The sequence below is a fragment of the Chamaea fasciata genome, unplaced genomic scaffold, assembly GCF_029207755.1.
Source record: "Chamaea fasciata isolate MVZ Bird 193981 ecotype frontalis unplaced genomic scaffold, bChaFas1.0.hap1 SCAF_35, whole genome shotgun sequence".
In the NCBI taxonomy this organism is placed as follows: domain Eukaryota; kingdom Metazoa; phylum Chordata; class Aves; order Passeriformes; family Sylviidae; genus Chamaea; species Chamaea fasciata.
Window position 1 is genome coordinate 262,905 of NW_027094120.1, and position 72,089 is coordinate 334,993.

General features: G+C 40.7%; 1 long non-coding RNA gene across 1 annotated transcript; it reads left to right on the forward strand.

Annotated features, from left to right (window-relative positions):
• The first annotated feature begins 12,154 nt into the window (after positions 1-12,154).
• Positions 12,155-38,367, forward strand: LOC136303504 (uncharacterized). Its single transcript, XR_010724234.1, has 2 exons — positions 12,155-12,426; positions 37,138-38,367. It is a non-coding gene; the product is annotated as an uncharacterized lncRNA (long non-coding RNA).
• The last annotated feature ends 33,722 nt before the right edge of the window (positions 38,368-72,089 follow it).

The following is a 72,089-nucleotide window of genomic DNA, read 5'->3' on the forward strand; positions in this document are numbered from 1 at the left end:
CAGCCTGGCAAGCTCCTTCTCCAGCTCCCTCTTTACTCTCGGGGGAGATAGAGCATGCCACAGGAAAGCAAGCAGTGCCAAAAACTTGGGCCAGCATCAGGCACATTTAGGAACCAAACAAGGCCTTTTTTTGATGTAAGGAAGCACAGGCAATTCACAGAAGGAAAGAGTACTTAGCACAGATATCCAGAAGTACTTAGCACCAGTTAACATAAGAAAAACCTGGAAGGCTAACTTGGCAAGAGAGTGACTTGACAAAAAGCTTTAGACATAGCCTTGGGGAAGACCTAAGGGCGGCTACAGAATCAGCCCTGTGCAGGGAAGGGGTGAGGAAGATGAGCTGCTTTGGTGCGTTGAGACTCCTCCTGGCCAGCAGGTGGACATTAGCTTCAAGTCTAGGATTCTGATGCAATGTGTTTCTTTCTAAGCCCCTGCCTATGGAATCACCTCAGCAGTCTAAAGACGGAAGGTATTTTTGATAGAATTCCTACAGAAAGCCACTGAAATCTGGACGTGGCAAAGAAGCCTTGTGGTGGGGTGCAGAGCCCTAACCTCCTGCCAATCAAAGAGCTTTTGGTGGACAATGCATTTGTCTGCTGATTTCTTTGAATTCTAGAGACCTCTCAGGACTGCTCTATCCTGAGGGAACGCCCTTGGCCTTGACCTGTAGGCACCCGCGCAAGCTTCAAATCAGCTCCCTCAGCTTCCAGGACCTCTCTTGGCCGGCATCCTGACTGGGATGCAGGACTGCTGCGAGGCACTGCTGGGACCCAGCAGGACAGGACCGCCTGTCTCATGTCCACGTAGCAGCACCCCCTGACACAGCCAGGGTCATCCCGACAGCAGACAAGGCTCACGTGTCTGCGGAGAGGGGCAAGGAGCGCTGGGCTCCTCTCAGGGTGTCTCAGCTGAGCCTGCTCCACAACACGCCCCCATCTGAAGGCCTGCTAATGCCCAGCTGCCAGAAATGCCTGCCTTGTTCTCTCCAAGATGCACAGGGAGAGCCAGTGAGCATGGCGCCTTGGGAGGCAAACCTTCCAAGCCTTTTCTGAGGCCACGGACACCCCAAGATCAGCCAAGACTCTCCGTGCCTCCTGGCCCACACAGCCCAGCTCAGTGCGGGCCCTCTGGGCCACAGCAGCTTCCAGCAAGCAAAAGGCAAATGCATATTGCCAAGAGTTGAAACACAGCAGACAGGTAAGATGTGAAAGGTGTGTGCGCGAAGGCCTTTGAATTCACAGCTCTCAAACACAGCTTTGGGGCTGGCAGCTGGACAGAGATGCTCCTGCTCACACCTGTGTCCAAACGGGGGGGAACACACCCTGCTGCAGGTACTGGCCTTGGTCTCCGCAGGTCCGGGTGGATTCCAAACCTGCTCTTCACAGCCTTCTCCCTTCCCTTGTCCATCTGCCAAGTGCAACGGGCCTCAAGGACTGAAAGGACCACAGAGAGCCAAAGGGGGACAGCTGCTTCGACAGCACTGGGAGCTTCTAGGAAAGTGCTTTCCTTTCGCAGCAAGCCCCCTTTCCCCCAGAGGTGTTTCCCCAAATGTGTACCTTTCCTGGGGAACACCAACACACTCTTAAGAAACCCTGGCAAGGCTGAATTCCTTCTGGTCCTTTCTGGACAGGCGCTCCAGCTCTAGCTGGGATTTCCCCCAGTGTGATTCCAGGTGGAGGTTCGCACATGCAGCCCCAGGCCCTCTACAAACACAAGCTGCCCGCCGCCTCTTCACCTGCCTCGACGCCTGCCTGCGCTCACAGCAGCAAAACCAGGCTCTTCCCGGCCAGAGACCAGAGCCCTGTTCCCGCAGGACGCTCCTGCCAGCACCTTCCAGGACTCTCCGCTGTGCACACAGCACTTTTCATGCCCACTCTCCACAGCCTTTGGAACACAGAGCACAGCCTGGCTGGCGCTGCCATCAGCACACCCCAAACACAGGCGGAGGAAGGAGAAGCAGGGGCTGCTTTGTGGCCATGCCCAAGAGAGACTGGAAGGCTGCCCTCCCTCTGCTCTCACTTGCTTGGCTTTCTGACAGGCTCTGAGGCAGGGGCTGCGATTCCTCAGCTCTGGGGACCAGATCCGCAGCCGGGATCCCGGCACTGCTTGATGGCGCTCGGGCCATTGGCTCGGTCACGCGTCCGAGTCTCGGCCACCATGCTGCTGCCGCTTCACTTGCCCTTAGGCACACCCAAAGCTCCCTGTTAAGGCCTGATGGTCTCTGCTTCTGCCCTCTCCCTGACCCTGTGCAAGGATGGAGCCCTGCTGTGCTTTCAGGAAGCCATTCTTGAAAGCTTCCAGCATTCCAAGCTCCTTTGCCCTCTGTAGATGCTTGCCATGGAATCCCTCACAGCTGGGTTCAGAGCATACTCAGGTTGGCTCTTCCAAAATCCAGGAGCTTCAGGCTTCTCAGTAGGACCTTAAACTCCACAGTGTTGTGGAACTGGACCTTCAGCACAGGCACCTTTCCAGCCTGACGCAGCCTTGCTCCTCTGTGTCTCTGCACAAAACACGGCGCGGAAGAGGACGGCAGCAGGGGCCTGTGTGTGCCAGGGTTCAGGTTTTTACGCCGCTTCAGCTCCACAGAGACGCAGGTGAAGTGAAGAAGCCAAAGTGTTTATTAATGGAAGGCGAAGCAAAGGGATGAGTTGGGAGGGAATAAGGGGGGATGGGCAGGGTCTGAGGGCTGGAGGGGGGGAGCTGTCAGCAGGGAGGGAGAAGGCAGGAGCTATGGGAGCTCCCCACAGGCTGAGCTGTGCCCGGCATCAGCCGTGCCTGGAGTGACACTGAGCGATGTTCTCTTCACTGGCTCCTGCTGCTGTTCTTGGGACACTGGTTCTCTGAATCCTGCAGATGGCCTTAGTTCTGCAGATCTTTGTCCAAAAATTGCTTGGATTTCCAAGTTAGTGGAGTATGGGCTGTCGTCTTTGCGGACAGGAGGTGCGCTGGGTTGTCGGTTTGATGGTTCCAATACAATATGTTTGGGACAGAGCCAATTAGAAATTATTTTAGCCAATTTATCATATGGCAATTTATTCATTACTTCTCGTGGAACTCCCCTTTTCAGTCCTAGCCACCACCGTTGCTGCCACTTGGAAATTTGTTTTCCCTTTTCTGATTTTTCATTAGGAGAGGCAATGTGCCTGACTCCTCTGGGTTTTTCTTGTTTGTCCTCTGAGTACTTCACTGGTCCATATTTTCTACTGTAACTTATTAACTCCTCTGCTACCTCACTCCATGTCCAAAGTTTATGACTGCTGTTATATTGTGTGCCAGGAGTTGTAAAAGGTGAGGAGTCAGTGGAGTCAGTGGAACCAGTTTTATCTCTTGTATGGCCAAGAAATCTTTCAAGTCTATCTACCAGAGAGATAGATGCTCTTGTTTATTGAAGAAGAATTGCTGTTGGTTTTAGAGACTCTGGCAAACCTCGAATTAGGGGGGTCATGATCTCAGGTTTGACAGGCTGTTGCATTGGTGACTCATAGCCAGAGATTAATTTCCTTTCATGTATCATTTGCAAGCATGCAGCTTTGTGTATGTTTTCTAGGAGTTGGTCTGGAGTGCCGACTCTTGCCAGAGGGTCACCCCTCTCAAGGGGGTTTAACCCCCCTGCCCAGTAAGCTGCACGCTGTGTCAGGGACCATGGAGCACGTGTATTTCCTGTTGTTAAGAAAACTCCATGTCCCCAATAGCCACTTGCTTCTTGTTCACTTAATTTAATTTGGTCGCCCCCTGTGAGGGAAACTCTAAAAACATACTCCGTCTCTGATTCACTTGGGAGGCGGGAGTATTCTTTCTTTAATTTAGCTAATTCAGTGGCCATGTATGGTATTTCTTTGGTGGTTATGTGGGGATCATGATCCTCTTCATTTATAGAATTATATTCTGTTTTGATGAGAGGTCTCAAGTTGGAGCAACAGTGTTCCCCACAATTTTGCATGTGTTCTAATTCTTTCTGAGAGTATATTTGTTTAATGTTGTATGTCTCCTTTCTTTCTGTTTCTGTGGGTGAATCTGCAGATTTTAAGTTTTTACTTCGCCCTTCTGCAAGGGAAGTCTGCAGCAAATAATTCTTTCTTTCCTGTTCTAATTGTGTTTGCAAAGCTTCTACCAAATTTAATTTGGATTCTATTACTGCTTTTTCTTCACTTACCCGTTTAAAACGGGTTGCTATGGCTGCCGAGAGACAGGCCCCTAAAACTGGGCAAAGAATGGTTTTATTTCTGCCCAGTTTATATCTAGCATCATGTTGTAAAGAATATATTCTAGTTACTATGTTTTCAAATTTAAACCAATTATTCTGTGCCCACCTTTCTCCATCTGGAGAAGGTCCGGTGCCATGTTTCGCTAACAAAGCATAAAATGCATTCTTATCTTTTTCACTCATTTTGTGAAGGGACCAAAACCACTCTCAGGGAGGTATTCTTAAAGTTACACCAAAAGCACAGCTACAACTGTGTTTCCCTTCGCTTCCCTGGAATGGGCGAGGAGACCAAAACTGCCTGGGAGGTTCACCTTAGTTACAAATATTTGTCTCCTCAACTACACCAAGCAGCTCAAAACACACAAAAAAACCTAACTACAGTCCCATCTTTTGCACAATGAGATCTTTTTGTGAAATCCTGATGACAGGGAGTGCTATTTGCCTGGGTCTATAGAGTTTGTGGGAATTTTCCCTCGCCCCCCCTTGCTTTCTAACAGCGCTCACCGAAGTGGTGTGCTAGGTGCGGCTGAGACGAGGGTCCTTCTCCTTTTACAAACTGTATAAAACCCGCAACCCCTCTGTCCATCAAGATCCTGTCCATGACGCCAATTTAATGTCAGGGTCCGCAAATATATGCGGGGAACCTGATGGTTTGTTTTAAGGATCTCAAGGCGCAAAAGACACAGCAGGGGACAACTCAGTTTACTCAATCAAAAATGCACCTTTACTTAGTGCCAACAAATGCGATAGTGGAGATTTGAAGGGAAATAGAGGATAGCGAGAAAAGAGAAAGAGGAGGTGGGTTATAGCTACCAACGGAGAGACGAAATCCTCGTGGTCTGGCCTATAGCTCCGTCTTCTTCTGTGGGGAGATCTCAAAGTCTGTGGTTAACTCAGGGGTCCTTATAGTCCTCTCTGAAGCAACAGGCAATTGGCCAGACAGGTGGGGGAAATCATTACAGTGTGCTCATTTTGAGAACTCAGAACAAGTCAGCCGTCAGCAGGTAGAGTGTCAACCAGTACAAGTCAGCAGGCGCAGTCTCTTCACCGTGACTTGCCCATTGTTTCTGCTCAGGTTCTGATGTTCCGATAGAAATGCGTGCTGGGTTTTTTCCATCAAACACACCGGCAGGCAGCACTTGGTCAACATCCCACCTCAGCCAGGCCAGAACTCCTGTGCTGAGATTTTAAAGTCCGTTTTAGGGGTTTCAGTCTCTGTCCTTGACGATGGTCGTGAGGCAGATGAGGGATCTTTGGACTGTCTCTTACACATGGGGCCCTGCAGTGTCACAAGGGCCCTTTGCTTCCATGATGCCCTACAGTGTCACAATGGTGGCCTTGGTCCAATGGGGCCCCAAAGTGACACAATGGCCACTTGGTTCCATGAGACCTTGTAGGATCACAATGATCTCCTTGGCTCTGCAGTGTCACAATTGGACTCCTGGTTAAAGGAGACCCCAAAGTGTCACAATGGATCCTTGTTTCCATAAAGTCTCACTGGGTCACCATATTCTCATCAGTTCAATCAGGCCCCACAGTGTCCCAATGGTCTACTTGGCTCAGCAGTTTTGAAATGGCCTTGGTTCCATGAGGCCCTGCTGTGCCACACAGACCCTTGGTTACACAAGACCCCACAGTGCCACAAGGATCCCCTTTGCTTTCATAACACCCAAAAGTGTCATAATGGCCCCTTGGTTCTCGGAGGCCCCTCAATGTCACAATGGACCACTTGGTTTCCTTGGCCTCCCCTGTGTCACAAGGGTTCCTTTATTCCATGAGCCCTTGGAGTGCCACACTGCTCTCCTTGGTTCCATGAGGGCCTGAAGTGTCACAATGTCCCATTGCTTCTATGGGGCCCCAGAGTGTCACAATGGCCCCTTGGTTCCGCAGTATCGCAAAGGACACTTACGGTTCCTTGAGGCCCCAAAGTGTCACAGTGGCCCCTTGTTTCCATGGGGACCCCAGTGTCATAAGGGTCTCCTTGGTTCCACAGTGTGACAATGCACCCTTGGTTACAGGAAGCCCTGCAGTGTCACAATGGACATTTGCAAGGCTGGAACTGCTCTGGAGCCAGGCTGAGAGAGCTGGAGCTGTTCAGCCTGGGTGTGAGAAGGCTCCAGGGAGACATTGGAGTCCATTCCAGCACCTAAAGGGGCTTTGAGAGAGCTGGAGAGGGACTTTGAACAAAGTGACAGGAAAAGAGGGAATGGCCTTCAGAGTGACAGGACAACAGGGAATGGCCATAAGGGGAAGGAGGGCAGGTTTAGATAGGATATTGGGAAGAAATTCTCCCAGTGAGGATGGTGAGGCCCTGGCACAGGTTACCCAGAGAGGCTGCAGACTCCCCACCTCTGGCCGTGTTCCCTATACATCATTTTTGGTTACATATTGCAACCTAAGACACTCTGGCACCTTCCTTTCCCCATCAGCGGGGCACAGAGCCAAGGAACCCCAAGGGCATGGTGCAGGGGAGGTTGGCACGGGAGGGTGGAAGGGAAGAGGGTGCTTGCAGTGCTCCATTTCACTGAGATGGGAGCAAAGAAGGTCTCATTGCTCCCCTCACCCAGAGTTGTTCCAGATACATCCCTGAAGAGGTTATAGCTCTGTAAAGGAAGAGCAGGTTGTGAAGAGAGAAAAGATTTGAGACAGCTAAGATTTGAAACATCCAAGGAACCACAAATATGGTGTGTAGCAAATAGTTTGGCATGAAATCAATATTAAACGTCTGTTAATGACGTAGCATCTTGGCTGAAAAATCTCAGCAAGGGCTCCCATTGCAAGTCTAAAGCCTAACTGCTGTTTTTTGTTTGTTTCATGAATGTGCAGCCATCATGATAAAGTCAGACACCATAAAAAGAAGGCTTGCACACCAGATGTGTTTGCTTTATAAAGGATAGAGTACCTTCTCTCCCAGCAATGCACACATGTAATACCAGCTTGGATGCAGCAACAGGAGGCACTGGACCATTTAAATGTACAAATATCAGTCTGTAATGTCAGTGTTGCAGATGAGAAAGTACAATTTGGTGTCTTCTCTGTGTTGAGGGTTATCGTTATTACAGTGTGGGTGGTAGGGGGCTGCTGCATGTAGACATTTGTCCCTACAATCATTGTGCCTTTTAGACAATCTTCCTGTCACTTGACTGTTTCTAGGCTGTCTCTGTGCCGCTAAAAGGAGTTGGACTGTCGCAACACTCCTGCCTGCCACTGTCGAGCTCGTGGAGGAGAAGTGGCTTAAGTACTGCTGATGAGTGTTACCTGTAATTTACCAAGAAAAGCAGAAATTTTCAGGGTTAAAATTCTGCCCTCTCATATCTTTTCTGGGTGCTATTTTATTTTTAATGTACTCTTACAAGGTAGCTTTGAAGTCGTTTCACATAAAAGAGCCTCCAGCCGTACATCCTACAAAACGCACGTAGACCTCATTTAATCATTCTTTTTATTCCTCTGACTCGAGTGTGATCTCTGATCCACTCTCACTGATGGAGCTGGCACTTTATCTTCATCCAAATTTATTCTTGATCTAATTCAACAGAACACACAGCAGAACAGATTTCCAAAGTGAAATAACAGCCAGTTAAATATTGTTTAAGCCTACCACATACAGAGGCAACAATTTCAATTTCTTCAGAATTATGTTACATCTTCAACAAACACGATTATTCTTCCTCCTCCTCTTTAAGACCCCATCTAAGTCACAGCATGCCCACTGTAGGCCAGACGTATTTTTATGTGATCATTGCTACACCTTTTCTGTTGGAGTGATTTTTTTTTCATCAGCAGGTTGTGGGATGGGTTTTGTTTTTTTCAAGCAGAAGGTGGGATGGTTCTGGTTGGAACATGAGCTCCTGAGTGGGGAACTTCACCAGCTCAGTAACAATGAAATTTAGCATTTTGGATCCCGTGGTTCCCAGACCACAGAATTCCCAGGTCATGTGTATTCCTGCACTTGTTTTCATCAGAATGAAGTGCAGAGATCAGCAGAAATGCATTTATTGCTCACTTTCATAGAAATACTACTCAGCCTGCAGAAGGAAAACGCTTTGAAATTTATTGCTGTCCTGAAATTTTGGGTCAGGTGGGAATTGTTAGAATTGTTACCTTTTCCCATCTACCTCTGTATGAATAGAACTGTAGGTCAGCTAAAGTGCAATTGGATTTAAAAGCTGGGATGTCTTTTTCTCATTAGACAGTAGATGAAGTAGCAAAAAGGTCTCCATTGCACCGATTCATCTGTGTGAAATAACTTCGCAAGAAACTTTTTTATTTAAGTGTCCCTTTCCTTTCTTCAATAAGCAGCTTCCTAGAAAGTAAAAGAAAAACATTATTAAAGCAAAGTGTGTCCTGGATCAATCAAAAATTATTCTTTGTCATCTAGGTGGTATTTCTTGATGTGGTTTTTGCTAGAAAAGGCACTTCGGAAAAGGAAAAGGAAAAGGAAAAGGAAAAGGAAAAGGAAAAGGAAAAGGAAAAGGAAAAGGATCCCCACCAAATCTTAGCCGTGCAATAATACCTTGTTCAATTATCCTAACATTTTTGTTCCCAAACTTAGAAAATGATAAAAGTATAATAGATATCTTCATTTTATAAGGATATTCTGTATGAGGTGCCTGTCAAAGCAAAATCACATACAAACCTGGAGTACTCTGGCCTTCAACCTTTGATTTAGTACAAAGGAGAGAATCACAAATGGTCACAGACTTCATAAGTTAGCAGCAGCGGTGCTGTCACAATTGTGCCATGACTATGACATGTCATTTCCTCACCGTGATTAACTGTGCTTTACCAGAAACCCATTTTTCAGTAGAACAAAACGGGAGAATTAAGTTTCCTTTCTGTTTCACTTTGTCCATTGTGACCATAGACTTCAGCCCGTCTGATCCAAATTGGTTAAATGTTAGAGCAATTTGGCCTCTTTTCAGCTCCAGTCTTTACTTCCAGCACCTGAAGATGGTGAACTCTGTCTTTCTAAAGGGTAAACTCCTTTTTATTTTCTGTTATGTGAGCTAATTTGTGAGGGGTTCTCATAATGTCATGTCTGCAAGGAGATGGCAACGAGTGTCTTAAAGTTCAGGCCAAACACGGGCATTTGCTGTTCGTGCTGTAGGATTAATTAGCACTAACTTAGCTCTTTTCCAAATGTCCACAATCTACAATTCAGAAAACCAAAAGTCTCATCTACAAGTGATCTGAGACCTTAGACAAATTCCACCAGAAGTGTATTTAGACCAGACATTGGGATTCCTCTGATGAATCTCTGGCTGTTCCATTGATTCCTTATTTTTTTACTTAGCCTTCAATTCTTTCTCCATTAGTGGCTGTCATATTGCTTACATTTTTATGAGGGCATGACACCTAATTATTACATTTGGCAAACTCTGACATAGCCAAATGCTTTTTAATAAATAATAAGGTGTTACTGAATGAAAGCTACTCATATTTTCACCTCTGTTCTCCCTGTGCTGTGTTGCAACCTCGACTCAGAGATAACCAGACCAACCAAATCCAACACAAGTAAACTTAAACGAGATCCCGAGATCCAGTTCCTTTTCAGGATAATGAGATGATAATTTATGCATAAAGAAGCATTTAATGAAATTATTAATCCTGTTTCACCCAGCTCTGAAGGATGGGGGATCAAGCACAGCTCACTAAGGTTTGTTGCAGCATTACTTGGGCAATTTAGATGTGATTCCACCTGTGCCATAAGTTATGATCAACTTTGATTCCCCACATTGCACTCGAGTGATTCCTGTGCTGGGTTAATCTCCACAAGGGCTTTCTGATTTGGTTTGGTTTCTTTCTTTAATTTGCTAATGTGTCTGTTCTCTGGACGTCCATCTGATTATATTTGCTCAGATAACCTGTTCATCATGGGAACCAGTGATTTTTCTTTTCATAACTTGGTTATCTTTGAGCACTTCATCACAAAAAGTTTTTCCTCAGTGACAGATCAACATAATTTTGAACCATGTCTTGCTCAGTTTTTGCCAAGCATGGTTCAAGATTGCCTCAGTATATTCTTGGTCTATCCAAAAATTGTTCATCAGAGGCTGCCAACTTTCTCAGGGTCCCTGAAATTTCAAGTTGGGTAACAGCGAAAGAACATACCTGTGCCCACAATGCTTTTGGAATCTCTTTTCACTTACATCCAATATTCATGGTAGTTCTCAAATAAGTTGGTTTGAAATAATTTGATTCTCTTCAGGCTGAAACAGTACAGGAAGAATTGATTTCAAATGTTGTGCGGAGTGGGTTGATTTTTTTTTTTTTTTTTTAAATTAAGGTTCCTAGAATCACAGAGCAAATGAAATGCTGCAAAGACATATTCTGCCTTGGCCAAAAGGAAGAATGTTTTCAAGATCATGGGCATAGATGGGTTTGCCATTCTCCAACACATAAGGGGAAAAAATATCCAACAAAACAACAGTATCTTATTTTTTTTATGGTTAGATCATGCCAGAGACTTGTGAGCCAGCATTCCCAATCCCAGTATCAATTTGTCCACGGCTGTGAGTGCTGCCCTGACAGGGAACACAGGTGTGCTCTCCTGTGGTGCAGCCAGCACCAGGGCTCAGGGCAGTGCTGGTGGCTGCAGGTGATGCCTTAAGATTTCAGCTTTTATATTTTTCATTTATTTGCAATCCTGCAGTTCTTTAGTGTATAACTCTAAACTACACACACAGGGTGAGCTGCTGCTTCCCCATTTTGCTCTAACACAACAATTCCTCCCCAGGCCTGGGGATCAAGGGCACCTCACTGCCTCAGGACTGGGAGATGGAAACAAAAGTGAGTTGGGAGGAGCAAACTTGAGGTAAATTGCTTCATTAGCTGAAGCTGTAATTGCAAGATTAACCCCCAATATGCAAATGGACCAAACTTATACAAGTGTGAAAACCCATGACCTGTGGTCATTTTTGGGTGCAGCCCTTGGGGGGCTTTGTCCGCCCAAACTGTACCTGAAGCCCCTCCAAAAAATATATTTATTATAAAATTAAAGAACAAAAATAAATATATTTTTATTCCCTTAACTCTGTTTGGCCTCTGTTTTTAGGTAGCCCCAAAACAGCACCACAGGAGCCATCCCTGCCATGCCAGGTAGATCCCTTGGAGCTCCTGGTGAGGGATAGTCTCCTATTTGTGTGCTCACAGCTCCCTGTGCTGGTGCTCTCTGCTCTTTTCTGTGCCACTGGGCAGCAGAGGGAAGATCTGGCTCTGATCAGGAAAGAGGAGTGGGCCAGGGCACAGCAGCTCTGCCTGGCAGCAACTCAGAGCTCATCTCAACCCTCCAATCATTTGGGATCTACCCTCTGCCTATATATTACTGCTGATTATATCTTAATGAATGGCAGTTGTCATGCACAGGGTAGCGAACACATTAATTAAATTCTTGGTAATTTTCATGACTCTGGGCCTGCAATGATAAAATACTGCTACCTTAGTTATTTCTCCTTAATTGCCCCTGGCTTCCAGGTGAGTCCACAGTGGATTTACTGCACATGTGCATTTGCAAGCAGTGGCAGGGGTTACAGGAGCTGGGTGAAACAAGTAAACTGTAACACATGCAAAAAAAGTTTTAAAATTTCAAACAGAAATAGGTAACTTTAAGGGACTCCTCTTTTTTTTGAAAGCACCAATCACAATGGTGGTTAAATACACACCAGATCTGTGCTTTCAGACAGTTCAGATGTAATTTTACCAGCCCTTTGAGAATTAATTTTGTGCCTTTCCATCTATTCCATGTGTAATCTATACATTCTCACTATGAAAATATTAGTTGGTGGGGTTTTTTTGGTTTTTTTGTGTTTTTTTTTTTTTTCTGGTTCACGTCTTGCTAAATATTTTATGCCAGTAGCTTGCACTGAAAACAAAAAACTGCAACACTGAGGAAAAAATAAGAAAAAGCTACTCCTGCTCTCTCTGTTCCAATGTGGAGAATAAAGGAGGAGACTTAATCAAATGGATACATCCTTTGGTGTACGTAACAGCCTGGCACTGGTATGAGTTCTCTTCTGAGCTTTGTAAATGAAAGTCAGGAGTTCAGTGGAGTATTGTAAACTGCATCAGCTGGGGATTTATAAAGGGAATATATGGCCAAAGGATTCTCCTTCAGGGCTTCAGCTGCTCAGGAAATGGGCAGCCTCATGGAATACAGATAGAGGCATAGAAATATTCAGAAACTCCCAAGTTTTGTTAAAATGGAAAAGGAAAATACTTCAAGGGTAAGTTGAACTGTGTTTTTTTTACTGGATATTTCAGGAAGAATGGAATATAATAACAAAATAAGCTCTTATAATGATGACTATTAGAAAAGTGCGGATCAAATGGTTAAGCTGTTCTGCCATTGTTTACAGATCTCTGGCCTTCTTTTTTATTATCTGAATAATGCCTCTGCAATCCTGTAACCCAGGAATAAATCCCTGCCCATGGTAAGAAAGCTGAGGAAATCTCATTGTTTTGAACATTTTTTAATTAGTTTGGATGAAGGGGGGAAAAGCCAATTCAGGCAAAACAAGAATAGTTCTCAGCAGAACTTGTTCTGTGTTTCCTTTCACCTGACTTAAACCAGAAGCAGATTTTGAAAATAAGCTTATATTAATTTCAGAATCTTCTAAAGTATGGGGTGTTTTGGGACTCAGATGGTTTGAAAAGGACATGAGATGAGTCTGAAAAGTTATATGAAGGGATATTTTAGTATGTGGTTCGTTCCTCCTACCTCAGGCATCGGGATGTGGACTACCAAGGTTAGAATGACCCTGTTTTCCTCTTCCCGTCTTGTTTTTGCTTTGTTTTTAAGCAATTCTTTAGTTTTAAGTACCTGTTCTACTTAAATCTACCTTAAATCTACTTTTCTTTTAGCAGTCACAGTCCAATTTATTTTGTATTCAGTTACCTGAAGGCCTCACTTGTGCCCATAAATAAAATAAATTAAAACAGAATCTGAGTTTTAAGTCTGCTTCCTGGCAGTTATTCACTACATTGAATGCAATGTAATTAATTACTCAGTTTCTTAAGAGACTTGTAATGCTGGATATCTTGATACATCTGGACTGGAAAAGCAATATTTGAATTTCTGTTCTTATTGCTGGATTTCTCCCCATTAAAAAAAAAAACACAGACCCATGCTACAATTATTTATACTATTTAGCCACGGCTAGGGGGTGATTGCAGATCTATGGATTCACAGATAGCAATCCTTTCATCACCCAGTTGTGTGTTTCACGAGCACAGGATTTGGAGATTGTGATAGTTGCCATGGCAGCCACATGTGTGCCAGGAAGATTGTTGGGAAAGGGTGATTTATGTTCACAACAAACTGAATTTAAAAAAAAAAAAAAAGAAAGTGATCAGAAGTGAATGGTACATTTTAAGCTGAAATAAATTTTTTTGGATGTTTTTTCTTTTTGCTGTGAGGCCAAAGTTGTGATGCTCCATGCCAAAAAAAAAAAAAAAAAAAAAAAGCTGATGTGGAGATGTAATGGCTTGGGCATGGGTCTGAGGTGGAGCTTTAGCACCCCTGCTGTTTCCTGCTCCCAGGCTCCAGAACATCCTCACAGAGTGCCAACGCCACTGTCACTCCTGGTAAAACTTACTTGGAGGACGGATAAATGAAGACTGCTAATAGCTCTCCTCTAAAATTCACAAAATATCCTTTTTATTGGTGTGGCCCCTGGCCCAGCAGCTACAAATTACACTTCTGATTTCCTTCTTGTCTCCACGGCTGAACCCGAGTGGTTTGGGAAGAGTCAGGGTTCATTTCCTGGAGAAGAATGGGCAGAGCCAGCACTTCATCCTCAGCTTTGCCCTCCCTGGGGCTGAGAGGATGCAGCTGGAAATGCTCCCAGCTGTGGCATTCCCTGCTGGAAGGAGGAGGCTGGGATGGGCCAGCCTGGGATGTGCCAGCAGGGAGAGATGAAACCCAAATCCAGGGTCAGGGACTGCCCCGGGCAGGGGCACAGCCAGAGGGAGCAGGAAGCCTCTTCCCTGCTTTAAAAAAAGAAAACCTTTCCTCTTGAAGTTTGCATTCATTCTTCCTTCCAATTAAGGGAGGTGACCACTTAATTCCAACTAATTAGGGAATTTTTTAGATCCATTCTCCACTGTACATGCCAGATCCGTGCCTTACCTTTGCCGTGAACTCTCACAGATTAATCGTTCTTATTGCATAGTTTAATTACTTTGGTTCAATGCTTATTTTCTTTTGACTTCTAATTGACTTTATGAGCGCTTTTATTTGTATTGTGTGACTCTTTAAAGTGAAACTGGTAATATTGGGGATTTTTCAGTAAAAATTCCAAAACACCTACAGAAAACTTTGCTATTATGTGGCTAAATTTGTTTTCTTAGAGATTATAATATGGAGGACTTAAAAAAAATTATATGTAGGCCAAAGGCTTTTGTACTCAAAATTTTCCAATTTCCCTGAGTTGCTGCTTCTCAGTTCTAGTTAGTTGTTTTCCCTTTGTTTTCATGCTATTTGACCATGTTCTGTTTTCTGATCATCTGGGAAGACTTTGATTTTGAAAAGAGGCTTCTACCTGTGAGGACTGAGATAAAAAGCCTCAAAACATGAATCCTGAAGATCCAAAAACCATGAAGGCAGAGGTGAACGCAGCTCTATAAAATGTTCCCTAAGTGTGACATCATGCTTGATCTTTGGATTTCACTTTCTGCAAGTCCTCTGTTTGCTCAGGGTTTTAAGCCATGCCAATTCTCATGTGCCATTGCTTATCTTTGGTGCCAAAGATGGGCAAATGTGGTGTAAAAATGCACTTCCCAGCAAAACAAAGAGAGTGGGGCAGATGTGAACCTCTCCTGCCATCTGAGAAATGAGGGAATACCCAAAGTTTTTCCTCTCCTTCTCTTCATTGTGTTTTGTCATCCATCAAAAGAGGCAAGGTTGGTGCTGTATTTCACTTTTAAACTGGTTGCACCAACAGCTGGAGTAAGTTCTGTGCAGTTCCCTGTGTCTGCCAGCCAGGCCAGGAAACCTGACCTCCTGTAAGAACACTTCAAATAATCATCTCCATACTTGACTGTACAGGAACATAAAATGCTGGTTTAATTATTCTTGCTGTGAGTTGATTGTCTTTTACATAGGATTTTGTTTTCCATCTGAATTCCTACATGTTTTCCAGTGGAATGGTGAAATATTTAAGCCTCTGGCCGTAGCTAAAATATCCCCTATACACTTAGCAAAGCAGTTTATTGTCCCTATGGCATTATAATGCTGCAAAGTGTATTTTCTCTCTTAACAAATATATCATTAATCCATCAATAATACAAGATTACTGTATATCCTTTTCTAATTTTAACTTGCTATCTTTAGTAGTGAAGTAGAAAGCTTGGTTGGGGTTGTTTTTTTTTTTCCCTTTTATTCAATTTCTTCTCTGCCTACAACCATTTTCTCATTCAGTTTAACACTTACTCAATTTACGCAGTGTCCATCTCCTACCCTGCAGAGCAAGAATCTTCTACTTAATAAGAAATACTTATTGGCACATAGCTTTGATTCATAAAGAGAATGTTTCCTTGAGAGACTAATTGGTTTGGGATTTTCTTTTTTTCTGCTTACCAAAGGAGCTTATCAAGTTCTTTTACAGAATCCTTAATATTGTTGTTTTTCTTCCTTGAATGTGAATAAGTGCTACAGTCTGGAGGAAAACTGACTCCTAACTTATCTCTCTTTCTTGAAATCAAAAAATGCCTTTCACAAAATGGGAGTTATAACTCTGTTTTCAGGGGAAAAAAAAAATTCTATATTGTTGAGTCCTGTAAACAAGATGATCCCTGTGACTGCAAACTGTGTTGGTTCAAAGGCAGCTGGGTCCCCTTGGCCCTTTAGAGAACAAGTCAGCCTGGAACAACATCTAATAATTCAATAGAGTTATAGGTCAAATTTGTTGGGCTTACAGCGAGAAAATATTTTAAAGGCTGATGTGCTGATGGTCTGTCAATATTAGGAGTGGAGTGGGAATCAGGTAGACAAATCTAGTGGGTATTTGTCTAATTAGCAGTGACCTGTATTAAAGCAGAGCTGCCTGAATTAAATTAGTTATTGCTCATCTGGTACTAACTTTCTTTATATCTGAGAATCTGGCAAATCTCATCTAGAATGCTAATTCTATCCTTCTGTCTTTTCCTCTGAGGTATCTTTTTCATTTAATAATGAGTTCCTTCATTGTTTTTAAATTTAGAACAGAGCCCCTTTTTGGGAAGGGGGGTAATTTTTTTTTTTAATTTGTTTACTGAAATATGTAAATAGTTCTTTTGAGGGAAAGCAGTAGGAGAGGTGAGGTCTTCAGGTGGTATCAGATCTGTTGCCTTCAAACATAAAAATAAAATACTGAGTGGCAAGGTAGCATCTGAAAACTTCTCTGTCCCAGAAGATTTTAAAAACTAATCTGCAGCATTTAACATCTTGCTGTTTTAAGCCTAAGCCTCTTTTGGGGGGAGATTTATGCTGCTACTGGCCATCCTTCTCCCTCTTGGGGTTAATAACTTCCCTTTGTTCTCATAAATCTGAGTTTGCCTTGAGTTGCTGACCACCCAAAGCTGGAGCAGCTTTAGGCTCAGCTTTGCAGAGAGTTGAGGAAGTGAGGAGAGGCTGCTGTTCCTGTGAACTCTGCCAAGATGACTTGATAAACCGGCAAGGAAATTAATATACAAGGGTAGAAGGGATTACAGATAGAGATAGAAGGATTAGGCTCTGCACTAGCAGCGAGACTTGCTGTAAAACTGTTGCTTCAGGCTTTTGTTTATTATTTGGAGAAATTCTATTTAAATGCAGATTAGATTTTCTACCTAGAAGTACAACTTACTCTTTGTTTAGAAACTCCACAAAGAAGAATGAACACAGGGCTCTTGTTTTCATTTCTTGGTGAACTTTGACAGTCACGTTGCTTATCCTGTTATCTGGATTAGATATGCAAGCTCTGGATACAGGAATTGGAGCAGTTTGTTTAGAGACCCGGGTTTAATTAATCAGTGTAAGATTACCAAATTGCCTTGGGATGAAAAACTGCGCCAGAGAAGTTGTAATTGGCCACTGACTAAACAGAAGGGCCCAGCGCTGCACTGGGTGTTTGGGAGGGGAAAAAGGCGAAGAAGAAGAAGCAAGAAATGAATTAGACAAGTAGATTTTGTGACCTGTATACAGCTTTTTTTATTTTTTTTTTTATTCTGGAATCAATTTCCTTGGGAAGTGACATTTTGTCTTCCTTAGAAGTAAAAACAGTGCTTTAGCAGAGCTGATGGGTTTACAAAAAGTAGCCTGAAAAGTCTTACCTTTAAACGGACTCCTAAATACTCAAAAAATATCTTTTTCCATATTGCAATAGATTTTTTAAAATTTTCCATAAAAATCTCAGTTAATTGTAGCTAAGGAAACATCCCAATCACCCTCCATGGGTTTATTTTTATTCCTTTATCCATTCTTCTTACATCTTGTCAGCACATCTCCAGCAATCCTCACAGATCTTCTCAAAATTATGATAAATTGATAATTAACACAACTAAGACAACTTTTTGTTAATCATCTCATTTTTTCTGTGCAAAAAGACCCTCCACATATCATACTAAAAACACTGATTTCAAGGGATATTTTCATTTCACCTATTTCTTCCACCCCAGCATAATTTGTGACTTATCCACCAAGTTTCAGGACAGAAAATCCACACAGTGATTGGCATGAAATGTCACTGGGATTCATGTACAGAAGCAGAAATGAAATATGTTTCAGGATTTGAGATTTTGACCCAATTTTAGAAAAGCATGGGTAGTTTGGATTGTTATTAATATCTATCTATCTATCTATCTATCTATCTATCTATCTATCTATCTATCTATCTATCCATATATATATATATATATATAAAGATGACTTTTTCTTTTTTGTCTAATATGTCAGATGGCAGCCAGATTTGGCTGACTGGAAATCAAGAGTGCCCTCTGAGCAGATTTATTTCACCAGCCATAGAACTTGTGCAGTAATTTTATATTGGTCATTTAGCATGGAAATAACAAGCCAATGTAATGCATTTAATGTGGTCATGGTGAACCATTTGGCAAGGTAAAATTTTAGTATATCAGGTTCATAAAAGCTTGTGTTTTGAGAATATAATGAACATTTCTCCATGTATTATCCAGTTTTGTTATGACGTGGAGAAAATATGAAGATAAAGTCTTTGATTTAAAGATGTTGATGAAGCTTGTTGCCTCATGGCATTTTAGGTGCCCTGTGGCTTTTTTGCTCCTTTCTTTATTTCTTTTTGATGGACAATCTAAAGCAGTAACTAAAATAATAATAATTAAAAAAAATCTTCAGAAGGTAAAGAACCCTGGACCAATAATTTACAAGAAGTAACAAATTCTTGAGAGCTCACACACTCCATTCAAAGTATCACAGCTATTTAAAAATCTGAATTGATAAATTTTTTTTCTGTGCTGCCCCTTCACAGGGAGCCCAGTTGTTTTTCCTCCAGTTGTTTTACCCATTTTTGGTAATATGATAAGCTGTGCACAAAATAAGTCAGAAAAAAGTGTATCTGTGATGAACATGATATGTCGGGTGAGTGACAGAATTTGCCATATATGTCAGAGGAGAAAGTACTGAATCCCAGAGTCAGCAGTACAGGAATGTCACATTCTGGAATCGTACAGAGCCACTGGATGGACTGAAAGGTAATTATTAGAACAGCCTCTTTTCCTTTAATGCATCATTTCACAGTCGCTTGTTCTCTTAAACTATATCAGATACTTATGAGGTTTTTTGAGAGTTTCTTGTAACACCCTATTAATTGACTGGAATACAGCAATTACCAGTTTTGATTTGACTATGTGCTTGAATCTGTGTGCTCTGGCCAATATTTTTTTTAATACTTATTTTCTATACCTATTTTAATTTTTTGGCAGTTCTTAGTTACCATTTCATGCAGGCCGGCAAAAGTTACGAGCTCAAACTTTAGTTGTGTTTAGTTGTGAACATTTTTTAACAGGTTTTTTTTTTGTTTGTTTGTTTGTTTTTTGTTGTGGTTTTTTTTTGGTTTTTTTTTTTTTTTTTTTTTTTTTTTTGTGAATTGGAGAGAGAAGCCTTCATTCCGGCTGCTTACTGTGAGCCTGTGGAACTTCTGAAGCAATTGTGTCTAAAAAATCTTTGGACAAATGGCCTTTCTAGTGGGTACTTAGAGTCCAAATTAGAAAATGCAGTTTGCTGAACTTCCTCTGAGGTGGCCAGCACCTTGTTACTTGTGAAGATGGAACTTTGCAATTAAAAGCCTGGCGTTAAAATCTGATGGACCAGAACTCCTTGGGAGTGCATCTTGCTTTCCCCACTTCCCTTTTCTCTTTCATGAAAGGATAGATATTAATATCTGCTTTTTTTCCCCTCTTCTTTTCTCTGGAATGAGAGAAATATGACCATTCACTTCAGAGCTCTTATTTTTCAAGTTGTCACAAGTCCAGGGGCCAAGTGCCAAGCTCTTTTGTTGGGAGTTGGATACCCCTTCTTCTCCTCCTGCTTTGGAGCTGTCCTCAAGCCCATTTACACACTCTGCTACATAATTATATTGATCTAATCTCTGCTTTCATGAAATGCCAAGCTCTAACCCATTTTTTCTGTGCTCCTTAGTTCCCCTGAAGAGTCTTTCTTGTGAAAAGGGGTGTGAGCTCATCCAGGGGGATTTGATGGCTGTGGCTTCAGTGATCACACAGCTCACCAGCCCAGCTGCAGAGTCACTGCCCTGAGCTCCCTGCTGCTGAGGAGCCCAGGGAATTCTGAGCTTTCTGCCATCTCCATGATAACCATTTGTAAAGTCACTTTCCCACAGGTGATGATGGTGTTGGAACTAGAAAGGGAGAGCAGAGTTGCTGCTCTCAAAAGTGTTTCCTGCATTCTTCTGCGTGTGTCCCGTTCCCTTCTCTTCATTGTCAGTCTCTGCACTTGGCTCATTCCCCAAGGACAGGAGGGTTTGGCATGGAAACTGCAGCCTGTCTGCAGAGCTTAGGGAGAAAAGGGTACCGTGTTGGAAGTTTGTGCATGAATGGGACAGGACTACTAAATACACTTCTCAAATCTTTATTACAAATCAACCTCAGAACAAAGTTTACGATGTTCCTCGAGTCTTTATTGCAGCATCAGCCTCATAACAGGGTTTGAGACAATTGAAAGATGGCAACAGCTCTTGTCTGCCAGCAGCAGCCAAAGATCTCTCTGTCACAGGGCATTTTAAAAGTTTTCCAGCCAATAGCATGTTGCTAAAGCTCACAGACAATTGTTCTAGCCAGTCACTTAAAACACACACACACCTGCTTCAAACAATGCTTGCTTGGATGCTTTCTGTTTATAATACATAATACTCCATTATTAAACTTAAAACCTTCTACTATATTGCTAAGCAGATTTTTCTGCAGCCTTAAGGTCTATCCTGGCCAAACCTAAGTCTCAGACTATTGTTTCATGTCCTTGCTTGCTGTACTGTTGTAACTTTTCCTACTTTCAGGCTTGACAGCTGCAGCTAATTCCAAGGTTTTCTGCTCCTTCTGTTTCTGGGGCCTGCTTTCACAGCTTTCTGAAAGCCACCTTACCTTTAATATTCCCCACAGGTACAACCCATGGCAGAAACAGACAGGGAAAAAAGGCTGCAAAACAAGTCACTCATCAGCCAGGGGTAACAGCAGCACAGTTCTGAGAAACACTCATGTAGTTGTGCATTTCTCACTGCAAAGGGGCCAATCTATTTTAACTTACATAAAAATAATGAGATTTTACAGTGGGAACAGTTGTAACTATAGTCCAGTCCATTTAAAAAATGGACTAAAATTTGATTCCGAGAAGCACTTTGAGGAATTTCTAGAATTGGTTTACCATGTCAAATTTTATGAAATCATTACATTTTATTACATTACAGTTAGTGCTAATTTTTAAGATATATCTTCTGGAAAGTTTTGGCACTGTAAGAAATCATCAAAGCTCATAAAATTCTTAGATTTTTAGTGGTTTATTAAAATAATGAGCTCTTCATCACTGTAAGACTATTCAAAGTACATTCATGGGTTTTTTTGATGTTCTGTTTGGTTAGATTTAGTAAGGACAATGAAAGACAGCTCTTCAACATTCCTGTATTTTTGTTGTACATTTTGAAATGGGCAGCACAGCTCTTTGGTGGTGGGGGAAAACTGAGTTTTTGCTATCATGTTTCATCATTTGGGTTTCTTGGAGTTTCTTTGAGTGCCAAGGACATCATCCCCTTCTCCAACAGGGAAGCTTTGAAAACTACATCTAATATAGTATCCAGTGCTCAAGAGTATAACAATCTGGTTTAAGTTATCTCATGTTGGGCACCCAGAAATAATGAAATAATGGAGGCTGCATAATTTTACTCAATTTTTTTAAATCCTCAGTTTCCCAGATGCAAATGGCCTCAATAAAGCAAATAATTCAGGTGGGATATTATTCATGTTCATGAAGCTTTTGATTGTGTTGTGAAAACAACAGAGTACATGAGGAAATGAATAAATCTGCATTCAACACAAGGCTTTGAAAATATTAATTAAAAAGGTGTATGGCCACATGCTGATTAGAGTAGATAAATATTGAATAACTACTTACTCTCTGAATTGGGCCCAAGGGTCCAATGAGAAAAATAGTATATGATAATTTAATTAAAGTTTGCATCAAAATACATTTACACAAGGGTCCTGAATTAATATTGCAGAGTTTGCACTTTCTAACTCTCCATTGCTTCCCTGGGAAATACTGGATCCCTTTTGGTACAGAGGTTCTTCATTGGGACATCCGGTACTGATCAGACCTTTGGTACATTCACCTCATTGAAGGTCTTAGTTCCAAGGCATTCATAGAATAAATAAGCATTTGAATCTGGGGGGGAAAACAAACAAACAAACAAACAAACAAACAAACAAACCACAAAAACAACAAAAAAACCCCACCACCAAAACCAACAAAAAAACCAACAACAAAAAACCCCCACCCACCCAGATATCGATAGCAGCACATTTAGAAGCACAATTCAGGTGGGTTCTGGAATATGATAGAAAGAGGGTAAAGGGAGGTGGGATGTTCTGAAGGAATCATCCAGATAAATCTACATATTTACAAACACTTGGGTACTGATATTCATTGCTATATCAGTATATAAGATCCTCTGTAAAATATCTAGGCTGAGCCGAGCGAGTTTTTTTATTTCCTGGACAGGTCTGGGCTACTCACTGGTTTTTTCCCCCTCTTTTTCCCTGGGGAAATTTGGTAACTCAAGTCCTGACACTGCATATTTACTCAGTGTAACAAGAGCAGGAGCAGGGAAAGGGCTCTGGTGTGTACAGAATTAGGAGACAAGTACATGAAGGGATGGATAAATGGAGTCACAGTCTGACAGAAAAGGGGCCATGTCCAGTCCACAGCAGCCACTGCTGTGGAGGAAGGAGAATTCTCCCCGTGCTGAAGCTGGGGACAAAACAATAACTTGCCGAAATAATAATAGTTAGAATATTGACTATGATGCCATGATCAGTTGTGTCATTTCAAGTGTTTCTGGGCTTTACAATAAATCTCCAAACCCCTGTTACAATCACAGTGGTGCCACATTCATGACAGTATCTTTGTGCTTTCCATTTCCACTGGATAATGGACTTATAACTACAAAATGGATTTGATTTTTTTCTATTGTAACAGCACCTGAAACACGTCATAAATGCTGTTATATCCAGTTGCTTTTGTAATTCAGATAATATACAGATAGGTAGCAAGCGTGGTGTAACAGAGCAGTAGATCACCCCAAACCTGCTGTTATCACGGGGATGGTGACAAAAAATAGCAAATTAAATAAATTAGTGTTGCGCTGTGCAGCACTACAGCAGGGCCATGTGCTGCATGGATGTACTGATAGGCAGTCTGTGGCCCCAGAGCTCTGAATTCTGAATTTCTGCAGAGCTCTGAATGTCCCTGGCACTCCCTGTGCCCCTCTGTCCCCAGCTCTGGGTATGGAAACGAGGACCAGCAGAGCCCTAATGATTATTTCTGCCTCAGGGTAGAAGGTAAGAAAAAGGACCTGTGAGTGTGAAAAAGAAAAATACTCAGTGTCAGGAACCTCCCTATTTGGGGAGATGGAGTCGGGGATTTATTATTTGTTTGTTTTGCCCCCCAAGACTTTCATGTCCTTTTCTGCAGGAGTTCTGCAGTCATTCCAGTTTCATCTTCCAGCATTCCAACAGCCCAGTCTGTGGGAGGCTTTTTCCCAGCCATGATCAATTATTCTCTGTCAGAATCCAAATCTGCCTTTTCAAGTCTGATCATTTGTGATGAATTTATTCTGTTAACATGGGCCTGAATAGAAGCAATAGAGGATAATAAATTAACTTTGAGCATATTAATGACATCTCTAGACTATGGGTGAATTAAGGAACAAATAGATGAAATAGGTTCAATAACAGGCTGGTGAACACTTAGTCAGCAATTGACTGGTAGCTTTTCATTTAGGTCCTTTTATATCCTATGGTTAATTAAAAAACATAGAAAGATTTAAAGCAGCCCTTTGGAACACAGACTGAGTCAAAACTTCTCCTGCCATCCACAGGAACTGTAGGAAAGTTGGTTGTGAAATGCAGTTTGATGAAGCTCAAGGAACATCACCTTCAGAAATTCAGGTTTGAACCCTCTCAAAAAGAAATCTGTGCCAAAAGTGTTGACAGCTTTCTATATGGCATCTGCCAGAGCAGCACTTAACCCAGACTTAAAATATCCTTTCTGTAGGACTTAAGAAAAAATAAACATAAATTATGGGATTTTGTGGGTTTATGAACTAGAGATTAGGTTAGTTCAAGAATTTTCACACCCAGCAAGAACTGCTGGGATTTATTTGGTTACCTCCAGTGTGTGTCTGCCCTGACCAGGATTTCAAAACAAATTTGAAACTTGGACTTTCAAAAGAGCTGGATGCTGAAGTTTAGTGACTTTGTGAGAACTGATTTTCTTAAATCTAAACCTAAGAGAGCCCCTGTCCCATGCAGTAGAGAAATGGCTGATTGAGGCTTATATTCTAAAGGAGGTGATAAGTTCCCTGACAAGTCTGATTGCTAGTTTTTAACCTTGTTAAATAATATATCTTAGGCTTTTATTAGCCTAGGCATATTCATGCCAAAGCTTATCAAACAGGAGTGAACGTTAAATTTTTTTGAAAAGACAGCTATGGTTCAATGTATAAAAATATAAATATAAGGAGGTCTGAGTCAAAACTTGACACCTACTCTCTGAAATTTGAAGGTCAATAAATTTATATCTCTCCTCAGAATCCTTACACAGACACACAGACAGTGTGTGGTTATAAGAAGATGTTTATATAATTGAGCTTATAAAAGCAGAATTTAAAGATCAACCAGTGTGTTTATTTCCATTTAAAAATATTTCCAAGTAATGAAGTTTAATTTCACGAACAATTGGATACCTCATGAAGTTTAACTTAATACCCCCACAGTTTTCTATTCGTTATGCTCTGCGTAATTAATTGTTGTAGTAGTAGTAGTAGTAGTAGTAGTAATAATAATAATAATAATAATAACAACAACAATAACCACTACCCTGTTTTCAAGAATCATAGTCCTCATGGCTGCAGGTCACAGAACCACTCCTGACAGCTGTTGCAATGGGCTGACAAGATGCTGTCAGCAGCTGCTCACTTCCATTCCTTTGGCTGATCTTACTGACACTAAAATCTTCCAGAACAATCACAGCTATCACTGTTTCCTAACAATGTCCTTTTAAAATTATCCATGCTAGGAGAAAATGTTCTGTAAAGGATTGTGTCAAGTGTTGATCTGGCCTAAATTATTCCCATCATTTGTCAGTTGTCTAGGGGCTGATAAAATCATATGAACCACATAAGTTTAGTAATGCTGCTAGCTAAAATTCCACTGTTTTTATATTTTTAATTGAAATTTACTCTGGAGAACATATATATATATATATAAATATATAAATAAAAATATATAAATATATAAATAAATATATAAATAAATATATAAATAAATAAATATTTTTTAATATATATCCTGTCAGCAAAACTCCTTGATGCCGAAAAAACTTCTTAATAGTTGGAGAAGGCTCATGTGAGTAAGATGAGGAACTTCCAATCAAACAGAAAAATTTCAGTGGAGAAGCTGGTACACAAGGGACTGTTAAAGAGCTGGCAGCTGTGACAGCATTCCCTCAGTAGGAGCTGCCCAAATTTCTGAAGGTGCCAGCAATGCCTATAATGGCCCAATTAGGAAGTTGGAGCCATCTCAGTCAGTGATTTTGAGCTCTCAGGTAAATGATGGGAACTGTAGTTTTCAGGAATCTTTTTTTTGTTGTTGTTCAAATGTCTGCTGAGAATGAGGCTCTGAGCTGATGTGCAAAGATTGCTCCAAATCACTTGGAGCCACGCTCCAATGCCTGACTGGAGCACAATGAAGTTTGGATTATGCTGTTTTAAATTATCACCCATCTGAAGTCATTTTCTTTATAAAACAAGATTAAAATGACTGTAATTCAAAACATTTTACCTCCAATTGATGTGAAAATTGTAGTGTTCATATTATTTCCATTTTTCAATTTGACAAAACATTTCACTCCACATACGAGCCTTTCTTTGTTGTCACTATCTTAACAGTGAAAATATGAATTTTACTCTGTGCACTTTACTCTTTCCTGATGTGTCTTATTTCTTAACACTACTTATTTAAGTTTTTGAAAGCATGTCTTTCTTTTGTTGTAATACCTGGGGAAAATATAAGCAGATTTAGGAAGTTTTCTTTCCTCCTTTCTAACCCACACAATAACAGTTTATAGCTCCGTATTGTTAAGTTTGTTCTCGGTTCTTCCTACATGTCTGATGGTTAGATAAGTGCTGATGAATAAGCAAACCAAGGAAAAAATTTAAGTTCTAGGTTGATGGAGTTGAAACTCAGATAATTTACCTGAAACATCCTTTCATTTGTTTTCATATTGATGCCACAGGCGAAATTTCTCTGCAAGAATTTTCCTCAAAGTTTCATGGCTCTTAATATAATCATATAGGGAAAGAATTGTCTTTCTTCAGAAGTTTATTTCATAGACAGGGAGTATTATCAGTAATACTTTTTAAAAATCCAGTAAATTCTGAGTAACTTACTTGAGCTGCCTATGAAAAAGGGCACTTGTGTCATCTAAGACAGAGTTGTCCTTCCAGAGTTCTTGAGGAAGCAAAGAACAGAACAGTGCTGAAAACCACTGGAAAATTAAGTGACTTGCAGAAGTCCTTGTTTAAAATATTGCCAGTGAGATTTACAACTGCAAAGTTCCTGGCCTAAAAATACAATTGCATTTATTTTTAAGTCACACTGTGCTCCACCACAAGTGCAACAGAATGCCAAACCTTATCACTTAAAGTAATAGCGAGGCACATGTCAGCTATCAGACCCTCAAACTCTGAGAAAGAGCTGTTTTTGTGTGCTCAATCTGCAAAGGATAATTCATTCCTTACTAGGGGGTATGATTTCAAGAGCTGAAAGCTCTAACTAGTGCAGATGTGCAGGGTAGATTTAAAGTGATTATGGAAATGTCACCGCAGGACAATGCATTATTAGTAGGCCCTCATATGTTGTATGCTGTCCCCTTATGTTTGCTGATAATTAACAAGCAGATTGGGATGTCATGGTGAGAATGAGTGCAAAATGTCCCTTTTATCATTTGCAATAAATATGAAATAGTGGTCTTGCTGTATCCTTCAGTGATTGTTCTATTTACATTGGTGACAAATGACATCTTTCTCCTTGTAACGTGCCTGCAGGGTTAAATGACTTTATTATTATTAATGAGTCATTGCTCCAGCTGCCCAGAAATACAGGGAGTAGGAAACATAAGAGATTTAGACCTAAGTAATTACAAATGTAATTATTACCTTTCAAATTTCATTTTTACAGCAATCACAGGGCTGTTAATCAAACATGGCCCTTTCCATGTGTTCACACTTTTCGGAGCCTTTGTCAAAGGGATGAGCAGCTTCGTGGGCCCGCTGAGGGTAGCCGGCGGCAGATTGACAAAGTGGTCTTGACAGAAAACTGCTGTGAAAAATTGGGTGGAAGCCGTTGCGTAGTCATCAAGGAGGCTATGGTTGAGAGGGTTTTCCAAGAGGAAAGCTGCGGCCATATGGAGGAGAGAGTCCTCTCAGGGAGGACAAGGCAAGCGGGAGGGGAATCCCAGTGTCCTGCGGACAGGTGGAACGCTGAAGTTTTACTCTTCCAGCCTGCCCTTCCTCAAGGTTGTTGGTTGTCATGAAATGGTCTTAAAAAAACACAATGGAGTCACGCGCTGCACTGTCCTGGTTTAGGGGAAATTTGGGAGAAAATCCCCAAAAAAGGGTCCCTCTGGGAAGCAAATCCAAACGGGCCCACCCCCAACTGGTCCAGGAAAAAAACCTCCCCAGAGAAAAGTGGAAAAAACGATTTATTTAACAAACAAAGTGCCCACAAGCATAACGAATGAATAATATGAAACAATGGAACCTCTCGTTGTTCTGAAGTGAGATGACAAATTCAGACAGTCCCTGCTGTGGGTAGCTCAGCTCTGCGGGCCCAGGCCCCGCCGGGCCGCGGGTCAGCTCCCGGTGCTCCTCTGGGCTTTTCAGTCCAGAGCGGCTTTAAACAGTCCTGAGGCAAAGGAAAAACAGTCCAGGGAACTCCTCTGCCTCAGGCAGCTAAAACTAACTAAAAGCACAGGAGATCTCTGTCCCACAGTCCGTAGGCGCTGCAGACAACACTGTCCAAGAGAAACAATGTGCAGGAGTCAGGCCCTGTGTGAAACAAATTCCACACTGCTTCCTTCTCCCTCCTCTCTCTCTGAACTAGTCTTAAAGGTAGAGAACTTAACATACAGCATAAAGAGGACAGTTGGGGATATAACATCAAAGAGCCACCCCAGGACCCTGCTTTAGGGGAATTACAAACCATGGCCTCTTACCCTGAAATATTTATCCTAACTACTCATAATTATGTATTCTTAAGTTTTGAGGTGGAGCGTAACTTTTATTCTCCTGCAGTGGTTGCTAGGGTGTTGTAGGGAATTCAGAAAAGGGGAATAGCTGTGATTATTGTTAGACCGTGTTGCAGATGGCATGAAATATAAGCAGTGCTCTTTCCTAGCATCATAACCTGAATTGATATTTATGGTGAAATGTAAAATCTGAGGGACAGCTTTGGAGAAATGGGAACATTTCCATTCAATAATGCCATTTCTTCATAATATTAAGGATCCTCATATTTTAAAGAAATAAGTGAAAATGAATTGAATAGAGAAAATGGGAACTACCAGTTACCACACTATGCCCCCAAATGTAATGTGAATCAACACTGGCACAAAGCATTTGAATTTTGAAATGACATTTTTGATGGGAAGATTGTTTTGTCAATCCACAGCAAGCTTTATTTATATATTCAGCTGGAAAGAATTATTATTGTTGATGGTCCAATCAAATGTAATAGCTATCATCACTCAAAAAAGCATAGTGTGTTACATAAATAACTGCATAGGTAATTATTGTAAAAAATGTTTCAAAATATTCAAAAATAAACAGGGTATTAACAGTAAAAAAGGTTAATATTCTAATGAAGAAATATAGTTTCTTTGGGTTTCTTTCCTTGAAATACAACTGGAGTCACACAAAAGGTACAGAATATTTTAGACTGTTTTAGGTTTGTTTTGGTTGCTGCTCTAGTGGTCTTTGACTTCAAGTTTGTTTGTGTATATCTGATGAAAACACAATTCAGAACAACTTTTATCGTCTACCTTTTAAGTTATCTCAGGAGATATATGTTCACTAGCTCACTGAGCATTTGGGGATTTTATGACTCCCTTTTGAAAATTAATATTTCATTAAAGTGTCTGAACCACGACCAATTGCGCACAGTTGTTCAATTACTTAATTTAAAAGTTTTTTTTTTGTTGTTTGGTTTTTTTTTTTTGCTTTCCATCAAACTTTTGTTTATTTGTTACTGCAAAACCAATACTAAGGAAGACAGAGCACCATTTGGCATGGAGATACACCAAGAGACTGCATGAATAGAGGGTGTAAACACAGACATTTGAGGGGCTTTTTTCCCACACCGACCCTTGAAGGAACTGCTGTGTGTGAACAGGACTGAGCAGGAACTTCTTCTCATCCTCATCCTCCTCACTCAGCCCTGACCTCTGCTGAGGGGGCTCACCCAATCTGCTCCTTGTCACAAGTGTTGGAATCTGGTAGGAGAGTGGGATAGAGGAATATTGATATGTTCATGTAGCCCCCTTATCAATAAGTTAGTGCTTCTGACCCTGTTCTACCCAGAAATTCTCTTCCCTTTGTACCTTCCTGACACTCATCCTATCTCCAAGCCCAGATCTTTGCTCTGATGTATCAGAGTTTTAGATGGATGTATCTGATTTTTTGATTACACAGCCTAAACTTAGGAAATGCATTTTCTTGTTTCCACAGCAAAGTGAGTTTATGTAGATTGCATAGTGATTCTTAGTTCTCTTTATGAATCCTCACTCTTTTGAGATATTTAGTGATTTTTAGTAAAATCAGTAAGCTGCCGTTCCTTCAGGGACACACGTAATTTTACTTGAAACTGAAATCTGAAAAACTAGGTATAGTGTTATATTCTGCATAAATGGTTCCTCTGAAAAGTGACAGCTGAAGCCCTTTTTTATCCAGCATAGTTTTGTAGGATGTTGTGTTTATCACAAGAATTTTACATCAGTAGTAGAGCTTAATATGTATCACTTATAATGCACAGTCTTTGCAGGTATGGGGGAAAAAATGCTAATTTCACTCTTTACTATGTTTCCAGGTCGAAGGTTATTGCTGGAGGATAAACCATTTCTCACTATGTAGTTTCACCTTGTTTAATTGATTTGAATTTGAATTTATATTCCATGTTAAATAATGAACCATGTATTAATAATTAAGAAGGTTCAGTACAAATGGGAAGCAGTTAATTAAATATTAAATAAAGCACATTGTATTAGCCACTATTGTAATCAATATACTAGATTTTAGGTTATCCATTTTAGGTGGTCATTATGCTTTACTAGTTATAGTTAAAACTCTTATTGAAAACTCAATATACAATTTTAATCCAAGAAACATGTGGCCTTTGCAAATTACCTTTTTTTTCCCATAAATATCAGCGAAACATGAACATAAAAGATGAATTCAATTGGACTGGTAGAGCAGTAAGGGTCAGCGCCATGTACTGTCCTACAATCTGTCACACCCATGTTCATTTGGCTCAAAAAATGAGTTTGCAGGAGGTTTGGGGACTTGGGTTTGGGGGTTTTTGGGGGGGTTTTTTTGGTTTGGGTTTTTTTCTGTATGTTTGTTTGGGTTTTTGTTTTGTTTTTGTTTCTTTTTTTCTCATGTGAATTCTCTTTCTGTGGAAAACAGTAATTATTGAAGCTGAACTTTTTACAGGAGCTTTGCCTTTCGACCATATCTTGGTTATGATTAATACAAGATTGAGGCTCTAGTCAGAATAACAATGAGGTAACCAAATGAAAGATTAATGTGCTTTATTTGTAGGGCTGTTGCTTGTGAGGGGAAGATTCACTTCACAAGTGTAGTTAATGAGACAGGAATTACTAGAGGCTGACTCTCTTGCCCTGACACTTCCTCCATTTCCTCTTGCCCTCACCAACTTTCCTTTGCTGTCTTTAATAATGTTTGCTTGACTTGTTGAATCCAGGTGCAAAATCCTCACACCTCATCCTGTCATTTGGATTTCATGAGAAGTATTTTTTTAAGATTAAATTCAAATTAAAACCACGGCTGTTAGGATATAAACTATGTTCACTGGAATGGAAGCAGAGCTGATTCTTGCAAGCTACCCAGCACAATCTGGCAAGCCTAGGTAGCACAGGAAGATGTGATTTCCCTCATGCCTGTTGATTCCTCAGTCAGAACATGTGGAGGATCAATCTTCCCTAATTTCTCACAAGCAAAGCAAGCTCTGTACGCACAGCTGAAAATTGAGGGTCGTGTGTCCTATTTGTTCTTTGAATAAAAAGGTTCCAAGGCTAGAATTTAAGTAACTCTTTTAGGTTTTTAATTTATTGAGATGTATACAGGAAATAAAAAATTCATAGGGAATTCCTCCCAAAGGCATTTTATTATTAAACCAAAAAGCTAGAGTATATTATAGCAGTGCTTATTTAGGGTTCCTGCATTCAAGCTTCTTCCCCCTGACTTTATTAAAAGTAACCCAGTTTACACTAACTACTATTCCTCCCTCCCTTTTTTATTGTTAATGTCATTTCTGTTCTCCTCAAATGGTGGAGACCTCTAAATGATGTTACTCAAGTGGCCATGTTTGGTCACCAGGGTAATTCCGGACGATAATTTCCCCACATTATGCTTGAATTCCTGCTTAGATTTAGCACCACATTTAGTAAATACACATGGGCAAAGAGTGGTGGGGGGGGGGGGCAGCTCCATTCCTCAGGAGCTGCTGGCTGAGATGAGGAGTTGGGGTTGTCATCTCCATCACTCTGGTGGGCTCCTGCTGAGCAGAGAGCGCTGGAGGTGCGCTGGGAGCTGCTCAGTACGAAACGCTCCAGTAAACGAGAGGCACTTCTGGATGCTGACAGAACAGCATTGGCACTGCCAGCCATGTATTCATGTATGTGCTGTGTTGTGAAAATATGAAAAATAGCTCGGCAATGGCATAATTATGGGCAATTTGCTTAATTGCTTGCTAATTGTTGCTTGCTTTATTATGAAACAAGAGTGCTCTAAATGTAACGCTGGATGGTTTGCATCCAAAATGTGTCAAATTCAAAACTGGCTTTTCATTAAGACTTCAGCTACATGGCTTTAAAATTCAAGCACTCTATATTCTGTGGTTTAAGGTTTCCTTTTCTTTTTCTTTTTTGTTTTATTTTCCCCTTTTCTTTTTCTTTTTAATTTTCTTTGCACAGTTTTTATGCCCCTAAACCTGCATTGGTATTGTGCAGCCTGGTGGTTTCTGAACTTCTAATGAATCTGAGTGCTTTGGTAATGAATGCATTTACAAATGTCTTTTGATCATTGCTACACTTGTGTATAAAGGTGGATCTTTTAAGGCTTCTCCAAGAGCTCATGTTCTTGATTGTCCAACCCTTAGTGAAGCACATCTTTCCCTTCAACACATGCATTTGGATTTTTTCTCTTAAGGGATATGTACAATTCTGAAAGTCTGGCCTTTTGGAAAAGCCACTCTTCTTTTTCAACAAATATACCCAGGTATGAGCAGAAGGTTAGACCAAAAGTCCTTTCCAGCCTAATCCCTGTGATTCTGTGGTGCAAGTGATGACTTTCATGGCAGAGTGAGGAAAGAACCAGTCCTCTTGACATTCATTTAGTAGTACATGTCTCTTTCAAGGCTGGAGGGAAAGGGTAGAAAATAAAGTGAGCTGTCTGTACACCAAGTATGTGTTTTGATGGTCTTTCAGGTCTTTTCCAACCAAAATGATTCCATAATTCTAACTTCTCAACATTCTGAGACTGTGGGTAACATACTCGTACCAACAGTCTGTCTCCCTTTGTGAATTTTCCATGAGAAACAGTCTTAAAACTGGAACATAATAGTAAGCCAGAAATGCCAAAGAGTTGCGCCGGAGTTTTGTAGACTGAGAAGGAGAGTAGCACTGTCAAGCTCTTCAGTTTTCATCTCTAAAAAGCAAAGAGGATAATCAGCATTTTTATTTACTACCTCTAAAATCCCACGCAGACTTTTTAACCATAGGAAGTCTCTGGTCAAAACAAACAAGGGAAAAAAAAGGTATTTTTTGTAGGTGTTTTGATTGAAGGATAGATATCTGGCAAGGCTGGAATTCCAGATTTTCTGGAGTGAAGGTAAATATTCTTACTTGAAAACTGTTTTGACCTATAAATGATGAGACTGCGGAACAATGAAGAAAGTCTTTTAACTGTTGTGCTTTTAGTTATACTTGACAGTTCTGATCTAAACATTTCTTAAGAGCTGACAGACACTTTCTTTAAAAATGTTCTTAGTTCTGCAGACAATTAAAAAGAAAAAAAAAACATTCCTAAAACAACCTGGAGTTCAAATCAAAATGGTAAACTCACAGGTGCACGAGTGTGATCTATTATATGAATTAAAAATTCTCTTTTGTATAATTTTCATGTCATGTTTGAAGAGTCTCCATGTAGTTTGGAAAATAATATCTAAAATTGAGGGTTTGTAACTGATTGAAGTAAGAAACTAGCTAGACTGCTAAGAGTTCAATGGAATGTAATCTTTATTCATAATATGTGAGGAATATGCAAACTCCTATTTCCATTTATAAACCTGTCATGTCTTATGTGAGAAGATGGTACCAGACACTGAATTTCACTTGCAAGAGCCATCATTTCTTCTGAAAACATTCAGAGACAGCCGGAACTTTCTCTTCCTTGATGGGTGGAGGCAGGTGTCAGAGGTGTTTCCTTCCCCTGATTACTTATCAGACTGTGCAGAATAATCACCTGCACTACTACTTTGGAATGAGAGAGAAAGGCTCAGAAAATTTGATTGTCACCCACATTTGGAACTACTTGCAAGGAAACAAAATAGAAAGGAGCTTAAAGAGTAGCAGCCAGAAGGTGCCGTGGTCAATTTGCAGAGCTTCTGATCAATGACCACTTGACCACTGAATTTCACATCTCCCACAGGTGTGGCTGGAATGATATGTAAGGAAAATAGAGACAGAGTTTTGTGATAGTTTTGGGTATCCAGAATTCTGACAGAGTTTGACAAAAAGAAGATCTATTTCATGGCCTGAAGGAGCAGGCAAATAAAAGATAATGCTCGGTGAATATTCATGCAGAAATCTTTCTACAGTTTGTTCTAGTTTGAGTTATTTTCCAAGAGTCGTTGGTTTGTGGGTGGGGAAAGTTGTTTTTTTGTTTGACATTGAAAAGTGTTTTTTCAAAGTTAAGGAAAACTGTATATTTTACATGGTATTAACCATAAGCCCTGATGAAAAGCACACTCTGATAACAATATTGAAACAAGACTGAAAGAAAGATTATGACTTCTACAAAAGATGTTTCTTCTAAACAATCCTGCATTGGCAACCTTTTTTATTAAAAAAAAGACCCAAACAACTTAACACCAAAATAATTTGCATTCATATCTTAGGATTGTGTCCAGAATAGTTATAAAGCTTTGGGGGTTTCATTCTTGTTTTTTTTTTCTTTTGCTTTTTGTTGTTGTTCTTTGGGGGGTGTGTTTTTTGGGTTTTTTGGGGGGTCCTATTTATTTATTTTTAATAAAACGAAAACTCAGATTAAAATATCTATTTGTTAACAGAATAAACAAGACTGTAATTTTAACAATACTCTTGTTCTTAACATGGTAACATTGTTCCAAGTCTCCAGGTAGTCTGGCATCACGTGACACAAAATTACTGTCCTGATCTTTGAAATGGTGTGGAGACTGTTTTATAGGCAACCTTTTTTCTTCCACAGTTGCCTTGGCCAATGTTAAATGTTAAATTTTTATTGTCAAATGCTTCCTTTTGCTGTTTTAGCTCTGTGTACTCTCTTAGTGTAGTTTGAGAGAAATGGTACAGTACAAGTGTTGTAACCTCTTGCTGTGAGGACCTCAAAACAAATAAGCAATATTTCCAAATAAATAATTGTGTGTATTTCACATTTTACCTGAATTAATAGCATTTTAAGGGTTTTTTTTTAATTAATGCAAAAAAGATCAGTTTCTCTACAAAATGGGAATAATTCCACACTCTGTCAAGGTTGTACCTGATTTCAGTGAATTGCTTTCATCAGAATAGAAGCAAACCTGGATAATTAAAGAGCTTAAAAGACTTGAATATACTTAAAGTTATGTCTGTAATAGCAGATAGTAGGACACAGAAAGATTAGACTAATCTACCACTAGAAACTTTTCTTTTTTTGCAGTACCTCTTGCCTCCACTGAATTATTTCCATATTTATGTCTCCTACTGCCCATCAAAACTGGATTAGTATTTCAACAGCAAGGTGCCAAAGCTTTGTCAGGATTAAACTGAAAAATACTCAGGCAAAATGACTGAGGACATGTTGAAATGCCAGTAATACACCAAAATAACATTTATAAACAATCATTCCTCTAACTGACATGTAGAGAGTCCTGAAGGAGAAATAATCAAGAACAGAGCATTCATGATATAACGAGCAACCAGCTGTCTTCTTAAACATGGTAGATTTAAAAAAAAAAAAATCCTGTTTTGGAGAGCAACATTATGTATTTCAATGCCTGAAGGAAAAACTTAATTCCTTTGTATTGATATGTAGCATGGAAATAAGTGTTTGTGCTCTGCAGCTTTACACAGGTTTCAACATGCAAAATATTTGTTAAAACAGAAATGCAGCATCTGTCTAAACATAAAGCTCAGAGGGTGGGAGGCTCCTACTCAGCACTCTCATTGCTATAAGTAATTTTAGTGGCATTCCTTCTCCAGTGCTTATCAGCCAGAATCCGATTTTAAATGCAATTTTCATTAAGACAGGCATTAAAAATATGTTTGTATCTTTCATTGGGAAGTTTTATGAAGAAAACACAAGGAAATATCCAATCAGATATTCTTCTGCACTTCTCATGTATTTAACCCTGTGAACAGGAAGAGAATATAAAATCAACACTTGCAATATTAAAACTATTTTGAGGAACCATTTGTAGAAATTTAAATTTCATTCATTTTTAATTTACCTACCATGGCAAAGCTACAATTTAAATGAAATAGATCAAAAATATTTATGTATTACAAATGAACACTTTTAGATTTCATAGTTTACTTTGTCTTTGAACAAATTAAAATTCCTATAATCCTTTTTCAAGGGCACAAACCTCACATCTACTGAAGAAATCTGGTTTGATTACTAGCAAACTACAGAGATTACATCTTCTTTTGCTAGTCCTCTTTGATTTTTCAAGGTGTTGAGTACTGAATGCGTGGAGAAATCAATTCTCTTTAAAATAGCTGTTATGCTCTTTCATTCTTGTAGCTTGAGTGCATCTTTGAGGCCAGTGGACCATCTTTGGCTAGTGCCCAATTTAGGTTTTTTTGCCTTAAGCAAAGGAAAACAAGAAAAAATCCAGTTTTAAGAGAATATTAAAGAAACCAAAAGTCTTTTTTTTCCCAAGTATTTCTGTGCAAATATCTAGAGTAATGGAATTAAATTATTATAAAATTTTTAGCTTTGTTACAGAAATGACGCCTGCAAGAGGTGAAAATATTATTTTAGGGAAGTGACTGGACCAGAGGACATGGTCAGCTTCTGGCAGAGGGGGTTTAGATTGGACATTAGGAAAAAAATTCTTCACTGAAGGGGTCATCAAGCATTGGAAGAGGCTGCCCAGGGAGGTGGTGGAATTCACCATCCCTGGGAGGGTTTGAAAGGCGTGTGGATGTGGCACTTTGAGGGTTTTTTAGGGGTGAACAGGGTGGTGTTGGGTTACTGGTTTAACTCACTGAGCTTAGAAGTGTTTTCCCACCTGAGCAGTTGTACGATTCTGGGAAATCGAGTGTATAAGGGTTTATTAGAAATCCTTAATGATGGTGTGAACTGTGACAACACTGCGGGCCCCAACATCTGAACCTTCACTGAACCTCTACCCTTGGGGGCCTTTTCTTCCCAAACTGTGGCCATCAGTGTAGGAAATTGAGTGTGTTAGGGCTTATTATAAAGCTTTAATGATGGTGTGAACTGTGACAACACTGCGGGCCCCAACATCTGAACCTTCACTGAACCTCTACCCTTGGAAGCCTTTTCTTCCCAAACCATGGCCATCAGTGTAGGGCGGGGGTTGCTTTGCTGACCTTGATTCCCTCTGTCTGTCTCTCCTCACAGCCCTGACACTGTCCTGTGTTCTTTCCATCCTCCTAGCTATCGAAGTGAACCTGCAGAAAGCCCTGGCCGAAGCCTCCGAGAACTGCACGCAGGAGTGCCTCATCCTCGGCCACTCCGACAACTGCTGGATGCCACCGGCGCTGACGCAGTTCCAGCAGCCCAACACCTCCCTGCCGTCGTTTGGCTTCCAGCAAGGCTGGGCCCGAGGAGCCAGACCTGAGGGCCGTCACACCCTGGGGAGACCCCTGCCAAAGGATGACAGTGACAAGGGCCAGGGAGGGCCCAGGCCCCAGCTCTACAACACCTGTGAAAGACATTGCGCCGCCGAGGACCCCGTCAAGGTCATCCCTCTGGCAAACTTCGCCGCGTCCCACCAGGCGCCGGGGGCTGGGAGCAGCACCACGTTTGTGCACGAGCACCAGCTGTGAATGCATATCTGGCAAATCTCTAATTTCAGGCTTTAAGCGTGACTGTGGAAAGTCACGGCCTAGCGCCACTCCTCGGGCGCATACAAGCTCGTTAGGCTTGTGAATAGAACACTACATCTGAAACAGAAAATCTGAGTCCTTAGGACCTGGTGGAAAGGTGTTTACCATAGTTCTTGGTATAAACCAGAAAATGGGGATAAGAACTCACAACACAAAAACACTCAGAAGAAAATAAAAATCTGGTTCTTTTTCTCACAGTGCAAATATCTGCCAGCAGTTCCTCCTTCCTTTGGAGGCAATTCCTTAGTACAGTTTGGGGGATATTGTAGTCTAAAAATAGCTTACTCAAATTTGTTGTTGTTGTTGTTTATAGCATATTTATAGCATATTCATAGATTTCATCTTCCATTTGCTTAGCATTAGAGATCAAGTGAGCAATTTCTCTCATTTGATTACTTGACATAATAGAATTAATAAGATCCTAAACTCTAGTTCTTCAGAAGGACGGTATATCTTTCCACCTAAATTTATCTTTTATATAATTAAGGGGAATGTATGTGACAACTGATTTTTATTTTAATTTTTATTGGCTCAATGTACAGGTATTTATTTTCTGAAAAAATGCAATAGATGAAATAAAAACTCTCGACTAGGCTTTTCTGTGTGAAATAATCAATGTGACAATGAGAGGATATCCAAGATCAAAATGGAAAACAAATAAGAAACAACTTTACTTTTTCATTTTCCAAGTTTTTGCTTTCTATAATAATTCAAGGAAGAATATTATAATTATTATATTTTTAGCCATAAGTCTATTTCTCTCTTTTTCTTTTCTTTATTTTATTTTTCGTCTTGCAGAGCTTGCTTTGGCTACTGTTCCTGTTAGTGGAAAATTACATGGGCACCGCTGAAAACAGTAGGAAGTGGGGTAGTTTTTTTGGCTGATGTGATGTTGTGGCTGCAAGCTACCAGTGTTTGAAAGAATATTTAATAGTGATGTGTACGGCTTCTTTTACAGCTATATTCACCTATTGTAAGTATCCAGTAAAAGTTTAACTATAATATTGGTTACTTCATCACAAACCTGTTAGACTAAGAAGTACTTGTCATTGTGGGTTAGTTGTTAGAGAATGACTGATAGTGCTCAGCAAAGAAAGAAGGATCTAGGTAGTGGAAGTTGGATAAATATAAACAAACCCTATTCATATTATTTGAAAAAGTCTCAAGGTGATTCTCTTTAGAGAGAAAAGATTTTTTCAATGTTCTGTGTACTGGAGAATATATTCTCTTGGTAAATTCCACAGTGGATGAAAAGAAGATTCCTTTTTTAGATGAAAAAAACATATTTTCCTTCTAGTATTTCCTTCTAGTACTTTGTTGGTCTTTAGCCATTTCATTATTTGCAGTATGTACGTACCAAGAAATTTTTCCTTTAAGAAAATGCATCACTTTTTTGTTTTATTGCTACATTAAGTGAGACAATCAAAGCTGTATGGAGGGGAAAAACTGTGTGAATATTTCCTATGGGTAGAACTCTATGTAGGCTTCATAATGTAACTTAAATCTGTAATTTATAAACAAAACTGTGTGTAAAAATGCTGTAATATTAGCTGCTTGTAAAATTTACAGAAGTTCAAGTTGTTGAGGGTTTCCAATGAATGCTAAAAGAGCTTCTCTTATGTGCCCAGCAGGTATAAGTAGCTTTATATATTGCTGTCCCCACTGTAAATCTATTCAAACCACATTTAGATTTCATGTGGAAAAAACAAAAGAAAAAAAGAAAAAAAAGCTTCACTTTTAACCTACTGATAGGGTTTAATTAATAGGCATCCGATTATCTAATGATGTACTTCTTTTGCTTCCTCTTTTTTTTTTTTTTAAGTAGTTTTAAATAACTTTTAGAAAAGATGTGGCACACTGGCTTCCAGTTGCATGTAAATCCTGGAAAAAAACCATAATCCTTTGGGTACTGACACATCTCTTTTTCAATCCTGGAACAATTGAAAAATTGACAAATTAATTCATACCTAATGTATACAAAACCCTTTGTTGTTTGCTTTGGAGACATCAGGAGGAGAGAATTTGGCAGTTCTTTTCAGGGATATGCAAAAAATGAGCTTATCTGTAGTTTACACAGATTTACCAAACATACTAATTGTGCAAATTTAGAATAATGCTGACACTAATTCCTCCTATTGTAAGCAGAGGGCTTTAGTTTTTATTACAGATGCTGCTATTCCAAATGTTTATGGAATTGGCAGCTCCACTGGAAAACTCTTTTTGTTTGTTTGTTTGTTTGGTTGGTTTGGTTTGTTTTTTGTGGGGTTTGGGGGGGGGGGCTTTTGGGGAGTTCTTTTGGGGATGAAGATTGCAACTGAAATTTTCTGGCAAAGAATTAATTTCTACAATTTTAGGATTTTTATAGGAAAAGGTGAAAGACCCAGAATTAGTGGGTTTCTTTTCATTGGTAGGAGAAAAAACCCCAACAACTTCACTTAGTTTAAATATTTAGGAGTTACTTTAGGGTTTTGTTTTTTTTTTATTTCCCTAAGGTAGAGAAGCACTTAACCAGCCCCCTTCCCTTGAAAGCAAACAAAGAAAAACCCAACAAAACACCCAAACCAAGCAAGAGTAAAAGATTACTTAAAGAAAAAGCATAAAGATGAGCCTGATTATAAGAAGTATTAAACATTATATTCATGAAAATGTGTTTGATATTCTAAGATTCAGTCAACAAGATACAGAGCAATTAATTGTAAATACACAAGGAGATGTATCAGGAGATAAACGGCTCCCTCATTTTTATATATTATACCTCTAATATATAAAAATACGCATTTGAGGCAACATTTTTCTGAGTAGCATGTCAGTATCCAGAGGAATAATGTTGCTAGAGACTCGTTACACATCTTGCCATATATATAAATAATTTATCTAGTACATAGACTGTATATTTTTGTGTATTTTTTTTTCTTTCTAGTCATTTAACTTATTTTACCTTACTTGTGTGAATTTGTGGAGAAAACGACTCTATATACAATATACAGTAAAATGCTAGTTACATGATTAGATTTGTTCCACACAGTGTAACAATAAAGGAAAACCTTTGCCTTCAAAGTGATGTGTCACACAGTCGAGTCTAGATTATTTCCCCCTCCAAACTCATGCTTGTTGCACTCCTGAGCATTGCGAAATGGATTATTGCCATATTGTAAAGCAGTCAATGCTAAAATTAATTAAAAAAAAAAAAAAGACAAAAAAAATTTAAAAAAAGAACCGATTCAAACTGTTTGAAGTAAAAGATGCTGTTTCTTTGTTTTCCTGAGCTGTGCTGTATTCTGAAGTGTAACTTAATTCTAAAGAACAATTAAGCATGTCTGCCTGGCCAGACAAGGACTGCAGAGCACCTGCTCTCCCGGGCCGGGAGCTGGCCGGATGCAGGTCATTTAGCTAATTAGCATGGCAATAAGCCCGTGCTAATAGGACCGGAGGGTTTAGGAATGCTAGCACGAGGCAGCTCCACACAGCATCCGTTCTGTGGTGCTGAGCCCAGAGCTGGAGCAGAGCACAGATCCCTTTGCATCCCTGACCCTGCTGTGCCTGGGGCTGTTTGGGATTTTCCCTAGAGAAGGGAAACTCGGCTTTGTTGTACCCTGAGCACGCTGTAATCCATGGGGAACTCCAAACCCACGGAGCCATGAACCCACCAGCCCACACCCACCACTCCTCCCCTGCTTCCAGCATGGTCCAGCCAAAGGCAGAGCCTCCAAATATTTCCACTGGTAATGGCTGATTAGCTCAAGGTTGTTGGAGTCAAGCTGAGGTTTTAAAGTTGGCAAATTTATGCTTGGCTTTATTTGATTTTTCACGTTTTCCTTTTGCAGGTTGAATACCGACCCTTAATCAAAGATAAGCAATTAAATGATCACACTGCAGTTTGCTGCCCTGATTTAGCTGGGTAAATAGACGGGAAGGAATTGGTTTGTGCAGACACAAAGTAAAGTTGAAGGCAAAGATTTTATTTGGTATACATAGGAAAATTGTGTATAACTTATGTTATCCCTAGTGAAGAAAGAGATTGACTATTTCTTGTAAATATTTGAGTTTGTGTTTCTGGGAAGTCTCCCTGCTCTATGGCAAACTACAGGATCTGGGAGTGAGCAGTGTATGTCTGTGTATTGAAACAGCCCTAACCACACTCTACAAATAACGCAGCCGGGCACCATGTACTGCAGTCCAGCAGCATTTAAAGTCCAGTAAATTTGCAGTAGTTCTATTTCAGGTTTCTGTACAGCATGTTGTCTTGTTAATACAATGCTTATTAATAAACTAGATCCATGAAAGCAGTTTTCTCCTTTGCACTGTTTTCTTTGGGTTTCTGAAACATAAGTTGTTTAAAAGTATTCCCCTGGCTACGCTTTTCTCCCATTTTCAGCTTTCCAAGTTTCCTTTTACTGGGAAGCCCCAGACTGCCAGAAAGTCAAGAAAATTTGACTTTATTTGTAGTTGCTTTATGCACCTGAGTAACAGGCTTCTGGTAAACAGTAAAAATATTCACACACAATGTGTACAGCAATTGAGCTTTATATGATCGGAAATATCTTCCATTTCTGTGTCATTTCTCTTTGTACCAGGCTCCTTCCTTGCACTATGCCTCTGATACATTTACTTATAGAAAATCATTATGAGCTGGAGGCAGGAGTGTTTATGGTGTTTGCTTTTTTAGAAAAGAAGCTATTTCTAATTGAGAGAACATGGTTAACGGGTTGTTGTTGAGCTAAAGAGATTATCCTCTCACCATGAATGTGATATAAAGAAATAACCATCAAACGAGGAACTAATGAAGCAACATTTTATGCATTCTTCTATCTTATTTTAGTCCATATTTAAGGAGCAGCTCTTGTTGGCCTGACACTAAGGCAGTAATATCTTATTCTTTGATGCAGTTATGGCTTTTACATCTGCAGGAACTTTCAAGCAGGAAAATATTATTTATTTTGGCATCAGAACTCTGCACGAGTATGTTCCCTTACAGCCATAACTGCTGACACATCAGTTGCTAGGCTAGATAAATATTCAACCTCCAAATTAAGAAAATGGATGAAAATTTATGGAGCTGAAGAGTTTCCCTGGTTTGGATGGAGTTGGCAAATTTTTTTTTTTTTTGCAGGGCCACCTCAGGAGGCAAGGAAAGTGTGGAATTTCACAGAGGTCTGGCAGAACAAGAACAGAGCAGGGCAGAAATGTGTAGTGCCTGAAGAAGTGCACCATTTTGTCCCTGGTGTCACTGCAGAGCTGCAGGGGAATTGCAGAATTGTGCTCCCCTCATTCTGCTTATCTCCCTGCAGGCACAGGGAGCACCTGGAGCCCTGCTCTGGCAAGGTGGAAATTCCTGAATCCACAGGGATTTGCTGTCCAGCCCGACAAAGTGCAATATTTTCACCAAAACACTGCAGCCCTGGTGCATTGTTTAAAAAGCTTCTCTTGCCTGTTACGATGGGCTCCAACTCCTGCCAGGTAATTTGGGCTGAGGGAAGGGCTTGCTAGAACACACACATGGATTTGTTTAAAAACAGAACATCTGGGTCCCAGCAGCAGACAGGTTTGGAGGAGTGCTGCCCACATGATATTTTAGCACTTTTGCCTTCTCCTCAGGTTTTTTCCAGGTGTGGGCTTAGGGCTGGGTTGCAGTTGGAGCAGTCATGAGTCTGCTCCTCCTTGGAAGTGCCACATGTCAAGCAGAAGAGGGAACAAGCAAGCAGGTGCTTCCTGCTTGCTTGTTCAGAAGACAGCTCTTCTCCCTTGAATAGTCATGAAAGTCATATTTTAAGAAGGTACTTGTGCACTTTACTGGCAAACAAGTATTTCTCCAAGATCTATTCTTTGTGTCCTGGTCCTTGCATTCCTATTCCAGTATGAAAACATGACATGCCTGATAACTACAGTGAGACTCATAATGTATTTCCACTTTTATTTTTATTATTTTCATGATTTAGATGCCTTTTGTTGGTGCTAATTTAATGCTTAAAGCTAAAGTTCTGACAGTGGATATGTTTAGGGTGTGACACCTAGGTCTTCATATGTAATTCAAAGCAGAAAGAGAAATCTGTAGGTTCATGCATTCTGCTTTTCACTGTGGAATTGGTGCAACCTCTTCTCGCCTTTTTTTGCCACCAGGATTAAGTCTGTGTTCATAAAAAAGAAAGTTACTGTGAACATCCATCCAAGAGACAGACGAACAAGGTGCCTGGGAGCTCTGTACTAGATTTTAACCCCTAGCTGTAAGACACCAGCTGTGATGTGTTCTAGAGCAGATGAGTAGGATGTGCAAAGAAAAAAGGACACTTTTATAAGGCACAGAAATGAAGTCATTCATTGCCACTGCAGCTGTTATGCATGTGGTAAAAGAGTTGATTAACATAAAGAGATTAAACCAAGAGAAATTGCTTTTAACCTGTGCTTAGCTTGAGTTGTTGTTTAGTTACCAGAGAGGATAAAAGGCTGTACCCAAAAGCTTGTCTAAACTTTGCAAATTTCAGCTGTTCTATAAGGGATGTGGGGTATTTCTTCTCTGCTGTGTAGATCAAACTTCTGTGTACAGAGGGAAGTTAAAATCAGTCTGAAAAAATAAGTGATTATAAGAGGGGTGAATAGGTGGGGGGAAAGGTGAATACTTTGAATACTTTTGAGAAAAAAAGACACAGGCAAACAGGAAAAATGGCCAACCTTTCCAGCTAACACGTACGCTGAGATACACTGGGCTGTCTGCAGTGCAATGCTAATTTTATTCATTAGCGTTTTATAGATATGCAAAATTTTTGGTTTGCATAGAAATACCTGTTAAAAATCAATATAATCAAGATCTGTAATGACAAAGGAGACCTACTTGGAATACTTTGAGGCCTATTTAAAAAGGCTCTTTCCCCAGGAAATCTTACAGGCTCATTTCTAGAAAATATAAAGGGACTCTTGCTGTTGCTGTGCAAAAGCAAATGCTTTGAAGTGATTTGAGCTGGAGAGACCACAATGGAGCAGAATGATTTAAAAACTGAAAACTGATGAAAAAAGAAAGATACATAATCAACCTAAGTATAAGTACAGACACTCCAAATGTAATTTTCATTGTTTTCAAATTTCATCTCTGTATGAGAGACAAATGTCAGCATTGGGTATCACTCTAGTTACTAAACATAATCTAAAAATATTCATCATCTTATGGAGGCATGCACAAAGTCAGAGCTTCCTGTCTTGGCAGATCCAAGCTGATGTTTGTTTGTTTCAATTGCAGCAGAGACATTTAGCACCGTGCCTGCCTGGTAATGTAGGAAATGTAATGCAAGGCCTTGACATCTGAAAAGTAAAGACTGTCTGAGCTGACTCATAAAAATGATGCTGGGGAAATTGGCAAAGAAAACAAGCCTCTGAAATTCTAAACAAGCTCTTTAAATGCAGAAAAAAAGAATCTAAAGGGTCACATTTGCAGCTTATGTGCTGCAGAAAATGTGCTGCACAGCTCCTTCCCTATAAAGCAAAATTGTCACCATGAGGCAGGGGAAGATTGAGCCTTTTTGTTAGCTGGAGTCACTCTCCTGCAATGATTGCACCCAATCAATCTACTTGGGTTTTTAAATGCTTTTTATCAGATTTCAGCCTATTGACTCAAAAATGTGTTTCTTGTCACTGTAAAACTACTGAATATTAAAGAAAAGATAAAATTTTCCAACCTCAAAGCTGTCACTTCAGTCTACAAAAGGCAGTTATTGAAGCCTATTACTGTTTTGGCAGTGCTTGTCTGAAATTCCCTAAAAATATGCCACTAAAATTCAAAGAAAGGACTACAAAAACACTAATATTGAAGATTTATGCTGTAAAATTTGAGTTCATTTGCATATAAATGATTCATTGAATATAGGAGATGTAATGAAAATTCAGGAATCTTAATGTTTACTCTATGTAGAACATCTGATGCGAGTACCTGAATCTAATTACAATGAAAGGAAATCTACCCAGCAGGCCGAATACAAACAAACAAAAATAAATAAATAAATACACATTTGCCGATTACATATTGGGAGGAAAAAAATCCGTGTACTTCTAATTAGACACAATGGCCAAGGTTATCTACATCACCCATAATTTTAGGGGGCTTTTTTGTCAAAGTTCATTGTCTAAGGAATCTCTGAGCTGGGGATAGGGTAAAAGTAACCTTTAGGGGTAATTCCTTCACTTGGAAAATTTTGGAACCTCCATGTGCTCACCTGAGGATGGAGAGAAGCTGGGAAATAAGATGTCTGCCTTTCAGACGGCTAACATCAAATGAGTCCAAACCCAGCATTTGCATGAAGGTTTCTGTTCTAAGTATGAGAAGTGTGATGAGTGTGCACCAAATGGGACAATCCCAACCCCTCTTGTCCAGCAAGTATGACCTGCCCTCTCAGGCTGGTTTGCCTGCCAGGAGGCACCTGGGTGTGTTCTGTGCTCATGCCACGTTCCTGTCAGAGGAATGCAAGAGGCTGAGGTTTGATGTGCACAAAAGAACAAAGAGTTGGGTTTGCGCTAAAGACAAATCAGCAAATTTTTTTCTGTGACGAGTTCTGCTTAACCAGCTCAAGAGGCAGCTGAGCAGAGAGCTGTGCTCCCATGGTGTGAACCGGGATTAGTTTAAGGAGCTGAGTGTGATGCCTTGGGAAGGCTGACCTGGAACAGAGGTTGGACAGAGCTAGAAAATAAAGTAGGTGTTTATTGAAAGACCTCCAGGATACACCTTGGGCAGGACAAGAATCTGGCATGGGGTACATGCAAGGTAGACCCAAAATGGTCACAAAATGGAAGAGCAGTCAGGAAGTCTTACATTTTTATAAGTTTTGGTCCATTTCCATCTTGGGGTTTAATAGTCAAATTGCAGCTTCAGGTTGTGAGGTCCCATCCTTCTTGTTCCTCCCTCCCAGCCCACCCTTGTTTGTGCTTTTGGGACTGAAAGTTGTCCTTGGTGTGCAGCAGGAAAAGGATTTGTTTTGTGTCCCTGCTGTGTGCAGAGCTGAGTGACACTGGCTGTGAGGCTCAGAACTGCACCCCTGGGCAGCACAGAATCTGAAATACATAAAAGATTAAACTTAAGGCATCAAGTGCAGTTGCTGGGTTGCCACTTCCCTTTCTTCACCCCCTTGCTCGATGCTGTGCTGGCACATCCCTCTCTCTTTTATGTCTGTTAGAATGCCAACTGTGCTTAGGCATGCACACCTGTACCACAGAGGAACTGAACAAAAAACATTAAATAATCTTTCTCCTGTGTAGGGAAAACACCAAGAGGGAGAAAGAAATCTACAAGGAGTCTTGCCGTAATGCAAAGAAGTTGTTAAATGGTCTTGCCACTTCATGACAAAAAAAGAAAACTCTCCTGAAGTGGGAAAATGGATTTTTATGAGTTTACCTGTTTGCTAACTGCCTAAATTTGAACAATATGTGGCTGCAAGCAGGCAAGAAAAGTGTTATCTCAATGAAATTGCTTTCCCACAGCATCATTTGTCACCCGGACAGAGGTCACATGCAGAGGAAGAGCCTGTGAGGAACTCATCTTGGACTGACCCAGGTGGTTTCACCAAGTCTCCTTTGCTTGGGAATCTCTTGGAATACTATCATCCACGTTGTACAGCAGGACAGCTCTGACAGTGCCGTTTCTAACAGGAAAAGTACTACAGTCTAGCTTTCCATTAAATGATTTCGATATTTAGCAGCTCCTTTTGGGTACACCTCAAACTCCTTCTCACTGGACTTTCCCAAGTTTACTTGGACAAAATCTGCACCATTAAGTTTTAACTTTTTTTTTTTTTTTTTTACTAATTATTAATTCATTATTTTCTGGACTGTGTCAACACTGCATGTTCTCCACATGGCCAGGAATGAGCTGCCAAAAGCCTGTAGCTCAATAGCAGCTGCCTTATCCAACGTATCTGTCTCACATGCTGCAGCATGTGGCAACAAAATTAGGACTTCCTGCCAGATTTGGCAAATTTCTGCTTCCCAGAAAGGCTCTCAACTCATGAGATTGCCAGGAACACTCATTAGATAAGGTCATATTTGGCTGCAGTTGGCAAAAACTTAATTAAAGTAACTCCAGCTGTAGTAATACCAGTAGTAGGGAGTTTGTGGCAGATGCAGCGAGAATTTTAGTCTGAAAAACACCTTTAGTAGTGTTCTCCAAGCCAATTCCGCAGGGATAAATGACCTGAGATATAAGTTTAAGATGAGAAATATGCACAGGCAGTAAAAGTGTGGGTGCTGGTAAGAAGGAAATAATGTCGGAGTTGCCTTTACCTGGTTCTCAGCTCAGCTGGACATAAATATGCACAGTAAATGTGCACTCTCTTTTTTTTTTTTTAATATCTCTAAATCATTTTCCCTCAACTTTATTCTTTGTATCATAAACCTTTTTAACTACCCCAAAGTTTTCTTGCTTTGAGTTACTCACCTTCTGAAGGAATTTTCCCTGAAACTTTAGTTGCTCAGCCACGGTTACCTTCATGGATGAGGTGTGACATGAAAATATCATAATAACAGATATAAATTCCAGGAACAACTTCTTGTGATTTCAGTGCAGAAAGTTCATATCCAGAGTAGGAAAATTATTCTTTTATACAGCTACATTACACTTCTTACCTGGAAGTGCAGGTACTTGATAAAGTTAGATATTCATATTGTATTTCATGCACATTTTATAACTTGATTTGGCATTTTTTTAAGTGGAATCTGTGGCAGCCATAATAACTAAAGGCTCACAGATTATTCTGCACAGGAATGTGCCCATTTTTGCTCAGTTTATGAATACTAATTTAAACGGGCTGAATTTGTGACTATTGATTCTATAACTTTTGCTAACCATAAAGGGCTTAAAATTAAGTGATCAATTGAATGGTGACCCTCTAGAGAGGCTTTGGCTGTTCAGCATAAGTCTAAGAAGTTTTACATAAGTAGATTTTAACTATATTGCTTGATAAAATAACTGAATAAATCAAGGTTATTTTAACCTTGTTCATTTAAATTTAAAAAAAAGGAAACTGTGTGTTTATTGCAGAAAATTGTGGAGTAAAATTGCATTTTACTGCTGAAATATGTTAATTTATAGTATTATTATTACTATGGAAATTTATACGTATTGAAATAACACTGACAAAGGTGATTTGTACAAACCAGTGTTACATCCCACGCTTCTGTCCTTAAGCGGCAGAGGTAAAAAAAGACAGAAAATATCATAAATTCTTGGTAATATCTCTGACTATTGTGGCAGTTTGTTCCTTTGTGGCCTTTCTATGCAACTACCCCAATTTCAGCAACAAATAAAATGATTTTAGCAAAAATGGAAACAGATGTACCTCTCAATTTCTATTTAAGGCAGCTTGCATTCTAGAGTAATTTAAATGTGATGTTAGAAATTAGGATAGCAAAAGTAATTGAGCCTTTGTAATTTTAATATAATTGTCTACAAGTGAAATTAGGAGAAACCAGTTAAGATGAGTGCTTGAGGAAATACAGTCAATAGGGAAACTGTCAACAGGGCACATCCTGGTTTCTAAAGCTACCCTGAAGTCTTAAGAGTTGAATTCTCTAATGGAATGAAATTAGCATTAAAATTTATATTAACATGATAACTTTTATAGTCAAGTTACACTGTCCAGCTGTCCCTACCAGAGCTTTCCTCTCCTTTGAATGCAAGCTTCCAAGTCCTCATGCTTTGCAGATGCGATTTATTTTTCATTTACCATAAATAACATTACTACTTGTCCCAGTAATTTTATTTGGCCTTTTCCCACTGCAGTTTTCCAAAGGTGTTTGATAATCCTCGTGCTACTGCACAAGAATAGTTTTCATAGAAGGTTTTCTCCAAAGAGATACTCATCACTGAGAAGGCAGGGGACACGAGTGCCTGGCTGTCATTTATTGCACAGAAAGCAGTGCTGCAATTCTCTGTCATTGCATCATCTGTTCAGCCCAGGTTATTCACTCCTCTGCATTATCGAGATTGCATTCTTCCTCCCTGAGAAACAGCAGTAACAATTTCCAAAATGACAGCTTAAGTGACTCCTTGGCTTTTTATATCTATTCAGAACTCTTGTCTCCTTGCAAATTTTCATTGCTTTCTTTAAAAGCAGCTTGTGAGAAATGCAATAAATTATTAATGCTACATGTCATAAAATAAAATAAATACTTACCTTTTGAAGAAGCGGATCCACTAATCAAGAGTAAATGAATGCACGTGAATTATTCAGAGAACCTCAAATAGTGCAACTTGTACTCAAATTGAATATTGTGAATAGAATATTTGCAACATAACAAAAAGAACTTCCACTCACATTAACTCCTCCATTTTCATTACAGGAAATGGGATTTTTATTCTTTTTAATCAGAGTAAACATTTTGCCCACCTTGCAAACTCAGAAAGGTCTAGGGTAGGTTTTGGCACTTTGTCACCTTTAAGCATCCTCCTAAAGTAATGTTTATGTTGATGAGAACAGTTGTTGGGGCAGGTGTTGCCTATTTCAAAGGAAGCAGGTAGGGCTCTATTCCTAAGCAGCAGAATTATGTCTCACTTACTGGGAGCTGCAGGTTGGCACTCGTTGAACAGCTGTGCAAAGAACATGGGAAATGCCACCACTTGTTGGGAGAAAGGGAGCACTGCTGAGCTGGCAGCATTTCCAACCAGTGAGTGACAGCATCAGGGGCAAGGCAGGAATGAGATCTCAGGCAATTAATTAGAAACAGCTCCTGCAGCCAGAATTTGATTCCTCCCTCTTTACAATCTATTCATGCCAATGAAGTTTCTGGCGCTGCTTCAGGAATTTTTCACTACAGCACCCTGTTTTCCACAGTGTGGTGTTTATCCCTCCCAGATATTTGCATTCCCCAGCAGTTTTCTTTTGGGGAAAAAACACCCCAAAAAGTAGCTGTGCCACATTTCTCAATGCATCTGCAAAATCTTGTCCTTACAAACAGAAGGCTTACAAGTTCTGGGTTATGTTCAGGTTGTCATTTCCTTTAGATGTTTTTATTGACTAGATTCTCCTGGATTCAAATGGACCTGCCCAGGAACAATGAGGAATGACAGATTGGTAAAAGCAATGATATTTTTCACAAGGAAGTAAAGCAAAGGATAGAGTTTGTGATTCTATTCCTCACTGGTTCAGTGATCCAGTCTCAAATCTTTGGCATAGTTAAGTTTCCCTTCTCAGTTCAGTTTGCTCATTCAGTAAATTCCTGATTTCCCAGTATTGCACTACAAACAAAATTTTCTCAAGTGGAAGACAGGTAGGAGGGAAGCAAGATAACTTCAAGAAGACATACAAATAACATCTCAAAATCTAAAAAATAACAGTATTGTTTCAGACACACAGTGCCTGTCCTCATTCATTGGGGCTGGAGAGCTGCTGGAATACTTTGGAACAGCCTTTATGTGAACCTGAAACCAATGCTGATGTTTTCTATATCCTGGTATCAGTGTAACTTCTGAGCTACTCAATAAATCACACAGCTTTGTTTAATTTAAGCAACATCAACAACCTGGAAGTACTGCACTTCTGAACAGGATTTGAAACTGCAGATGCCATTTGGGAATCTGAGATTTGGCAGGCATTCCTCGACCCATGATCCTATTACCAAATTAGTGCTCAAATCAAGTAGCAAGTTTGAGACCTCAAACCTGGTCCAATTCCTGTTGAAATCAATGGGGTTTTTTCCCATGGAATTCACTGGCCATCTGTTGAAACCAAATGTGTTTTGTATTTTGTGACAAAAAGAGTAATAAGCAAGAGAATATTTTCATCTCAGATAGTATTTTCCTTAGAGAAAAGCCACAATCTGGAGCTACTGGATTTACAAAGGCCTTTTGTTCCATCCTGAAGGCACAAAATGTCTCCAAATACCAATATTCCCACTAGCTTTATGTGCCATGTCTCTGGAATAAAGATATTTTTCTGGTTGTGATTCAAAAACATTGCTAGAATCTGCAACAACCTTGAAGAAAACTTCTTCCTGGAGGATATGCCAATTTCCTTCAGAATTTAGCATTAATCTAGGAACATTAAGGACACACCGAGCTCTATCAGATTTAACTGAAATGTAAGAGAGTCACTTAAGTGTTGTTATGTTTTTCTACTCAACTTTGATCATGCTTACATGCCTTCACAGATTCCTTTACAAATTGTTTTAAGCTATGTACTAGGTAAGTGATAGACTATCTGTACATTTATATACATAGAGACAAGATCTTTTTCAATATAGAGTGAGCAGGTCAAAGCAGAGGCAGAGAGAATGTATTTGTCACATCTTCTATTCAATCTCATTTGTTTTTCCATCTACAGGTATTCATCATAAATCTACTAAAACATACTGGAATGCACTGGAAGGGCAGCCTCAATAATGTCAGGAGATTTATATTATCAGGACTAGATTTTAACAGCAGTATCACTTTCCATTTCAAGCCTGTGATAAAACCTCTGCTGCTGTTTGAGAGCTGTCTGACAAAATATTTCCTTGTTTCAAACGTGCCAGGGAGATGAATGATTGGGTTGGCAGAATGCTGCAGATAAAAGGTTAGGAACGTTCTTACTCCAGATTATTTTCTGAGTATAACTTGGGTTGAAATACAGATTATCTCCTTTAAATCTGGAATCCTTATTCATATGTTCTGCTGGGTGCTGGAATTTTCAGGACCTGAGCTATCAGAACCAAAATCCAGTGAAGCTGACTAAAAGACTTTCATGAACCTTCAGTGGACCATGAATCATGCGCTAAATGCATAAGGTTTCTCTTACAGTACTAAAAATATATCTTGGTTGATTTTATATATTTTATTTAATAGATCTCTCACTACCATCAAAAAGAAAATGTATTTACTATTAGTTAGTAAAATGAATGATTACTTTGAAGATCTTCCTGTCCTCAGCAGTTTGAGCATGCCTTGCCCTGCTGTCGACATCCTTCACACCACCTTTTTCCTGTCAGGATATTCAACCAAGCAATTTCTTTATTTGTTGTGTATTTTTCATACAAGAATGCCTCTGGATAGAAATTTCAATTTTTTTTACAGTGCTCTGCTCTCTTGGTGTGCTTTGATTTTGAGATCAGTGTCTGTCAGGCATGGATCCAATCTCTGGTACAGGCTGAATTTGGCAGCTGCACAGAAGGAGCTCTGGTGGGAAGAAGTAAGGGCTGCCTGGCAGAGAACCCCTTTCCAGGATGAGTTTGGTCTATCCTGATTGTGTAATCTGGGAGGGATTCAGAGCCTAATAAAAAGTATTTGTAAAAAATGGTTTAAGTATGATATGGAGAACAAAATCATTGACAATGCTGGAGGGGGAATATCACAATTTCCTGTCTTATCAGTCAGTCATAAAATGTAATTGGCCCAGCTGTACAACATGGCATGAATCATTAGGGTGACATTATCCTGTCCTCACTCATTTCTTTCCTGCTGCATCTCCCAGGCCTGAGGTGGGCAGCTATTTTTAATTCTGAGAGCTCTCATATGCCAGGTCCCACATGAATGGACGCCGTCCTCTATCCTGCTCAACGTCTGTCACATCAGCAGCAGGAGATGTTCCACACTCAAGAGCCACTGACACCTGACAATGCAGCTCATTTTTCAGGAGCAAACAGCATCACCCAGCTCACCGAGTGACCAGAGGAGGAACTGCTGTCTTGGGACTTTCAGAAGTGCTAAAAAACTGGGATCTTTCCTCATGAGCAGGCTCAGCTGCAGCAGAGGTTTCTCCAGCCAATCTTAAATCAATTCAGGACCTGCATCCACCCTGCAGCCACAGGTTCTTTGGGTCCTGTCACTCTGTAATGGCATGGGCAAAGTGGCAATAAACTCAAAAGTGGAGTGATTAGAAGTATATTAGAAAATGATGAGGGTGTCTGACAGGTGAATAGGAATTAATTGCCCATCAAAGAGCGAGAACAAAACTAGCAAAGGGTTCAGAGTGTGGCAAAAAAGGTGGCTCTTCAGAAGGCTGAAGTTCATGCCTGGCATTCCTGCCTACAGCTGCTGTCACAGCTTAGAGCTTAATGGGTTCAAGGGGACACATAGCAAATCCCCTGTAGTTTTTATTAAATATAAGGAACAATGTCAGCTCAGCAAATGCTGAAGTACAAATGGTTGGATCCTGAGAGAGATGCAGGAGGAAGTGCTGTACCCACTTTAGCATTTCCTTAGTGCCTCATTGAGCTGTACCTGGCCTGGGTGAGTCAGACTTGTGGCTTGTAGCCACCCCAGCCTCCCTCCTGGTCCTTGTTCCCAGGCAACCCATCCCTCAGGTTATGGACCAAAGGTCTGGTTGCCAATGAACATGGCACTACAGAATCTGTTTGCACTGGTATAAACCAGAGAAGGATTGTTTAGTTGGTTGGAAGGAACATCTGGAGTCCATCAGGCCCATCCCACCATCTCTGACACAGCTGAAGTTTGATTGGGTTTCTTGGGGGTTGCCTCATTCAGTTCCTGTTCCAGCATCCCTCTGAATTATTTTTTATTTATAGCTGATCAGAATTTGTTCTTTTAGTCACTTGTTTGCTTCCAGTTCTGTGTTTTCACTGTGTTTGCTTTGCTTAGAATGAGGCTGTTGCTTTCAGCTGCTTCTGGGAGCTTCCAGAAATTTCTGCAGCCCCCAGGTGGGCTGTGACTGGCAGGCTGTGGTCATTTAGGTAGCTCCTGAGTGGGGCTGGAATAAATGGGGCTGCAGGGGCTGCAGGACTCCTGGTGCCAGCTGTGTCCTGGCAGGTGAGGTGTGCCCAGCTGCCAGGTGGGTGATGGGGATGCCCGGGAAGGTTTGGGAGAGCTCAGCTGTCTGTTCCTTGTGAAATACTTGCCAAACGTAAAAAACTAGACTGTAACTGCAGTCACTCACTCTGAAATTCTGTGTTTTCTGACATCAGATTTATTGAAAACCATTTCGAAATATCTCTAACTTCTCCAGATGTCAAGCCTTTAAACCAAACACTCAAAACACAATGTCAAGCTCTTTATCTGCAACCAGACACATTGCAAATGTCGTCTTGAAAAGGGAATAATCACACAATTCCTGAAGCTTAAATGTAAGCAGGGCAAAGCTGAAGTTTAATTGTACACCCAGGTAACACCGTACATGTGTGCACTGTAACATGTTCAACACCTGAGCCCAACTTCTTCCAGGTACAAAGTTTCTTTGTAGAAACAAAAAGATATGAAACTTTGGGGAGTTCTCTGTCTGATTTTCACTTTTGTCTTTTCCTCACAGGCTGGGCTGAACTGTGCTTCTGTCACAAAGCTGTGTTAGGGATCCAAGTCTGCATTAACAGAAGGATCACCCCGAAGGAGCGACACTTAATTCTGGTTATTGGGTGTTCTTTCACTACCGAACCTTTATTCTGTCTTTGGGAGAGTCAAAGAAAAGAGTCTGTTTGGCACTTGGAAGAGAAATTAAGGGGTGATTTTGTTGTTGGGAACAGCTGCTGGATGGGAAGACCTAGAGAAGATAGAGCCAGAGTCTTTCAGGAAATTGTCTTGGGTTCAATGCAAGATGTATTCTATTTCCCATCTGTTGAAGCTGTCTGGGGAGATGTTTCTTTCCTCATGGCTCTGGGGGAGGGGGTGGGTGCCTCCTATTAATGGGCAGCTGTCAAAACCAGCTGGGGCAGTGTTATCTCCTCCACCACCCATCCTCCCTCCAGGGGATATCTGCTGTTCATGGGCCATCGAGGCTCACGGCATGGCTGATACAATTCCATCATCCCATGGGGAGATGCTCCACCGAGGGGGACGAGCCCAGCATTCCTGCCTGGATAAAACCTGGGATTCAGAACACCAGCACAGCCTGTGTGCACTGGATTCCCAGAGGAAGACTGGACCCATCCCAGCACCACTGGACCCTTCTATGGGATCATCTCTGCTCCAACAGAACCACATCTGTCACTCCAGGAGGATTTATTTGGACTGCTCCCAACACCCTGACCAACAGGGTGTCAGGTTGTATATCTGACTCTGTCAGGGTTTCTAGAGGGGTTTTTTTGTCTGTTTGGTTTTTGTGCCACTAAATTTTATTTTTTTTATATTCCTAGTAAAGAATTGTTATTCCTATTCTCACATCTTTGCCTGAAAGCCCCATAATTGAAAAATTATAATTATTTGGAGGGAGGGGGTTTACATCCTCCATTCCAAGGGAAGCTCCAGCTTTCCCTGGCAGACATCTGTCTTTTCAAACCAGGACAGAAGTGCAGAGGGGAAAAGCCAAGGCACAACAGACAAAGCCAAGGATATTTCAGTTGGATGCAAGAGTGTTTTACCATGTGAGTGGCCAGACCCTAGAATAAGGTGTCACAAGGGTTGGGGAATCTGTCATAGGACAGGTTGAGCACTCAGCTGAGCATCCTGATCTGCTTGGCCCTGCTCTGAAGAACAGCGGAGCTGCAGGAGCTCCAGAGGTCCCTTCCAACCTGAATTATTCTGTGATTTTATGAATCCTACTGGTAAGCCTATAATACATCTCTTCATTACTACACATGCAGTAGATTTGAATAAAAGTATTAACAGAAATAGGCTGTGTGAAATTTGAATATCCTACTCAGCATTTCCCTGTTTCTTTCTGCATGTTTTCCCTGTTCATGATTCCCCTTAGTGAAGAGGAAATACTTTCTTGTAAGATTTCCTCAGTACTTCTGGCAGGAAAAAAAATCCTCCAACCAAGACCCCCAAACCAATCTTAATTTGAAATTATAAATTTAGTAATGTGGGCATTTTTTTGTTGTTTTGCTTTTCTGTTTTTGTTGTTGTTGTTGTTTTGTTTTGTTTTTTATGATCAGTCATCAAGGTTCAACATTGACATTGTGAATACAAGGGATGAGGGACAGGGGTTGCTTAGGTTATGTCCTGGGAAAGCAAGAGAACAGAGATCAGCTTGGGGTGGTACCATTGCAATTCTGCTTTATTTCTGATGCAGCAGCTGACACAGTAAATAGACAATATGAAATCTAGGAGCGGATTTATCATAAACTGTAAATTTCCTGCTATAAGCTTCCTCAGTGCTTCCGTTGACATAAAATCTCAAAATTGTGTTAGAAAGATCTTTGTCAAAAAAAAAAAAAAAAAAAAAAAAAAAAAAAGGAAAAAAAAAAAGATGGAGGAGCTTTGGAAAGTCAAAAAAGAGCCTTAGATCAGTGTGAGTCTTTTGGGATGTTGTATTTTCCCTAAGATTAATTTAATACAATATGTGTCTGAGGAAAGAGCCTGAAATAGGGTAAATAGCAGTCTCACAGAAGGAGCTTCCCACTCACTGTGTAGGTGTCTCTAAAAACTGATAGGGCATTTTTACTTCTTTAATCTCTTTCTCTTCCAGCTTTTCTTCAGTGGGAGTGTTGCTAAAGGAAAATACAAGTGGCTGCATAATGTGTCTTTTTCATCACTCTGCTATCAGGCCCTGTACTATATAGAAATTCTCTCTCTCCACTTTGTGCCAGTCCCCATAATATCTCTGTACATTATAAAAAAAAGAAACACAATAGAGATATCTGTTGAAGAAAGGTAGTGAATTTTGTGACACGCTTGGTAGACAAAGAGAAGATGCAAACTGATCCAAAGCCACCTCCTCTGAGCCATTCACAGATCTCTGTTGTACCCAAAGGACACACAGGAGTCTTCCCTCACTTGATCATTTCTCAGAGGAAGCGTCTTTCCAGCTCTGATCATTCTTATGGCCCTCCTTGGAACCTTTTCAGGTGCAGGCTATTCTTTGAGGTGAAAGGATCTGAACTGGGTGCAATAACAAGGTGTCCATGAATCATGGCTTGCCTGTGGTGCTTTACCTTGTTATAAAATTATTCACATCTGATTTGACTTTCAGGCTGATACCGAGCTGGTGTTTTCACTATTTATAACAGCCCAATGTCTTGGTGCTGAATTAAAAGAGTCACCTCAGAGCCTGTTTTAGCATTGGGGTTTTTTTGTTTTGTTTTGTTTTGTTTTTTAATATATGAAATTAGGATTGCTATGCTTAGCCAACATACACCTATTGAGGGTTTGTCACTGAATGTAGCTGCTCTAACTCAAACTCCTTCTGCAGCTCTTCACAGCTACTTTTTGTCCTCACTCTTTCAGGTGACTTTCTTTGTTGAGCTGCCACCTGGCTGCCTGAGAGCTCAGCCCTTTCCCTGGGAGTGCTCAGCAGCCACAGGCCCTCTCTGCAGGATGCCATTAGTGACCTCCCCACTTCAGCAGGGCACATCAGTCATTCCCACAGTTTCCTGTCCATCTTCCAAGCCCTCATTTATCCCTGACGTTCCCTCTAGTGCCACAGCTTCTCGGTTCCTTGCGGAAGCCTCGATGGAGAAATTTGTTGAAAGCCTTTTAGAAACATAAACTGTTATTAACTGCATCACTTTAGCTGCACAGATGTGACCTTTGGGGAGAATTTTTGTGTCTGTGAGGTGCAGTTTCCTGTAAGAGAAGGCAGGTAGACTCCCTCAAAGAACATTATTTTTGTCAAGATGTCTTAACAGTTTCTATAGAAGTCTGACTTCCAGACAAGTTATTTCTCCACATCTATCCTGGTATCCTGAAATCTGGCACCATATTTTTCCCTTCCCAGTGCTCAGTGGTTTTACATCAATGGTTGTTCACTGCTGTGAGTGATTTTTTTCTATCTGACTTTCATTGAAAGTCATAAGTGAGTATGGTTTAGCTCTTGACACTTGATATTGTTCATAATGTAAAAATGTCCCAGAAACTCCTCTCTAATTATTTCAGCTTCAGACAGATTTGGGGGATTTTCGAATCCTTTTTTTTTTTTTCTTTTGAGGATTCTGGACTAAGAATGGTATCTGTTTATGACACAGGGACCATTTACAAAGAACTTGACTTCTCTTGAATGCTTCTCTTGGAGTATATAGATTGACATGATAGATTTTAAAGGGTTTTCTGCTTTGTGCTTGTTGTTTCTTATATTCTTCTTTGGTCGACTTACTGTGTTCTAACTCCCACAGCTTTATCAGCACTTCATTTTTAATGGGTTCCTTATCCTGTCCAACAAGCTTTAGGGAAGGTTAAAACATTTTTAAGATCTTTAAGGAAATGAAAACATGTTTGAATATAGTAAAATATGCTTATTTTCCTTTTGCTATTTAATTTGATTTCCCTAAAAGGTTTTTTTTTTCTTTTTTTTTTTCTTTTTCTTGGTTTTTTTTTTTCCCTTTACAATAGTCTATATAATGTCAGGCACTTTGCTGAATAGGGAAAGATTTAATTAGAGAGACTTAAATATTCTGCTGAATCGGGGCTTCATAACTCCAACTTCCCCACAGTCTAAGTGATAATGTACTGACTAAGAGGAATAAAACCTAAACACCTTGACAATTAGTTTAAGTTAGTCAAAGAGATCAAAGCTCAATTTAGCGACTTTCACTTCCTTTTTTCCCCTCATTTTCCTTTAACTAATTTTTTGGGCACACTTTTCTTTTTTTCCAATGTAGCATGCAACACAAAATGACCCTGAAAGCAGTTTTCTTCATTTCTGGTGAGTTATGAGTCGAGGGATTTGAAGTGGTTATCATAGTCCTCCCTACCTTATTGTTCATTAATTAAAACACTGCTGCTCAGATAGAGATTTATCCAGTAAACTGAAACTCTCACTTTCATTTTGGATGACTGGTTTCGGATTTGCCAAAGCTTATCTTGATCTCAGGTCTTCCTTTTAAATTAGTTTCCCTGGGGTTCTGAAGTTTTATCAGGTAGGGGAATAGTAAACAGTTGTTCAGACTTCAAGCCCTAATGTTTCACATTAAAGCCACGAAAGATTTGCTCTCCTGCTATAAGTTCCAATTGAAGCAAAAATGCCAATTCAGGATTTTCTTCATAAAAAGATTCTCCTTTGTAGAAAAAGAAAAACAAATACAAGCCTGAATTTATTCAACTTTGCTTTATTTAAAGATTAAATGAACTTGGAATAAAAACTGCTTACTTTACAGCTATTTATTTGCTGTAATGCACCAAATCTTCCTAACATAATGTCCATATCTCCAGTCAGAACGTACCCAAAATAGCTCCACAAGCATAGAGCATTATGTTATTTTGGTTAGCAATAAGCTCTGCTCTGCATCCCAAACTCACATACCTACACCTAATTTTGGGTTTGACACAAAACAAACTGGCCAGTTGGGGAAAACATAATTAGAAATGTCTCCTTGCTAACAGGAGGGATTGGCTCACTGCTGAATGATGGATTGCATTAGTGATCCTGATGCTTTTTGCTGGGGATGACTTTGGGATTGCAGGGAAGGTGTGAAGGGTGCAGGAACAGCTTGTTGCCGATCTTCTCAATGAAGAAAGTGTTGGTGATGTATGTGAGGTTTCAGTATTTGTGTATTAAAAGCGGGATAGTCAAGGATCAGGACCAAGGATTAAACTGGGGTTAGGAAGAGAGACTCTGAAGTAAGATTACAGGTGGATTAAGTAATGCTAAAACTCTACAGAGCTCAGGTGATTATTTTTGGGTCATTTCTTGATCCCTTTGCAGCTTATTTGTGCAAAACTCTCATATATGGTTTTGTCTTTCAGTCACAGTCCTAAACCCTCATCCACTGAAAGGCAGAGAGCTTCATTTAATAAACAGAGCTTCCAGGCCCCAGTGGACCAGCTCCAAACTGGTAGGAATCATTCAACACTCTTGAAACTTCTCTAAATGTCACTTGATCCTTGTACTTTGTATGTGTGCAAACATGTATGTGCCAGTCACATAAATAATAATATTTATTATTCCAAACAAATAATTGCAGTCTCTTCTCAAATCTAATATCCTTGAGCCCATCAAAATGTTCAGCACCATCCTGCTGCCAGTTCATTTCCCCCCTCCCAGACTATGTGTTTGTTTCCCACAAAACACTGATCAAAACAGTCGGAGAGTTTGGCCTGCAGGCAAGGCTTTGGCAACTTCATTTTAGTGCTAAATCTGATTTTCAGTCCCAAATTAAAGGTTTTGTGTTCTCCTTGTCTCCCGACTCCTGCTGAGTTTCCCTCTCCAGAACCAAGACGCCACTGATTTCTCCTCGAGTGCAGAGGCAGCAGTGCCAGCAGCACTCCTCTGAAGGGTTTGGAACAGGGTGGGAGCCAAGAGCTGGGAGGACTCGTCTCTCACAACTTGTTCAGTGTGCCGTGGCTCTTGGCTGCCTGCTCTGTGTCAGGCTGACATGGGCTGCTGCAGGGTTTCCCACACCATCCCTCCCTCTCCTGTCCTCTGAGCAGCGGACTTTGAAATCTTTGAAAAGATTAGTTCTATTTTAAAAGCATTTCATGCATGTGTTCAGTTTCTTTACATCTTAATTCTGAGTATTCACTAGCAATGCCTGCCCCTTCCCTTCCCTTCCCTTCCCTTCCCTTCCCTTCCCTTCCCTTCCCTTCCCTTCCCTTCCCTTCCCTTCCCTTCCCTTCCCTTCCCTTCCCTTCCCTTCCCTTCCCTTCCCCCTAAATTGTTTTTTTTTTAAAAAAAAATCAATCTTTATTTACTTATTAAGGAAAAAAAAATATGTCACATTCATAAATTTGAGATTTTCATTTGCAGTCGCCAGTTTTGGGATTTCGTTAAGTGTTTTCTGACAAATAAAAGGCATTTCTTGATGTCTCTGAGCTTTAATGGTTTTAATAGGAGTTTAGCAACTCTCATTTGTAGATATATTCTTTGCACAATAAATAATAAAATATGAGGCAATAAAATGTATGAGAAAAAAAAATTGGTGAGAAATCAGTAACAAGCCCATGACAACTGAATGCAATTCACATAAATGTGCCTGGCACAAGGAGCCTCAACCAGCAAATGAATCTGAACTTCCTGAACTGTTCCCTTTTATTTCTGCTCTTCCTTCATATGTATTTTATTCCTGTCAGGAAAGCTTTTGCTCTTCCAACAGTTCTACAGAAGATGTTAAAAACTAGCAGACTTGTACAGTAGCTTCCCTACAGTCTTAAAAAAAAAAAAAAAAAAAAAAATGGTGGTGCCATCTGGAGCCTTGGAAAGATTAAAGAATTTGCTTTACAGAAATATGTTTGCAAGCTTAAAGGTGTTTTATTCTACATCTTGTGGTATCATCATAATATTAAATCCTACCAACAGCAAATAGAATAGGTGAGGGAAATTTTAATTTTTGGATTAGTTGAATAATAGCGGGGGTAGAGATCCATAAATGTGATTTGGAATACAGGAGCAAATGGTGCATTTCTGTGTTTTTACTGACTTGGGTCTGGTATTTCAGTGTGACAGCAGTTGCAGTCATCTTCTTTAATGCCACTCTGCAGCTCTGCTGTTCTGCACATCACTGATGAACAAAACAGTGGGCTGGAAGGTATTAAATGAGCTTAAGCATGGCATGAGGGATGCTGAAATGGAGAAATTTGGGATATTGCTGTAGCAACTCTTGGTATCAATGCATTGTTTCAGGGTTTAGAGTCTTGTTCAGAGTTATTTGGGTCTCCTTGAAAGTGCTGCAGTTTTGGCAAAGCCACAAAAAGAAAAAAAACCCAAACCAAACCAAACCAAAACAAAACCCCAAACAAACAAACAAACAAAACAAACAAAAACCAAGAAGAGAGAAAATGAAAAAACAACTGAATGCCAAAGATGGAGTCTTACACTACTAACCCAGAGGGTGATAAAATTTTGAGTTTGAGCACAGCAATGCATTTTCCTGGACAGACATTCTTTAATCACATTTTGGAATTCCTATTGATTTTCCTCGTTACCAGTGGTCAAACCAGGACTGAATAGATCTCCTTTATGCAACAGTGCCCTGGAATGGCACTTAGGTGCATCAGCTCAGCCCTCAGTGACACACAGAGCCCAAATTTCCAGCAGCAGCCAAATAAACAATAAACTTCTCATGTCTCAGGCAGGTAACAAGAGCATCAACAAATCCTTCAGGATACTGCCTCATGTTACACCTTTCCTTCACAGAGGTGTCCTGGAGCAGAATTAATTTAAAATATGCTCTCTTCACAGTACAAGTAACAGCATCTGCTTTTCTTTTTTTTTTTTTTTCTTCCACATAACCTGTGCAACTGCAGCTGCAGTTAAATATATATATTTATAAATATATACAAATGAGCCTGTGTAAGTACTTGCAGAAACGGGTACAAAATCTATCTGCAAGGCTGCATTTGTATCTAAAAGTGTTAAGATTTCTGGGGGGATTGGTGTGTGTGGAACATTTTATTCTAAACAAACATTCTGTGTGTTTCCATAATATTTTTGTACTAAAACCCTTGGTTTCTGCCACACCACCTCCCTCAGCTCTCCTACTCAAGAAAGCCACTGATGTCTTTTGGGGAAGTCTATAGGACTAGTATGTCATCAAGTGGTTAAGAAAGGGAAATACTCTGTGATTCAGCAGAAGTAAAACAAGGAATGGTCTGAACTTGAAACTAAAAAAATACTAATCAATTGTTGGAAATTTTAGGAAAGGTCTGAAACATGTCTTGTATTCCAATTTTCTGCCTTTTAAAGGTCTTGCATTAAATCAGGGATTATTTTATAATCCATTATGCTTGCTACCTATTAATATAAAAGAGGCCGTTTCTCTTCCATTTAAAATTTGGAAATCGATATTTCAGGTTTCTCTCTCAATGAGGTAGAATGATGTCGCACACCCGAGTGGATGTTTCCAAATTAGGAAAAAGGTTTCAGTTTCACCTCAAGACTTTTAAGGGAGACAAACTAGAATCTTCCATGCCCTTCCAGCTGTGGTTGGCTGAGTGAGGCACCTGTTGGTCGATGTAGCTGCTCCTCAGAAATGCAGCGACTTTCTACTGCCCTTCTAAAACATTAAGTACTTAAGAACGAGCACAAAGACCCTCAGTGCTTTTTGGGGTGTCTTAGCCAGGTGTAAGGGGCTTCCCTTACACAGCTTGTTTTGGTTTTGTATTGTTTGTTATTTTCTCATTTGTTAAAACCTTCTGCTTCTCAAAGCACATCGATCAGCCATCTGGCAAAATATCATTAAGCCATTTCTGAGAAGTTGCCGGCCAGCCCTCAGGGCTTGGTACACCTTTGTGGGGCTCATTACAGGCTGGCCTCGTGTAAGATTGTTATCAGGGTGAGAATCCGGCAACATTCCCGTGAGCTCGGTTTTCCCATGAATTCCAGAAAATTCTGCATCCCTTTTCGTGTTATCTCTGGGCCCTCCCCAGCCCCAATGCCGCCAGCAGTGAGGCCAATCCTCACCCTGCAAAGGGAAGAGCTGATGGGGAGCCTTTGTCTCTTTGTTCCTGGTTTTTTCTCTGCCTGCTCCTTGGTTCTTTTCCCGGGACAGCATCCCTGTGCTGCCCAGCACTGCCCAGTTTTGGCTGTCCAGGGATGGATGGCACACCAGCAATTTGACCCCCTGGCTGGTGCACTGTGCTGTCTGAGAAAGCCACGAAAGCCCAGAGCATGTGGGAGGCTACAATTTGTGTTTATCATTCATATTTTATGGGTAACAACTTGGATTTTCAGTTGTGGAAGCAATAGCAAGTGATGGCTGGGAAGCTGTCAGAATCACTGAAGTGTTTAGCAGTGTTATTCCAGTGACTGTGCTGGAGACTATCTGTGGAATCCGAAGCCATAAAACATGACTGAAGTCAGGTCCCTTGCTTATCTGTTTAAAATGGTCGAATTCTCTCTCTGGAGACAAGTATGTAGGAAGAAGTAAAAAAGAAAAAGGTATCTGAAGACTGAAAAGATATCTATTTTCCAATCCTTCGCTTATTTAGCATTTAATGTCAAAATATAAAAGATATAATGATAGAGAATTGGTTTGGAAAAGCTCAACAAGTCACCAGGACCATCCCTCTCCTGTGAGGTGCTATCAGCTGCCTGTCTAGGCAGTGGGCTCCACAATTTACCTCTCTCAGCTATTGCAGAGATTTTGGAAATGTCCCATCCCAGCCTGGCTGCAGCATTGAATGTTCCGCTGCTGTTTATTGGGATATTGTGGAAAGCTTGCGGGGAGAGAGAAGAGGTGGTGCTGAGTCTTGGCAGTCTTGACTTTGACATATTGCAGCTGTGTTAATATACAAAGAGTGGGAACAGCCTTGCCCTCACAGCTGTGGGTGTCATAAAAGAGTGAGTGAGCTGGGGGCTGTGAGTTGGAGTGTGCTGGTCCTGCTGAGAGGAGGAAGGGACAGGAGGGAGTGCCAGGGACAGACAGGGTGAGGTGGCCGTGCTGGGGACAGGAAGGAGTGAGCTGGAATTGCAGAAGGAGGAGAGAAGGAGGAGAGAAAGAGCTAGAGCTGTGTGCAGCTGCCCGCGGGACACTGAAGAGAAAAGGTATGAAAGCCCTCTAGATAACGAGGTGCTGATGCTTGAAGCCTTCTGGTGTTTCACTGGGGCACTCTGAGTGTCGTGGCCGTCTGCACAACCACAGCAGAGCTTTAGGTGATGTCTGATCCCAGTCTGGCTGCAGCACTGAACGACCTGCTGCTGTTTGTTGGGATATTGTGGATGAGGAAAGCACCCACACCCCACCCCTCCTCCTCTTCGCAGTGTTTGCACCATCAACACCGCCGTGGCTTTTGCTCCTCTCCATCTTTCAGTTTATCTCAGCAGAGGAAGAATCCTCAGACTCACAGGAGCAGGGAGCTGTTATCTCCTCCTGCTCAGCCAGCCTGGTGTCCCTCACCCTGAAGGCTCTGGAGCTGAGCTGCACAGGCGCCCACACACTGCCTGTTAGCACAGCATTCCTGACAACTCGAGAATCTTAATGTTGATGCTCCCTAATCAAGTAAAATGGCTTCACTGTGTGAAATTCTCCCGCTGGAGCAATGCTGAATACTGAGTGGCCCCGTGGATTTATCGGGGATAATCTATTCCCAAGTGAGACTGTGGGTTACCCAGGCGTAGTGGAATATTTCCTTATAGAGGACATTGGAGGAGTTATACCTTGAATATAACTCGGAGCTGCAGTAAATCTGCAAAGCTCAATGTTACGAGGTTCTGGGTAAAACTTTTCTTGGGGGGCAACACAAAAAGGATTGGTGGAGGATGGTGGTGTAAGGATGTCTTTGGAACCAGCAGGAACATAAATGGAGGCATGGCTTGGACATGTAAACTGCTGTTAGGGAGTAGTAGTTGGGTAAATAGCATGGAACAGGACAAGGAGCATTTAAGCATTACAGAAAATAAAATGTTTGCATTAAAGCACGATGATTGTGTCAATAATCTCACCTAGTTTACTGTAGTCTAAAGTCTGTGAAGCACCAGAAGAGTTTAGGAGCCAGCTTTGGAGTCTGTATGGCACAGCAAGCTGTGTGCCTGGAAAGATTTAACTATCCTGAGAATGCCACAAGTGATGTAACCAGGCTTTGAGAAGTACAAAGAATGAGGATGTTGCATTATCTTCCTCTCAGAGGATTTGTTGTCCACCCTGCTCTAGCAATGCACTTCGCTGCTCCTTTATTTGACTGCATTGTCAGATATTAACAGATTTTAACTTGTGAATTTCGTGGCTGGTGTCAAATGCACTCTTCTGAGGGGGGGGAGGGGGGGAATCCAGGAGAGTGAATATTCTGTTTTACTTTATGCAAGAAAAAATGTATAGAAAGATGAGCAAGACTTAAGAATAAGAAAATATAATAGATGTACAGAATGAATGTATTTCATCCTGCTCTGCCAGCTCCCCAGTTCGGATTTGACTGTCAGCCTGTACATGAAAGTTTTTATAGTACCTTGGGGAGATGAATAGAGACAAAAACTCAGTAGCTGGGAAGAAACAGGATGAGGAAATGCATTCTGGACCATGCTTTCAACAAATTCCTTCATTTAGGAGAAGGAAGAGTCTTGTTTATTAGCTAAAAAGGCCATATTTTGGCTAGCGTGCTCTCCAATTCCTGCTATCTGTGACCTAAAGAATGTACATTAATATTATCTAAAGAGGCTGACCACTGATGAGCTGGAGGCTAATGAGTTAAGGGGTGAGGATTCTCCCTCTCTGCTTTTTTTGTTTTCTGTTTCTGATCTCCTCCACTCTTCTCTGAATACCTGGAAGGACTCTCCTCTTATAAAACCAAGAACCTCCTGCTACACAAGTCTCATCAGATTCTTCAGGTGTCCCACACCAGATCTCCAGGACTGTAGTTTTGCATTAATCTACAAGCTGCCTTTCCTAAAAGGGCAGCAGCCTGCTAATTGCAAGATGTTCTCCTAAAATTTCCTGATCATTTCAAGCTTGTAAAAAGCTGTGTCTAAAATATTTATATATATATATATATATATGTATACAGAACTGTTTTACACTAAGAGATGATCTCAAAATTTGCTCCACTTTTTTACTAGCAGATCTACTTGGGAAATTACCAAGAAGTCATGACCCTATAAATCTCAGGTTTTGGTCCCTGATGCAGTTTAATCTGTCGGTACAAACAATAGAAATAACAGGTGATGCATTGGTCATGCCAGTCCTTGGAATGTTTGTAATTTTCAGGGAATGTGCAAGAACTCCAGTAGCGTGTGGAGCAAAGCCAGTGGAGAGGAGGGATGGGAATAGCAAGCACTCAGAATCAAGGACACTGTGCTTTCTGAAGGTCATTTGGTTTCTTCTCTCCCATTATTAAGTTTAATAATTAATACTCTTTAAGCTATTTCTGCTTTCTTTTTATATCTCTTGCTTAAACAGTGAGATTTAGGTCTTTGTTTAGGCTTTCTGAACACAAACCCACCATGTCTGATCTTCACAGCCCTTCTATTTTCCACCTGACTTTAATGCATTAGAACTTTTTTGCTCATTATTCTGACCATGGAAGGAAGCATAGCAGCTTGAATTCATGCAGCCTGTCTTCTGGTTTTGTTGGAGGAAAAGAAGAGGGAAGATCCTCTACTATGGAGAGAAGAAGGTGTTTATGTGTTTTTATTCTCTGGAAATCCTATAAGTGAATTATTAGAAAGCCATATTTCCATTTATTTCAGTCCCCAGACTAAAATAATTCAGGCTTACTAAAATAAAAGAACACTGAAAAGTGTGCTGCCTCTATATGACTGTTAAAATGTGTAGACATAGTAACTCACGGATTTAGTATGCCTTTGACAGTGTTAAATCTGATAGAAAACAGCTTTTTCTGCCACATCTGCAGCATTTACTAAACTACAGCCTCAATGGCAACTGGATTTATTGAAAGTGAAGTGGAGCATATCCTTGCCTTGACCTTACCAGTTGCTGTGGGATTGTTACTACACTTGGTCTAAATAATTGGGAATTTCCTCATCTGGAGCAGGCTGGCTGTGGCTGAGGGGGCAGAGCAGTGAGCCTGGAGCAGTAGAATCCTCATCCTGTTTCTTCCCAGCTACTGAGTTTTTGTCTCTATTCATCTCCCCAAGGTACTATAAAAACTTTCATGTACAGGCTGACAGTCAAATCAGAACTGGGGAGCTGGCAGAGCAGGATGAAATACATTCATTCTGTACATCTATTATATTTTCTTATTCTTAAGTCTTGCTCATCTTTCTATACATTTTTTCTTGCATAAAGTAAAACAGAATATTCACTCTCCTGGATTCCCCCCCCTCCCCCCCCTCAGAAGAGTGCATTTGACACCAGCCACGAAATTCACAAGTTAAAATCTGTTAATATCTGACAATGCAGTCAAATAAAGGAGCAGCGAAGTGCATTGCTAGAGCAGGGTAGACAACAAATCCTCTGAGAGGAAGATAATGCAACATCCTCATTCTTTCTACTTCTCAAAGCCTGGTTACATCACCTGTGGCATTCTCAGGATAGTTAAATCTTTCCAGGCACACAGCTTGCTGTGCCATACAGACTCCAAAGCTGGCTCCTAAACTCTTCTGGTGCTTCACAGACTTTAGACTACAGTAAACTAGGTGAGATTATTGACACAATCATCGTGCTTTAATACAAACATTTTATTTTCTGTAATGCTTAAATGCTCCTTGCCCTGTTCCATGCTATTTACCCAACTACTACTCCCTAACAGCAGTTTACATGTCCAAGCCATGCCTCCATTTATGTTCCTGCTGGTTCCAAAGACATCCTTACACCACCATCCTCCACCAATCCTTTTTGTGTTGCCCCCCAAGAAAAGTTTTACCCAGAACCTCGTAACATTGAGCTTTGCAGATTTACTGCAGCTCCGAGTTATATTCAAGGTATAACTCCTCCAATGTCCTCTATAAGGAAATATTCCACTACGCCTGGGTAACCCACAGTCTCACTTGGGAATAGATTATCCCCGATAAATCCACGGGGCCACTCAGTATTCAGCATTGCTCCAGCGGGAGAATTTCACACAGTGAAGCCATTTTACTTGATTAGGGAGCATCAACATTAAGATTCTCGAGTTGTCAGGAATGCTGTGCTAACAGGCAGTGTGTGGGTGCCTGTGCAGCTCAGCTCCAGAGCCTTCAGGGTGAGGGACACCAGGCTGGCTGAGCAGGAGGAGATAACAGCTCCCTGCTCCTGTGAGTCTGAGGATTCTTCCTCTGCTGAGATAAACTGAAAGATGGAGAGGAGCAAAAGCCACGGCGGTGCTGATGGTGCAAACACTGCGAAGAGGAGGAGGGGTGGGGTGTGGGTGCTTTCCACATCCACAATATCCCAACAAACAGCAGCAGGTCGTTCAGTGCTGCAGCCAGACTGGGATCAGACATCACCTAAAGCTCTGCTGTGGTTGTGCAGACGGCCACGACACTCAGAGTGCCCCAGTGAAACACCAGAAGGCTTCAAGCATCAGCACCTCGTTATCTAGAGGGCTTTCATACCTTTTCTCTTTAGTGTCCCGCGGGCAGCTGCACACAGCTCTAGCTCTTTCTCTCCTCCTTCTCTCCTCCTTCTGCAATTCCAGCTCACTCCTTCCTGTCCCCAGCACGGCCACCTCACCCTGTCTGTCCCTGGCACTCCCTCCTGTCCCTTCCTCCTCTCAGCAGGACCAGCACGCTCCAACTCACAGCCCCCAGCTCACTCACTCTTTTATGACACCCACAGCTGTGAGGGCAAGGCTGTTCCCACTCTTTGTATATTAACACAGCTGCAATATGTCAAAGTCAAGACTGCCAAGACTCAGCACCACCTCTTCTCTCTCTCCCCGCAAGCTTTCCACAATATCCCAATAAACAGCAGCGGAACATTCAATGCTGCAGCCAGGCTGGGATGGGACATTTCCAAAATCTCTGCAATAGCTGAGAGAGGTAAATTGTGGAGCCCACTGCCTAGACAGGCAGCTGATAGCACCTCACAGGAGAGGGATGGTCCCGGTGACTTGTTGAGCTTTTCCAAACCAATTCTCTATCATTATATCTTTTATATTTTGACATTAAATGCTAAATAAGCGAAGTATTGGAAAATAGATATCTTTTCAGTCTTCAGATACCTTTTTCTTTTTTACTTCTTCCTACATACTTGTCTCCAGAGAGAGAATTTGACCATTTTAAACAGATAAGCAAGGGACCTGACTTCAGTCATGTTTTATGGCTTCGGATTCCACAGATAGTCTCCAGCACAGTCACTGGAATAACACTGCTAAACACTTCAGTGATTCTGACAGCTTCCCAGCCATCACTTGCTATTGCTTCCACAACTGAAAATCCAAGTTGTTACCCATAAAATATGAATGATAAACACAAATTGTAGCCTCCCACATGCTCTGGGCTTTCGTGGCTTTCTCAGACAGCACAGTGCACCAGCCAGGGGGTCAAATTGCTGGTGTGCCATCCATCCCTGGACAGCCAAAACTGGGCAGTGCTGGGCAGCACAGGGATGCTGTCCCGGGAAAAGAACCAAGGAGCAGGCAGAGAAAAAACCAGGAACAAAGAGACAAAGGCTCCCCATCAGCTCTTCCCTTTGCAGGGTGAGGATTGGCCTCACTGCTGGCGGCATTGGGGCTGGGGAGGGCCCAGAGATAACACGAAAAGGGATGCAGAATTTTCTGGAATTCATGGGAAAACCGAGCTCACGGGAATGTTGCCGGATTCTCACCCTGATAACAATCTTACACGAGGCCAGCCTGTAATGAGCCCCACAAAGGTGTACCAAGCCCTGAGGGCTGGCCGGCAACTTCTCAGAAATGGCTTAATGATATTTTGCCAGATGGCTGATCAGATGTGCTTTGAGAAGCAGAAGGTTTTAACAAATGAGAAAATAACAAACAATACAAAACCAAAACAAGCTGTGTAAGGGAAGCCCCTTACACCTGGCTAAGACACCCCAAAAAGCACTGAGGGTCTTTGTGCTCGTTCTTAAGTACTTAATGTTTTAGAAGGGCAGTAGAAAGTCGCTGCATTTCTGAGGAGCAGCTACATCGACCAACAGGTGCCTCACTCAGCCAACCACAGCTGGAAGGGCATGGAAGATTCTAGTTTGTCTCCCTTAAAAGTCTTGAGGTGAAACTGAAACCTTTTTCCTAATTTGGAAACATCCACTCGGGTGTGCGACATCCTTCTACCTCATTGAGAGAGAAACCTGAAATATCGATTTCCAAATTTTAAATGGAAGAGAAACGGCCTCTTTTATATTAATAGGTAGCAAGCATAATGGATTATAAAATAATCCCTGATTTAATGCAAGACCTTTAAAAGGCAGAAAATTGGAATACAAGACATGTTTCAGACCTTTCCTAAAATTTCCAACAATTGATTAGTATTTTTTTAGTTTCAAGTTCAGACCATTCCTTGTTTTACTTCTGCTGAATCACAGAGTATTTCCCTTTCTTAACCACTTGATGACATACTAGTCCTATAGACTTCCCCAAAAGACATCAGTGGCTTTCTTGAGTAGGAGAGCTGAGGGAGGTGGTGTGGCAGAAACCAAGGGTTTTAGTACAAAAATATTATGGAAACACACAGAATGTTTGTTTAGAATAAAATGTTCCACACACACCAATCCCCCCAGAAACCTTAACACTTTTAGATACAAATGCAGCCTTGCAGATAGATTTTGTACCCGTTTCTGCAAGTACTTACACAGGCTCATTTGTATATATTTATAAATATATATATTTAGCTGCAGCTGCAGTTGCACAGGTTATGTGGAAGAAAAAAAAAAAAGAAAAGCAGATGCTGTTACTTGTACTGTGAAGAGAGCATATTTTAAATTAATTCTGCTCCAGGACACCTCTGTGAAGGAAAGGTGTAACATGAGGCAGTATCCTGAAGGATTTGTTGATGCTCTTGTTACCTGCCTGAGACATGAGAAGTTTATTGTTTATTTGGCTGCTGCTGGAAACTTGGGCTCTGTGTGTCACTGAGGGCTGAGCTGACGCACCTAAGTGCCATTCCAGGGCACTGTTGCATAAAGGAGATATATTCAGTGCTGGTTTGACCACTGGTAACGAGGAAAATCAATAGGAATTCCAAAATGTGATTAAAGAATGTCTGTCCAGGAAAATGCATTGCTGTGCTCAAACTCAAAATTTTATCACCCTCTGGGTTAGTAGTGTAAGACTCCATCTTTGGCATTCAGTTGTTTTTTCATTTTCTCTCTTCTTGGTTTTTGTTTGTTTATTTGTTTGTTTGGGGTTTTTTTTGTTTTGTTTTGGTTTGGGTTTTTTTTCTTTTTGTGGCTTTGCCAAAACTGCAG